This window comes from Stegostoma tigrinum, chromosome 1 (assembly GCF_030684315.1).
Source record: "Stegostoma tigrinum isolate sSteTig4 chromosome 1, sSteTig4.hap1, whole genome shotgun sequence".
Lineage (NCBI taxonomy): Eukaryota > Metazoa > Chordata > Chondrichthyes > Orectolobiformes > Stegostomatidae > Stegostoma > Stegostoma tigrinum.
Genome location: NC_081354.1, coordinates 102486445 through 102558533, shown reverse-complemented (window position 1 = coordinate 102558533; position 72089 = coordinate 102486445). Strand labels below are relative to the sequence as shown.

At 41.4% G+C, this 72089-nt stretch overlaps 1 long non-coding RNA gene across 1 annotated transcript; it reads right to left on the bottom strand.

Moving 5' to 3' along the window:
• Positions 1-19593: 19593 nt before the first annotated feature.
• On the bottom strand, positions 19594-57440 carry LOC125455574 (uncharacterized). The gene is made up of 3 exons (XR_007248297.2): positions 57383-57440; positions 51090-51222; positions 19594-20032 (listed from the first exon to the last, which is right to left on the bottom strand). It is a non-coding gene; the product is annotated as an uncharacterized LOC125455574 (long non-coding RNA).
• Between the last annotated feature and the right edge of the window lie 14649 nt (positions 57441-72089).

The following is a 72089-nucleotide window of genomic DNA, read 5'->3' as shown; positions in this document are numbered from 1 at the left end:
CATAAGTGGGGAGTAAAATGTTGAAGATATTGAATGGGATGCCAATTAAGCAAACTAGCTTTCCCTGGATAGTGTCAAATTTCTTAAGTGTTGTTGAAGCTACACTTATCTAGGCAGGTGGGGAGTATTCTATCACACAGCTGGCCTGTGCCTTATAGATGGTGGACAGGAGGTGAGCTGCTCTCTGCAGAATCCCTTGTCTCTGGCCTGTTTTTGCAGACACATTATTTAACATGGCTGGTTTATAGAACATAGAACATTACAGCGCAGCACAGGCCCTTCAGCCCTCTATGTTGTGCCGACCTATGAAACCAATCGGAAGCCCATCTAACCCACACTATTCCATTATCATTCATATGTTTATCCAATGACCATTTAAATGCCCTTAAAGCTGGCGAGTCTACTACAGTTGCAGGCAGGGCTTTCCACGCCCTGACTACTCTGCATAAACAGCCTACCTCCGACATCCATCCTGTATCTATCACCCCTCAAACTAAAGCTATATCCCCTCATGTTAGCCATCACGATCTGAGGAAAAAGGCTCTCACTGTCTACTCTATCTAATCCTCTGATCATCTCATATGTCTCTATTAAGTCGCCTCTTAACCTTCTCCTCTCTAACAAAATTTCAGTTTCTGATCAATGGGAACACCCAGAATATTGATTGTGGGAGATTCAGTGATTGTAAAGCTTTGAATGTCATGGGGAAATCATTAGTGTTGCATTTTGTCTCACAGTCAGCATATCTTTAAAGTTATAGGATCATGGAATCATACAGCACAGAAACTGACACATTGGTCCGACTCGGGGTAGCGTGGTGGCTCAGTGGTTAGCACTGCTGCCTGGGACTCGGGTTAAACTCTGCTCTTGGGCAACTGTACTGAGTTTGCACATTCTCCCCATGTCTGTGTGGGTTTCTTCTGGGTGCTCTGGTTTCCTCGAACAGTCCAAAGATGTGCAGGTTAGGTGAATTGGCTATGATGCAGGGTTACAGGGATAGGGGAGGGGGATGTGTCAGTGTGGAATGCTATTCAAAGAGTTGTTGTGCTGAATGGCCTGATTCCACACTGTAGGGATTCACCATGGGAAATGCAGGGTAACAGGGATAGGCTGGGGTTGTGGGGGCGGGGGAGCAGTGGTGGTGAGTCTGGGCGGGATGCTGTTCAAAGGGTTGGTGTGGACTTGATGGGCTGAATGGCCTGCATTCACACTGTAGGGATTCTATGAATCAACCATGCCGTCAGGTATCCCAAACTTCACTAGTTCCATTTGCATATATTTGACTGGTAGCCCTCTAAACCTTTCCTCCTCATGGACCTGTCCAAATGTCTTTTAAATATTGTAATAATTAAATTACCTTTAAAATATTATCTTTTAAATAATCTTTTAAATATTGTAATGATTGTACTCACTTCTACCACTTTGTCTGGCTGTTTGTTGCATACTTCGTTGCAGCACCTTCCAACACCTTCCACCCCAACCTTAAGTTCACCTGGACCATCTCTAATACCTCTCTCTCCTTCCTGGACCTCTCTGTCTCCATCTCCGGCAACCACCTAGAAACCAATGTTCACCTGCACATCTGCTAATGTGGTATACTGCATCTGCTGTTCTCGTTGTGGCCTCCTCAACATGGGGAAACCAAGTGGAGGCTAGGGGACTGCTTTGCAGAACACCTACGCTCAGTTCACAGCAAACAACTGCACCTCCCAGTCCCGAATCATTTCAACTCCCCCTCCCATTCCACAGATGACCTGTCCATCTTGGGCCTCCTGCAGTGCCACAATGATGCCACCTGAAGGTTGCAGGAACAGCAACTCATATTCCATTTGGGAACACTGTAGCCCAATGGTATCAATGTGGACTTCACAAGCTTCAAAATTTCACCTCCCCCACCGCATCCCACAACCAGCCCAGCTTGTTCCCGCCTCCCTAACCTGTCCTTCCTCCCATCCCCTCCTCCCACCTCAAGCCCCATCCCCATCTCCTACCTACTAACCTCATCCCACCCCCTTGAGCTGTCCGTCCTCCCTGGACTGCCCTATCTCCTCCCTACCTCCCCACCTATACTCACCTTTACTGGATCCATCCACGCCTCTCTGACCGGTCTGTCTCCTCTCCACCTATCTTCTCCTCTGTCCATCTTCAATCCGCCTCCCCCTGCTCCCTATTTATTTCAGAACCTCCTTCCCCTCCCCCATTTCTGAGGAAGGGTCTAGGCCCGAAACGTCAGCTTTCCTGCTCTTATGATGCTGCATGGCCTGCTGTGTTCATCCAGCTGGACACCTTATTATCTCCTGTTATTCAAAACTGGTTTCTGATGTTACAAGAGAAAATGTAAGCACTGCCTTATCAAGATGGAATGTCCTTCTGGAGGCAAAACTCACATTGGGTAGATTCACCTTCAACTGCACCCACCTCTCACACTACTCAACTAATTTCTTGGCCACTTATTTCATCAACCAGCATACATTAAAAAAAGTTCACTTGTACATCAATTCCCCCATTGGGTAGCACAGGTCCTGTACATTTACTGTACAGTATCTAGTGCTATAAAAAAAGGGCTGTGTTCAATCTTTCTTGATTCTACTTTGCTGCAATGGTGTTCAATGATGTATATTGCGTCCTGCATGTCAGAGAAGCTAAGCCTAGAAGACACAGTAAAAACTGTGGAGCAGTGTCTAAATGGGGGGAAAGTAGAGCAACAATCTAATGATTTCATTCCATAGCAGATCAAGGCCAAAATAATTGTGGTGTATTTCTGCCATTGCCTTATCACGATGTTTGATATTATTTGGCCTAACCCTTTGTGGTCCTATTTCCATCACCGCCTTTCATTTTCCATTGATGCTTCTGTAAAGAGTTTTACTACTTTTACTTGATAATTTAATTTTTAATTTCCTCTTTGTTTTCCAAAATATAGTTTGACTTCTCTCCGAATCACTTCATATTTTCATCCTGTATTCCTTGAATGGATGTACACTTATTGCATGCTTCTTCCCTAATCTTAAATTGTTCCTTTGTATTTTTATTCATCCCTGGAGCCTCATTAATGTTTAGCTTGTTCTTTCTTTTCAGCATGATGTTATTTCTTGCACTCTGTTGAACACCATTTTAAATGTTTCACAACACAACTCTACATTACTGTTTATTAATATGTTATCTATTTTATTTTCTTAAATTATAGCCCCTAAAAATCAGATTCTCTCCAATCTATCAATCTGATTTTTTATTTCTTCTCCATTATCTCTTTAACCTCCATTATGTTGTGGCCACTATTATCTAGTTGATCCCCTGCCTTCACTTATCTGCTCTGGCTTACTTCCTACCATCAGATCCAGTAGTGAAACTTACTTTGAATTTTTTTTGTATATTGAATTAGATAGGAGTTTTGTGCATATTAAAGGGGTTCTGTTCCCGTATCTGCTTTATTTATCTCTTCTGTTCAATTAGAAAATAGAGTATAGAACATTATAGCACAGTGCAGGCCCTTCGGCCCTCGATGTTGTGCCGACCTGTCATACCGATCTCAAGCCCATCTAACCTACACTATTCCATGTTCGTCTATATGTTTGTCCAATAACGACTTAAATGTACCTAAAGTTGGCGAATCTACTACCGTTGCAGGCAAAGCATTCCATTCCCTTACTACTCTGAGTAAAGAAACTACCTCTGATATCTGTCCTATATCTTTCACCCCTCAATTTAAAGCTATGCCCCCTCGTGCTCACCGTCGCCATCCGAAAAAAAAGGCTCTCCCTATCCACCCTATCTAACCCTCTGATTATTTTATATGTTTCAATTAAGTCACCTCTCAACCTTCTTCTCTCAAATGAAAACAACCTCAAGTCCCTCGGCCTTTCCTCGTAAGACCTTCCCTCCATACCAGGCAACATCCTAGTAAATCTCCTCTGCACCCTTTCCAAAGCTTCCACATCCTTCTTATAATGCGGTGACCAGAACTGTACACAATACTCCAAGTTCAGCCGCACCAGAGTTTTCTACAGCTTCACCATAGCCTCTTGGTTCCGGAAGTCGATCCCTCGATTAATAAAAGCTAAAACACTGTATGCCTTCTTAACAGCCCTGTCAACCTGGGTGGCAACTTTCAAGGATCTGTGTACATGGGCACCAAGATCTCTCTGCTCATTTACACTGCTAAGAATCTTACCATTAGCCCTGTACTTTGCCTTCTGGTTACTCCTACCAAAGTGCATCACCTCACACTTGTCTGCAGTAAACTCCATTTGCCACCTCTCAGCCCAGCTCTGCAGCTTATCTATGTCTCTCTGCAACCTACAGCATCCTTCGTCACTATCCATAACTCCACCAACCTTAGTGTCGTCTGCAAATTTACTAACCCATCCTTCTACGCTCTCATCCAGGTCATTTATAAAAATGACAAACAGCAGTGGACCCAACACCGACTCTTGCGGTACACCACTAGTAACTGGTCTCCAGGATGAACATTTCCCATCAACTACCACCCTCTGTCTTCTTTCAGCAAGCCAATTTCCGATCCAAACTGCTATATCTCCCACAATTCCATTCCTCCACATTTTGTACAATAGCCTATTGTGGGGAACCTTATCGAACGCCTTGCTGAAATCCATTTACTCCACATCAACCGGTTTACTCTCATCTACCTGTTTGGTCACCTTCTCAAAGAACTCAATAAGGTTTGTGAGGCACGACCTTCCCTTCACAAAACCGTGCTGACTATCCCTAATCAATTTGTTCTTTTCTAGATGATTATAAATCTTATCCCTTACAACCTTTTCCAACACTTTACCAACAACTGAGGTAAGGCTCACTGGTCTATAATTACCAGGGTTGCCTCTACTCCCCTTCTTGATCAGGGGAACCACATTTGCTATCCTCCAGTCATCTGGCACTATTCCTGTAGACAATGACGAGTTAAAGATCAATGCCAAAGGCTTGGCAATCTCCTCCCTGGCTTCCCAGAGGATCCGAGGATAAACCCGTCCGGCCCAGGGGAGTTATCTATCTTCACCCTCTGAAGGATTTCTAATATCTCTTCCTTATGAACCTCAATCCCACCTAGTCTAGTAGCCTGTATCTCAGTATTTTCCTCGACAACATTATCATTTTCTAGAGTGAATACTGTTGAAAAATATTCATTTAGTGCTTCCCCTATCTCATCTGACTCCACACACAACTTACCACAACTATCCTTGATTGGCCCTAATCTTACTCTCATCATTCTTTTATCCCTTGAATACCTATAGAAAGCCTTAGGGTTTACCCTGATCCTATCCGCCAACAACCTCTCATGTCTCCTCCTGGCTCTTCTGAGCTCTCTCTTTAGGTCTTTCCTGGCTACCTCGTAGCCCTCAAGTGCCCTAACTGAGCCTTCACATCTCATCCTAACATAAGCCTTCTTCTTCCTCTTGACCAGAGATTCCACCTCCTTCGTAAACCACGGCTCCCGCACTCTACAGCTTCCTCCCTGCCTGACAGGTACATATTTATCTCGGACACACAGGAGCTTTTCCTTGAATAAGCTCCACATTTCTAATGTGCCCATCCCCTGCAGTTTCCTTCCCCATCCTATGCTCCCTAAATCTTGCCTAATCTCATCATAATTGCCTTTCCCCCAGCTATAACTCTTGCCCAGTGGTATACACCTATCCCTTACCATCACTAAATTAAACATAACAGAATTGTGATCGCTATCACCAAAGTGCTCACCTACTTCCAAATCTAACACCTGGCCGGGCTCATTACCCAGTACCAAATCTAATGTGGCTTCGCCCCTTGTTGGCCTATCTACATACTGTGTCAGGAAGCCCTCCTGCACACTCTGGACAAAAACTGACCCATCTATAGTACTCGAACTATAGTGTTCCCAGTCAATATTTGGAAAGTTGAAGTCCCCCATGACAACTACCCTGTCTCTCTCTCCTATCGAGAATCATCTTTGCTATCCTTTCCTCTACATCTCTGGAACTATTCGGAGGCCTATAGAAAACTCCCAACAGGGTGTCCTCTCCTTTCCTGTTTCTAACCTCAGCCCATACTACCTCAGTTGACGAGTCCCCAAACATCCTTTCTGCAACTATAATACAGTCCTTGACCAACAATGCCAAACCTCTGCCCCTTTTACCATCTTCTCTGTTCTTACTGAAACATCTAAATCCCGGAACCTGCAACAACCATTCCTGTCCCTGCCCTATCCATGTCTCCGAAATGGCCACATCAAACTCCCAGGTACTAATCCATGCTGCAAGTTCACCCACCTTATTCCGGACGCTCCTGCCATTGAAGTAGACACACTTCAATCCAACTTCTTGCTTGCTGGTGCCATCTTGCTTCCCTGAAACTTTATTTCAGACCACCCTACTCTCAACCTTTTCTATAGTCGAACTAAAATTTTGGTGCCCATCCCCCTGCTGAATTAGTTTAAACCCACCCGAATAGCCTTAGCAAATTTCCTCCCCAGGATATCGGTACCCCTCTGGTTCAGGTGAAGACCATCTTGCTTGTAGAGGTCCCACCTACCTAGAAAGAGTCCTAATTATCCAAGAATCCAAAACCCTCCCTCCTGCACCATCCCTGTAGCCACATGTTCAACTCCTCTCTCTCCCTATTCCTCACCTCACTAGCACGTGGCACGGGCAACAAACCAGAGACAACAACTCTGTTCGTCCTAGCTCTCAGCTTCCATCCTAGCTCCCTGAATCTCTGCCTTAAATCCCCGTCTCTCTTCCTACCTATGTCGTTGGTGCCAATGTGGACCACGACTTGGGGCTGCTCCCCCTCCCCCTTAAGGATCCCAAAAACACGATCAGAGACATCACGCACCCTGGCACCTGGGAGGCAACATACCAACCGTGAGTCTTTCTCATCCCCACAGAACCTCCTATCTGTCCCCCTAAGTATGGAGTCCCCAATGACTAATGCTCTGCTCCTCTTCCCCCTTCCCTTCTGCGCAGCAGGGACAGACTCTGTGCCAGAGACCTGTGCCCCACTGCTTTCCCCTGATAAGTCGTCCGCCCCCCCAGCAGAATCCAAAATGGTATACTTATTGTTGAGGGGAATTGCCACAGGGGATCCCTGCACTGCCTGCTGGTTCCCTTTCCGTCCCCTGACCGTAACCCATCTGCCTTTTTCCTGTACTTGAGGAGTGGCTACCTCCCTGTAACTTCTCTCAATAACACCCTCTGCCTCCCGAATGATCCAAAGTTCATCCTGCTCCAGCTTCAGTTCCCTAACACCGTTTTCAAGGAGCTGGCGTTGGGTGCACTTCCCGCAGATGTAGTCAGCAGGGACACTAGTGGTGATCCTTACCTCCCACATTCTGCAGGAGGAACATTCAACTGCCCTGACCTCTGTTCCCATTATTCTAAATTCCCAAGACTTAAAAAATAAAGAATAATTAACAGCAGCATAGTTGAAATGTCCCATGATTTTTTTTCTTAATTCCTTAATTTGTCTGCATACTTTTTTATTGACCTCCCCTCCACCATTAGCTGGTTTGGAGGCTATATTGATTAATGTGATTGATCTTCTGTGTCTACACATCAGGATTCTATTTCTGTCCTGCTAAAAGCAAACCTTTTAGCTAACATTATCTCTAATATACATAGCCAGTTCACTTCCCTTTTTCTCTCCCTCCATCATTTCGAAATATATTATAGCATGTATTTAGTTTTCATCATGATTTTTCTGCAGCCATATCTTTGTAATCCTTCCCCAGTCTGGTTCCTTCCACTGAATGATTGCATCCAGCCCCCCTGTTCTATTACAAACACTGTGTGTAGTGCTGTACAGAAATTTTGACCTGTTGTGATAGAATTTTCTCTCATTTTTTGCTTAATTATCCTTCTTAGATACCTGTTCTGCATCTCTATGTATTCCCTTGTCATCAATATCTTCCTGTACTTCATTCAGTTCTACACTCTTCTTCTCTATTTCAATTACATTCAGGTTGTATACGTTTACTGTAAATCCCATCCCTCATTTTAATAGACTCAATTTATTTTTTGTTTAACCTCTTCATTTGCTCTTTCTCTTTGGATATCATTGCCGTCCCACAGTGAAGGAGAAATTTGGAAGGCAATGAAAATCTCAGTTAATGTGATGGGTTAAGAAGATAATCTTAAAGGAGTAGAGATTCAGGAAGGGAATTCCAGGCCCAACATTGCTGCAGGAACAGATTACTATAGAGGACAGTAACAAGAGAGGAGATTTTCAAGAAGCCAGAGTTGGAGGAACAGGATGGAGAGAGGTGGAGTTACAGAGGTAAGAAAATGTATGGCCATGGAATGATTTCAATACAAAGATGAGAATTCAAATTTTGGGATGTGGGAGGCAGGAGACTTATTACTTTTGTTAGTAGCTCAAGATAGCTGTACTGAATCAATTACACACGATGTACATTAATTAACTTTAACAGTAACCAGGCAGTGTAAATACCAATTGGTTGATTCGAAATCAAGGGGTTTCCACATACTAAATGAAACAAAAGGGAACAGGATGGAGTCAGTGATATTAGATGTGCAGATGTTTACAGAGAGTAGTGGGTGAGAGATTTATTAGAACGTTGGTGAAGTTGAGCCTGGAGATGGGGACAGGCAAAATCCAGATAAAGTTGGTGAATATTAGATTGAAGAACAAAAAACAAAGAAAGTTACAGCACACGAGCAGGCCCTTTGGCCCTCCAAGCCTGCACCAATCCAGATCCTCTATCTAAACCTGTCACCTATTTTCCAAGGATCTATATCCCTCTGCTCCCTGCCCACTTATGTATCTGTCTAGATACATCTTAAATAACACTATTGTGCCTGCCTCCACCACCTCCGCTGGCAACACATTCCAGGCACCCACCACCCTCTGCATCAAGAACTTTCCACGCATATCTCCCTTCAACTTTTCTCCTCTCACCTTGAAATCGTAACTCCTAATATTTGAGTCCCCCACTCTGGGAAAAAGCTTCTTGCTATCCACATTGTCTACACTTCTCATGATTTTATAGACCTCAATCATGTCCCCCTCAACCGCCGTCTTTCTAATGTAAATAATCTTAATCTACTCAAACTCTCTTCCTAGCTAGTGCCTTCCATACCAGGCAACATCCTGGTGAATCTCCGCTGCACCCTCTCCAAAGCATCCACATCCTTTTGGTAATGTGGCGACCAGAACTGTACGCAGTATTCCAGATGTGGTCAAACCAAAGTCTTACACAACTGTAATATGACTTGCCAACTCTTGCACTCAACAGCCCATCCAATGAATGAAAGCATGCCATATGCCTTCTTGGCTACTCTATCGACCTGTGTAGTGACCTTCAAGGTACAGTGGACCTGAACACCCAGATGTCTCTGTGCATCAATTTGAATAGGCTATAAAATCAGATCGGTTGAGAGTCAAGAAGGATGCTAAGGCTGAGAACTGCCTATTTCAAGCTGTGACTGGCTGGTGGTGCAGGATTGAATCAGTAATGAGGGTGCAGTACTTGTGGCAGGCATCCTAGCCTTTTAAAACAAAAACACAAAATCATCATGGATAACAAAGTGTGAAGCTGGATGAACACAACAGGCCAAGCAGCATCTCAGGAGCACAAAAGCTGATGTTTCGGGCCTGGACCCTTCATCAGAGAGGAGGATGGGGAGAGGGTTCTTGAATAAATAGGGAGAGAAGGAGAGGCAGATGGAAGATGGGGAGAAAAGAAGATAGGTGGAGAGTAGAGTATAGGTGGGGAGATAGGGAGGGGATAGGTCAGTCCAGAGAAGACGGACAGGTCAAGGAGGCGGGATGAGGTTAGCAGGTAGGAAATGGAGGTGCGGCTTAAGGTGGGAGGAAGGGATAGGTGAGAGGAAGAACAGGTTAGGGAGGCAGGGACAGGCTGGGCTGGTTTTGGGATGCAGTGGGGGGAGGGGACGAACTGGGCTGGTTTTGGGATGCAGTGGGGGAAGGGGAGATTTTGAAGCTTGTGAAGTCCACATTTATACCATTGGGCTGCAGGGTTCCCAAGTGGAATATGAGTTGCTGTTCCTGCAACCTTCGGGTGGCATCATTGTGGCACTGCAGGAGGCCCATGATGGACATGTCGTCTGAGGAATGGGAGGTGGAGTTAAAATGGTTCGCGACTGGGAGGTGCAGTTGTTTATTGCGAACCAAGCGGAGGTGTTCTGCAAAGCGGTCCCCCAGCCTTCGCTTGGTTTCCCCAATATAGAGGAAGCCACACCGGGTGCAGTGGAACTCATATTCCTTGTGGCACACCGCTAGTCACAGGCTTCCAATCCGAAAAGCAACCCTCCATCTCTGACCTTTGAGGCAATTTTGTATCAGGATAGCTAGCTCTCGCCGTATTCCATGTGATCTAACCTTGTTAACTAGTCTACCACGTATAACCTTGCAAACGCCTGACTGAAGTCCATTAGACAATGTCTGACACTCTGCCTTCATCAATCCTCTTCATTACTTCTTCAAAACTCTCAATCAAATTTAAAATTCTACGAATGTCATGAACTGCCATGAATTACTTTAGTACCGAATGTAAGATGTGTAATTTCTGAGCATTAGTGTGAATAAGTAAGTATTGCATATACAGTTGGACAAAGTAACACTCTAATAAGGTCCAGATAAATTATTATTTTCTCATGCAAATCAAAGTTTGAAACACAATTTCATTTCCAATCACTATTAAATGGTTCAGTACCTCAAATGTTTAAAATTGTCAAAAATCCCAATTTCTGAGACGCATCATTTTAGAGTCATATGAAGAGATTGTAAAACTAGTAATTTAGCTTTATCCCTATAACTCATCAGGATTTTATTCGAACCCAGTGAATCTGAACTTCATGTCATCTCAATGAAAATAACTTTTGATCATAACTCATTTCTTTCATCTCTTGTGCTTGGCAAGGGTGTCTTATGGAGAATGAAGAAAGGCCATAACATTTTCTTTTAAATTGCTTAGATGACATTTTATTCCCTTCATTCTGTCACAATTTTAAATTGATCATTAATAAATCTACCTGCAGAAATAGAAATGTACCTGGCAAACTGTAAAACATGCCAGACAAATTCTTTAATTACATCTGACTGATTGGTCATGTCTCCACAGGCAATTCACCCAACAGGACACAGTTATGCTGGGCATCCATGTAAAAGAGATAATGGGAACTGCAGATGCTGGAGAATCCAAGATAACAAATTGTGGAGCTGGATGAACACAGCAGGCCAAGCAGCATCTTAGGAGTACAAAAGCTGACGTTTCAGGCCTAGACCCTTCATCAGAAAAAAATTTCTGATGAAGGGTCTAGGCCCGAAACGTCAGCTTTTGTATTCCTAAGATACTGCTTGGCCTGTTGTGTTCATCTAGTTCCACACTTTGTTATCCATGTAAAAGATCCATGTTGAAGGATTTTCATCCATTAACAACCTTTAGCATGGCTCAAGGCAAAGTTTACCCATTTATAGTAAACGGAAGGGAAAGGGCTGCAGCAACGCAAGTCTTCAATTGGTGCGTGATGTAGTGAAAAAAGTGTGCACCAAGAACATGCGTGTTGCTATTGAAAAAATTGGGCAAGTAGAGATAAATGGACAGCCAAGATGACATATTGTACAAAGGAAATTGAGTTATTATTCCAGAAGTGTTGAGAGAAAATGCTAAATTATAAGACAATAAGACCATAAGACATAGGAGTGGAAGTAAGGCCATTCGGCCCATCAACTCCACTCCACCATTTAAATCACGGCTGATGGGCATTTCAACTCCACTTCCCAGCACTCTCCCCATAGCCCTTGATTCCTTCTGAGATCAAGAATTTGTCGATCTCTGCCTTGAAGGCATCCAACGTCCTGGCCTCCACTGCACTCCATGGCAATGAATTCCACAAGCCCACCACTCTCTGGCTGAAGAAATGTCATCTCATTTCAGTTTTAAATTTACCCCCTCTAATTTTAAGGCTGTGCCCATGGGTCCTAGTCTCCCTGCCTAACAGAAACAACTTCCTAGATCCACCCCTTCTAAACCATACATTATCTTGTAAGTTTCTATTAGATCTCCCCTCAAACTTCTAAACTCTGATGAGTACAATCCCAGGATCCTTAGCCGTTCATCATATGTTAAACCTACCATTCCAGGGATCATCCGTGTGAATCTCTGCTGGACACGCTCCATGGCTAATATGTCCTTCCTGAGGTGTGGGACCCAAAATTGGACACAGTATTCTAAATGGGGCCTAACTAGAGCCTTATAAAGCCTCAGAAGCACATTGCTGCTTTTATATTCCAACCCTCTTGAGATAAACGACAACATTACATTCGCTTTCTTAATTACGGACTCTACCTGCAAGTTAACCTTTAGAGAATCCTGGACCAACACTCCCAGGACCCTCTGCACTTCTGATTTGTGAATTTTCTCACCATTTAGAAAATAGTCCATGCCTGTATTCTTTTTTCCAAAGTGCAAAACCTCACATTTACTCACATTAAATTTCATCAGCCATTTCCTGGACCACTCTCCTAAACTGTCTAAATCTTTCTGCAGCTTCCCCACCTCCTCAGTACTACCTGCCTGTCCACCTATCTTTGTATCATCGGCAAATTTTGCCAGAATGCCCCCAGTCCCTTCATCCAGATCATTAATATATAAGGTGAACAGCAGTGGCCCAAACACTGAACCCTGTGGGACACCACTCGTCACTGGTTGCCATTCCGAAAAAGTGCCTTTTATCCCAACTCTCTGCCTTCTGTCAGACAGCCAATCCTCAAACCAAGCCAGTCCAGGAAAGTCGTCATGTAATTCAACTGAGTCTGAGGGAGATGAGATGTGCTCTACTGACAAAATATGAGCAATGAAATCAAGGACCACATCAGCCAGTGCACTGTTTGTCATGCAAACTAAGCTGAACAAGTGAGTGATCCACTGATGACACATGCCATCCCAGAACACATTTTAGCTGTTAGGCATTTCTAACCTTGTTGTGAGAGACAATGGTCCTCACAGGTGAAGAATTCAGCAGTTTCATAAATGAATGGGGAAATTTTAACGATCGCCCAACATCTCCATACTAGCTGCAGTCAAATGGACATGCTGAGGCTGCAGTGAAAATCACCAAAGGAGTCAGAAAGAAATTGAACAAATCCCACACAGATGTTTTCAAGGCAATCTTTAAGTGGATGAACACATCTACTGAAGATATGGAAAGTTAGTCCAGTACTAATGTCATGCTGCACCAAAACTACAATTCCCATAGTAAAAATGTCATTGAATCCAGAAGTCGTAACAGCTGTGACTGGCAAAATCAAGGTAAAACAGTGGAAAACCAAATTTCATTTTGACAAGAGTATCAACCACTGTCAAATTAGAGCCTTGGAGAATCAGTCAAGATACAAAATTCCAATGCTCACAACAAAGGTCAGCACAAGTGGCATTTCGGGAACAGTGTGGGCAGTCGTTACCCTGATGGTATGCAGTTGAAATTAATAATCAGATATACCGTCAAACACATGAACACAACTGGAGAAACTATTCTTCAGCTGCAGGCTGCTGACCAGGAAGAGGTGAACACAGCATGTACAGAGATCACACATCATACATTAGACCCAGAGGGCCGCAGCAACCCAGTGGAATGACAATGAAAGCCACAACAACAACAAAGGATGCAGGAATGACATTCCCTGCAAAGCAACATTATCAAGACGAGCAGTCAACAGCAACAACATGCATGCTTACCACTGGGGAACTGGCACAATATAAGAACTGTGTGTGCAGTCCATATACATAGACTGGCAGGAATAACTAAATGCTAACACATGAAAACAGTTATGCATATATTGGGTAACTTGGGTAACTCAAAATAAAATGCTTGTAATTCTTTTTTTTGAATACTAAAGAATACGTTTAGATTGAAATGCAGCTATACACAAAAAAGACACAATGATGTAGTCATGTGATCTCAATCTAGAGGCACACACTTGCGAAGATTTGTAGCTCAGGTTGTGGATTAGGTTGTTGACTTGCTCACTAAGCTGGCTGGTTACCATGCAGACGTTTTATCTCAATGCTAGGTAATATCATCAGTGCAGTCTTACATGAAGCGACCTTCTTCTACTCTGCTTAGAATTTATATGATCTGGTCTGTAATGTTGGGTTGTGTCATTTCCTGTTCTGTTATGCATAGGTTTGTATATGGGGTCTAATTCCACATGTTTGTTGATTACATTACAGCTTGAAAACCAGGTCTCTGGGAATTTCTGTGCACATCTGTGGTTGGCTTGAGCTATAATGGTTACGTTGTCTCAGTTAAATTGATGGCCTTCAATGTCGGAGTGCAATGAGATCAGGGAAAGTTCATCGTGTTGTTTTGCTCCTAGCTATCAGTGTTCATCTCATTGCATTGGACAATGAAGGCCATCAACTTAACTGGGACAACGTGACTATTGCAGTTCAAACCAACCACAGTCACACACAGGAATTCCTACAGACCTGATTTTCAACCCGTAATGCGATCAACAAACGTGTGGAGAACAGAACCAGAAGTGACTCAACCCAACATAACAGACCGGATCATATAAATACCAAGCAGAGGAGAACAATACTGCTTCATTGGAGGCCGCACTGATGAGTTTACCTAATGTGATGATGAAATATATGAAGGATAACCAGCCAGCTTAGTGAGCAAGTCAACAACTTCTTGAGGCACACATCCTGCAGGCAGACATTTTAAGCTCACATCACTAAAGATCTCAGGTTGAACGCACTGCATTGTACAATAGAAAATAGACGACAGGTTAGACAGAGGATCTTGATCGGTGCAGGCTTGGAGGGCCGAAGGGCCTGTTCCTGTGCTGTAGGTTTCTTTGTTTCTTTGTTTGTTAAACAGGAAACAAGGAATAAAGACAGAACAAGTGTTAATGCTGGCTTCATTTTAACACAGTTACAACAGTTTATTTTAAGATAACTGACATCAGATGTAGGATTGCCGCCGGCAGGGTGTTTCAGCTGATACAGCTACACTTATGTTATTCCCGCAGTATAAGAAATGGAACATGGATATCGTAGTGAAGAATTCAACAAATATGTGTAACAACTAGCTGTTTTATACAAATATTACATTTTTCAGGCACAATGGCACTAATCTTATCGAGGCCTGAACGATGTGGGCCATGGTGAGATTTATGGCAAAATCACAGGATAAGTCCTGGAAGGCCTAACAATATCAGGAGCAACTCATCGGGTCCTATCTTCATCTGCCTGATGGCAAGGTACGTTTCTTGGGAAGTTCCCAATTAAGGGAGATGATTATTTATTAAATTCCTTATTAATGAGAGAATTTGCCTGAATAATGTTCAGCTTCCTATATTACCAAACACGCCAAACAAACTAGTTAACAAAAATTCTCCCGTGGTAGTCAGAGGGAGTATATGGTAACTTCTGCTCCCTACCAGCTGTGAACAGCTTCCATATTGCTCAGTCCCCATCAGCATCTTGGACATGCTCCATGGGCACCATTTTCACTCACCTGCCCTGCACAGATATTGGCAACACCCATTTACTAACCCTGCACATCCTTCATATCACCTCTCCAATCTTCTTGCAGGATGCTTAGGAAATGCGGACCTGCATGTGCGCAAGGAATGCTGGTCTTTTGGCAGGTATCCACTGAGTGAAGAGTTGTTTCATGAAAAGCATGTGTTAAGATGGGACTAGAATCCAGCAAGAGGGATGTCATGGGTTGGGAGTGGGGCTAATGAAATGAGTTTGGTGAGATACAGCAGAAAAATCATCCAAAAATCTTGAATGTAGACTCTGAAAGTGTGCAAACAGGCACTTTGACCAACAAGTTCACACCAACCCCTAGAGCCATCCCCTTATAACCCACCTTAGCTGCACATTCCTGAACACTATGGGGTAATTTAGCATGGTCAATCCACCTAGCCTGCACATCTTTGGGCTGTGGGAGGAAACCCACACAAACACAGGGTGAATGTGCAAACTCCACACAGACAGTTGCCTGAGGGTAGAATTGAACCCAGGTCCCTAGCACAGTGAAACACAGGACTAACCACTGAGCTACTGTTCCAACCCATCGAGTCAACTGTCACTTCGCCAAAAACTACGTAAGATTCATATCTTATGACCCAAAATAAATAGATAATGGGGTTTGCAGACAACTTGTGTCTTTTGTTGGAAGGGCAAAAGTGAATATAATTTCTTAATTCATAGCAAGTCAACTTCACCAACATTAACTTGCAACTTTATCAGAATAGCTTCTTCCAGTCAGGCCTCAGAAGTGTTCATCTCGCAGTCGTGTAACCAAAATGAATTTCAAGGATTTAAACTTAATCACCCTAGAAACAAAAGAAAAAAAAGTAGCATTGTCAAAAATTATCAGTCTTTAGTTATCAGCTAAAAATCAGCTGCAAGTGATCAGGTTGCCAAAGTACTCAGCACATTCCAACTTAATTGAAGATAAAATCTCCTGGTTAATGAACTACTAGGAACATCAAGACCACAGCGAACCCCTCGGTCTGCACAAAATTCGCTCCAGCTTTTAACATTCAAACCATCACAGACATCTTAAGCCCTGCCTTATGGAGTATCTGGGTAAAATTGTGTTGCTGTTATCTGTATGTGGGGGCATTCCTAAGACTGAGTGTGTGCATATGTGTGCATGCGTGTCAGAGAGTGAGTCAGAGAGAGATGTTGCAATAATTCAGGGTATATGTGTGGGTTTAAATAACCTTCTTTATTTTAACACATGAAAGCATGCTGCAAAATCATTTAAATTGGGATAAACTCTACAAAAAGGTAAAACAGACACAACATTCTTCATAAGCACATCCTGATAACAGGAGACAGAATATATCTATAAGTCTGTAATGTAACAGTACAAGCCTTGCTATTTCAAGCAGATCACAATAAAATCCCGTTAACATGGGGTTAATGGTTTGTGTTTGCGCTCCCAGAATGGAACCTTGACATACTAAGAATTTAGTCAAACATTCCCCACAATCTTTCAGCCATTAAAATGAACCCATATATTGCAATCTGAGAAATAATAGAGGAACATTTTCCACTTCAGTATTCCCTGTGAATCATTTTAATGGACAGTAAATTTGAAGTTCAGCAATTTGTCTCTCAGAGCATGCAGAGTGCATTGAGGCAGAAAATCTCCCTATGTAATTTCATATTAAACCCATAAGTACACATATTGTTCTAATGAAAGTTCAGCAACTTAATACGCTAAAGTGGAAAACTCCATGTCCTCCCATTTTGGGAACTCACTGATGGCCTGTGCCACTGAGGTTGCATTTTCTCCTCATTCCAATAAGTTCAATGTGCAGCCCAGCATGTAACACATTGTTAACTGACTGCAAGTTGAAAGCAGAGATAGCAGGTGTGTGAATAATGTATAGTCTATTTAGCCTATATGTCTGAAAGTCAATCTGCTGCTCTTAAAGAGGGAACTGCACTCACTATGTTGAAGCCATAGCTGAGTATCTGTATAGGAAATGGCTACACAGGGAAATACACAGAGGGAGCAGCAAGGAGAGTGAGGGTGCAAGGATGTACGGCAGTCTCAGGCGCTGGAGAAGTTAAAACAGGATTGCAAAGGAGAGAAGAGACACAGGGTTTCTGGAGGGGGAGAAGTAGGTTTTAAGGCAAATCTCGTGATGAAAATGTGAGCATTACCAGGTAGGTCAGTTCACGAAACCTGGCCTCAGCAACCTGGCAGCAGTTTGCAAGACGTTCATAACATCACATGAATAATCAAAGTCATCTTCACATAACATCTCCTAGCGACTGCTTTGTTAACCTCTCAGACTGCTCAGTGCACCATGCCCTCATCAATCAGCTATCAACAAATATACACCAATGCTGCCAGCCTCATACCCCTTCTCTACAGCTATGTGGTAGTGCTAATGTTACCGGATTTGTAATTCAGACTCTCAGCCTAATACTCTGTAGATATGGGATAGATATTGAAATTTCAATTCATTTTAAAAAGCTGATCTGACGGTAACCACATAACCACTGATGATTGATGTAAAATCTTACCTGATTCATTAATATCCTTAAGGGAAGTGAGTCTGCCATCCTTACCTGGTTTCGTGTACAGACTCTGTGATTCCAAACCTACAGCAATATTGTTGGCTCTGAACTGTACATAAAGGACCTAGCAAACCATTCAGTTCAAGGGTAATTAGGAATGGGCAGTAAATGCTTGCACAGCCAGAGCTGCTCACATCACAATCACAATAAGTTACAAGTTACATTAATAAATAGGTATTATTACTAAGACTAAGGATGCGCTACAGATAGAGGTCCTCATTCTACTAGATCCTAAGATGATCAACCGTATCCCCAATTTTTTTTTCTTTATTCATTAATGGGATGAGAACATCACTGGCTAGACAGCATTTAATGCCCCTTCCTAATTGCCCAGAGGGCAGTTCAGAGTCAGGCACATTGCTGTGGGCCTGGAGTCACATGTCAGCCACACCAAGTAAGGATGGTAGTTTCCTTCTCGAAAAGACATTGTTTTAGATTTATTTTGTCACATGTACTAAGTATAGGAATACACAAGTACAGAAAAATGTGCACAAAGTCACCATTTACTGCAGCCCACTTGGTTATAAAACCAGAATTAAAAGATTTCAACAGAGCCAAAGGTAAGCAAGGAAAAAAGAAGTCCAGATCTCAGAGTCCCAAGTCCCATCTCCACAATGGTGCAGGTGCTACTCCAATCACTAGGACACCCAGGAGGCAGCCACCATTATGCAAAAGGCCTGCTCATGCTATCTTTGCCACCTCACTGCTTCACTCTCACTGCCCACTGCTGCCTCATCGTCCTGCTCTCACCACCAACTACTGCCCCCTAACCATCCCACTCTCACCACCCACTGCTGCCCCCTTACTGGCCCACTCTTGATCTGCTGTCACTACAGGGTACTGCCCGCACATTCAGCTCCTGCCACGCGGTTCCCAGTCACAACCTGAGTCCTCAGGTAGTTACTTAAAAGGGCAGGAGGTTGGGGGGGATAGAATTACTGCAGAGAGGCGGGAGAAGAAGAGAAAAAGAAAGAGAACTGTTGAGCAACTTACCCTGTGCCAAAGAGGAAGACTCTAGTGAACCAGATGGATTTTTCCTGACAATTAACAATAGATTCCTGGTCACCATTAGACTCTTAATTCCAGATATTTATTGAGTTCAATTATCAGCATTTGGCATGGCAGGATTTGAACATGGGTCCCTAGAATCTTATCCAGGTCTCTAGATTAACAATTAATACCACAAGGCCATCAGCTCCCCATGTGCCTAACTGGAACGTCTAATAATTAAAATTTCATAATGGAAAGCAAAATACGTTTTCTTGTCTTTTAAGTGTACATTGTATTTTTATTCTGTCATGAGATGTGCATTTAATTAGCAAAGCAAGCATTTATTGTTTATTTCTTATTGCCCTTGAATTAAGCACCTTGCTAGACTATTTCAGAGGGCAGTTGAGTAATGATCAAGAGTCAGGCCAAGCAAAGACAACAGATTTCTTTTCTTTGTGAAATGAATCATACTTTAATGGTCATGTTTACTACAACTAGTTTTAAACTCCCAATTTAGAAATTGAATTCAAGTTACACCAGCAAACACAATGTTATTTAAAAGCATTTTGCCAGAGCTCTTAATTACTAGTCCAGTGACATCACTACGATGTACTATTTTACCCTGAAACCATGAAAACTCATTGTTGGTTTGGAATAAATAATCCTGTCAAAATTGTAACACCACACATTTCATCATCTTTCATTTTCTTCTCCAGGCTTGCCTTTTTTCATCTCTCTGCTCCAATTTTTTTTTCCCTCCTGGCTCTTCACTTCCATTGTTTGTGTCCCAGTCCACAAATTTAATCAACAATGTTATGCTTCCAGTCTGTGTTCGAAATATTTAATCCGAAGATGATGGACTTGCATTCATGTTGAAAGGAGTCACTGTTATCTCTCTGCATCATGTTCAACTTTGACAGTCACTGATGGAAAGCCCTTAACATCCTGCAACTTGAGAGAAAAAACAAGGATATTTTACAATTTTAGGGGTCATTTTCATTCTGACTCCCTAAGTTGAAACCTTAAGCAGCAGATCGTACACCAGCTGTATAATGCAGCCAACTCTCACTGCTTTGTAATCCATGGATCCAGAATCTGGTGGGTTCCTTAGCAAATGCACAAATGGGACTGCTGTAGGATCATTATGTCAAATGTAGTTGCCCAGCCCAATTGATACATTAACTATTTTTAATACTGTAAGGCTCATGCATTGAAATTCCAGCAGGAGAGAAATACCTTCACTGAAAAGTGGCAATAATCCCAAGGAGTCCAGTGGAGAACAGCCCAATCCTAAACAAAATCGCAAAACTACACAAGCAGAATGAGAGGATCTCCACAGAATTTTAAAGACGAGGTAACTTTTTTGAATTCTATGTTGCAAAGTGAACCACAGACAATCAAGTTATTCCACAATTTTTATTCCTATTTTGCAGACTGTTTGTATCTCATTGAATTGGTAGGATTTTTAATTTGGATTTTTAGTGCACTAATAGTTTGAGCTTAACTTTGATAGAAGGTGGCACTTCTTAGATTAAACACAGAAAAAAAACCTAGCAGCAGCAAACACTCGCTAAATTTAGTGATAATGGGAACTGCAGATGCTGGAGAATCCAAGATAATAAAATGTGAGGATGAGCACAGCAGGCCCAGCAGCATCTCAGGAGCACAAAAGCTGACGTTTCAGGCCTAGACCCTTCATCAGAGAGGGGGATGGGGTGAGGGTTCTGGAATAAATAGGGAGAGAGGGGGAGGCAGACCGAAGATGGAGAGAAAAGAAGATAGGTGGAGAGGTGCAATGGGACAGAGATTCCCTGAGGTTGGTCCGGAGGGAGGAGGGTAACTTCTTCAGGTTAGGCATCCCTGGAAGAGGCTTCGCAGTGAGGTTAAAATTGTATCAGTGATAATGGGAACTGCAGATGCTGGAGAATCCAAGATAATAAAATGTGAGGCTGGATGAACACAGCAGGCCCAGCAGCATCTCAGGAGCACAAAAGCTAACGTTTCGGGCCTAGACCCTTCATCAGAGAGGGGGATGGGGTGAGGGTTCTGGAATAAATAAGAAGAGAGGGGGAGGCGGACCGAAGATGGAGAGAAAAGAAGATAGGTGGAGAGGTGCAATGGGAGAGAGATTCCCTGAGGTTGGTCCGGAGGGAGGAGGGTAACTTCTTCAGGTTAGGCATCCCTGGAAGAGGCTTCGCAGTGAAAATTTAGCCTGACTAGAACTGAATGTGTTTAAAATTAAAATACTGACATTTTTGCATTCAGGCATCAGGGAGGCAGAAAGACCTTGGCAGAAGTGGAATTCTTTTGCATGTTGAAAACCAAAGGTTAATTTTTTTAGAGATTTACTCATGGGATCTGGGGTCACTGGCTGAGCCAGCATGTATTGTCTTTTACCTCAAGAAAGTGGCCGTGAGCTGCCTTCTTGAACTACTGTAGTCCATGCGCTGTAGGTAGACCCACAATGGCAGATATATCTGGCGGATGAGGAGGGGTGCCAGACAGATGTCCTGTTCCATTTCACTGAATTGAGGCTTTAAGATTAGACCAGGGAAGCCATCAGCAAAGTAAGTTCCTGAGCAGAGCTGCTGGCTTCAATCATGGAGTATGGGCACCATGCGGTGGCTGCCACCCACATTATTTTACTGGGCCCCAGTGTGAGCCTCTTCAATTCCAATTCTTGTGGAGTAGTGCAGACTCCAAACAGTGAGGACTAACTGGTAATCAGAGTTTGATGGTCAATACCTTGGAATTCCTTTCCAACTGGTACTTCAGGTGTACCTGCACCACATAAACTTCAACGGCCCGAGAAGACAAACTCACCTATTTGAGGGCTATAACTGCTGGCCTAGCTAGGGATATCCACATCCCGTAAAAGAATAAACTAAATATAAACCAACACTTGACTAGGTGAATGCTTCGCAGAACATCTACGCTCTGCTCGCAAAAAAGATCCTGAACTACCCGTTGCCTGCCACTTTAATGAACCACTCTGTTCTCTGGCCAACATCTCTGTCTCTGGCTTGCTGCAGTGTTCCAGTGTTCAAGCTGGAGGAACAACACCTCATTTTCCACTTGGGGACCCTGCAGCCATCTGGACTCAATATTGAGTTCAATAATTTTAGGGCCTAAACTCTCCCACGCCCCAGCCACCCCACCCCACACACTCAGCCTTGTTATCACACAGCCTCCCATTACACACTACCTGGTATTCATCACTAACAGTCCCCATTAACAACCATTCACTCTCCCAACCTGATTGTTACCAACTCTTCATCTGTCCAACTGCTCTTCTCTCTCTTTAGGCTCTATCCTATCATTTACTCCCTACACCAACCCCTTCCCCTTTTTTCTGCGTCCCAGCAACCATCAGTTCTGAGGGTCACCAGATCCAAAACATTTAACTCTGTTTTTTCCTTCACAAGTGCTGCCAGACCTGCTGAGCTTTTCCAGCAGCTTTTTTTTGTTCCTGCTTTACAGCATCCGCAGTCTTTTAGTTTTTATTTGAATAAAATAAATATTGTGCATGTAAGCAACCAGGACTGTAATCCATAAGATTGCCTCAGTCCCATAATGAAATGGTTTCATTGAACAACGCCACTTAACAAGTATCCTTGAAGACTGGTGTTGCCTTGTTTGGCAAATGGCCTTAGCAACAGTGTTATTCCGAGGAGCTTGTGAGTCTTAGAGCTTGCATTTCACAAAATTTAGTTCTAATTGTTGAGAAGGAAATAGTATGAGAGATGAAGTTTCTTGAGGTATGGATGATATGTATTGTCAGTTGTGTGGAGACTTAGCTTGACAATCTGGTGAAGTCATTAGAATTTTTCCTGTAAGGCAGATCTTTGACTGGCAGAGTTTGCATTTATTAATTCATCCACATTACTTCAGACAAACTGTGTAAACTCTCTTGTGTGGCTTTTTTGCTCAACATACAAAAATCTATCAGCATAAATGAGAATATGACCGGCCAAACGTGTGTATGCATGTAAAGAAAGAGGTGAAAGCCATACTATTTAGTCAATGCTTGATTAGCTATTTGTAGTCACAGATGAACTTGATGCAGGAATAGAATTACGCATGGGGACCTACTAATAAAACAGGATTATTTTTGCTTTGGAGGCATATTTAAGAAGCTGAACATAGTGTTCCTGAATCAGAACACTTTGACATTGGAACAAAATCCAAAAATCTTTTCACAAAGCAATATGCCATTGTAACCTCATAATAGCATATTACTTTAGTGAATAGATGTATAGCTCTGTCAAACCATTGTGCTGTCATAAGCAGAAGTAAATTGAAGTATCAAAATTAAAATTGCAATCGACATGCTTTCACTTGATAGGCTTAATTTTCTATTTTGCTGACTGATCTGTTCACAGGTTTCTGTACTGGACAAATTCTAATAGATTCTGCATCTTTGCTAATAAAGTAAGATAAGGGTCACTGTTCAATCATAGCTTGTTACAAATGTCAATAAAAGCTAATTAAATTTCGGCCAATCTTAAAAAGATCAAACAAGTATTATCAGATAATAAAAAGCCTAATGATGATTTAATTCATTTTCTCATCACGTTAAATGTTTTTCATGAAAATGTGATGCTTATTGCAGCCTTGGTAATTCAACTGAGGGGTTTAGTATCAATGTACAGTCCTACTTAAACTCTGCCGAGTCATTGGATAAGTTACATTGGTGAGTGTGTGTCCGTCTGACACAGAGATTGAAGATTAAAGGAAATGAAAGCAGTTGTGTTCAACTGTCAGGGTTTGGGAAGGAGGTTATCTTGGGCAACTGGAAACTTTAAATTACAGTTGGTCTTCCACCACAGGGTACGGCTTCACATAAATGCAACTGTTTAAAAAAAAACTGTAGTTTGAACTTTCAAAAGGCTGTGATTCTATTGCTTTGTTGAGGATTCAGCCCATCAGAATAAGCGGGAGTGAGGCCAGGGAGTCTCAGTCTAATTGGGGCAGACAGCATTTGAGCAAATCAGAAAGCACACCTGCTCAAGCAGGAAGAAGAGTTATTTTTAAATCCATATAAATTAAGCCATTTGGGTAACTGAAATAAAATATGAGGGATTGTCTATGGCTTCGTAATTTGAAATCTAGTGGCCTGGCAGCTCGCAGAACGTATGTTCCTAGATTGTATGCAAGGATCTAGTATTCTTGAATCATCTGACCTATTCCCCAAATACAGACTATCCTTCATGGAGCAGGTCAGTCTCTTTTTATTCGGAAAAAGTAACCTCCAAAGATAGGCTAGGTGCTGTGAGTTTAACAACGTAAAATTTTTCCAAGTTGCAAGTGTCCATGATAGGTCCATTCCCTTCAGATATGGCAAACTGACAGAGGCTGGAAAGAGTGGTATTAGGAGCTGTATACAGATACATGTTTAGGTCAGAATGTACTAAAAAATGGAAATTTCAAGCCAAATCTGTGCACAAATACAGTATGCTAACAAATCTCTAAAAGGAGCAATGAAATTAGGCTCAAAGGAAGAGTGGCAATATTGAATAAAACTAAATCATAATTCTTCTTTATTCGTTTGTGGGATGTGGGTGTTGCTGGCTGGCCAGCATTTCTTACCCATCCCTAGATGCCCTTGAGAAAGTGGTGGTGAGCTGCCTTCTTGAACTGTTGCAGTCCACCAGCTGTAGTTTGACCCACAACGGCATTAGGGAGGGACTTGCAGGATATTGACCCGGCGACACTGAAGGAACAGTGATACATATCCAGTCAGGACAGTGAGTGACATGGAGGGCAACTTGGAGTTGGTGGTGTTCCCAAATGTCTGCTGCCCATGTCCTTCTAGATGGAAGTAGTTAGGGGTTTGGAAGGTGCTGTCTAAAGATCTTTGGTCAATTGAAGAGTTGATGCAAAGAACTTTAACAAGGGTGAGAAGATGGTGAAATTAGTACGGATAGAAAGAAAGTGGGCATTCTGATGGATATTGATTTCAGACCACATGACATCAATGATGTGCAATAAGAAGAGCAGGACACACACATGGCAAAAGCAGTATACATTTAATAGAAGGTTTGAATGTTCACTTTTGCAGGGAGCAAAAACAGCACAAAAGTTTAGAATTATTTTGTGCCTTCAACATAACAAAATATCCAAAGTGTTTCACTTCAGCAATGTAAGTCTTAAAAAGCATAAGAAGATTTGAGGGCTAAAGCCTCGGTCATACACACAGATTCAAATAGGAAGTGAAAGTTTAATAAAAGAGCACTTTGAAAGAAATACCAGAGCTTAGGGCCTTGTCTGATGGCGTAGTCACCGGTCAGCAAATTAATCATGAATGAAAAAGCAAAACAATGAGAATGCAAAAAATCTGAAATAGAAACAGAAAATGAGCTGAATTTTATGGTGCTGTATGCAATGGTACACTGAGGACTGAGCCAGCTCAGAGTGAGACATCTGGCTCACAGTGGGAAGAAGTTCCAACTGATATATTTTCAGAAATCAACTCGGCTGGCAAGTAGTCACATTCACCTGAAACATCTGTGATACTTTGAGTAGATTCACGGTCATCACTCTTCCTTCTTAGTATCAGTTCAGACTTTTGATACCAAATTGGAAAGGATGACCACACAAAGTCTTTGGCAGAGATTGACTCAGTCTTAATAACATGATTGGTTTATTACATAGTACTTCACAGTTAGTTACAATACATCTGAGATACATGAGAATCTTTGGGAAGGCGTTGAATTACAAATATTTGCAGTTACATAAATTGTTACCAAAACATTCATGTACACAACTTGGAGACAACTGAGCAACTAGAACACATACATTGAAAACTGGTTAGCTCCTCCGAGCAGCAGACCTCATATCCTGATTGGTGGAGATTCTCAAGTGTTGGCAATCAACGCTTTCAGGTATTTACTACCATATAATACATCAGCCTTGAGACCTGTGGGCCAATCAGATTTCTCTCAGACAGCAGGCAGCACTAGGGCCCAGTAGTTGCTACTCGGGCTGAAAAAGAGCATGAAGTAGATGGATGGCTGCTGGAGGCAATTGGGCTTTAGGAGATAATGGAGAGCCTAAGGAAACGGCAGAGGGAGTTGGAAGGCCATATTTCTGAGGGCAGGTAGGCAACAAGGAACAAAGAGAGAGGTGGGATAGCTTCCAAAGCAATAGGATAGGGCATTCCCAAATGATATGCCCTCCTTCACCCATGCCACCCCAGCAATACACACTTTTTTATTTGCTGAGATATCGAATGATATTGAATAAAGGCATGTAATGAAATCATTAAGCACTATTACCTAATTGAATGGGGGTACAAGCTAGAGCTGACTAATTAGAAGCAAAATACTGCAGATGCTGGAAATCTGAAACTAACAGGAGAAATGGGAGATAATATAGTAGGCAGTATCTGAGAGAGAGAAGCAGAATTAATGTTAAAGTCCAGTATGACTCCCCTTCAAAATGTTCTCTTTTGCACACTTCAATTTAAACCAATTTTGCATCCCATTTCACTTTCACTGCCCCTTTAACTACCCCTTTGTCTTTTACACTGGGCCTCCATACTATCTCTTCCCCTTGTTCTTCCTCCACCTTTGTCAAAAGTATATAGATGTAAAAGAAGTTCCAACCCTTGCTGTTCTGAATGCCTTTGGCTTGATCCCATGTTCCCATGCACAGAGAAATTAGAGACAATCAGTGCATGGGACCTTATGTAGGGCAGATGTGGGCAGAGGAATTTTATGGGCAATGAAGACAGGTAAGGAGTGGGCAGCAAAGTGGGAGTTAATGTAGAATATCAGGAATGATCATATTAAATGGCAAAGCAGCTCTGAGAGGCCGAATGGTCTACTCTAGTTCCTATCTCTCATTCTGATGCTCCTACATCAGGAGAGTTTTGGAAATATTAAGCCTTGAAAGAATGAAAGCAAAATGGAGATTTCAGTAATGGAGATCAGGAAAAGGTTGGTGATTGCTAAATGGAAGTGAAAAGACAGCTTGAACTCCCAAAAATGATCACCTTGTATTACATTATTGACACCTCAACTTTGCTGTGGGAACCCCAAAGAATCCTACAACCCGTCAAAGGAACCACTGCCTGAACAGTGTTTTGATAGTTTTAGGTGGAGCTATCCTTAGTAATGAATTGGGTGAGGTTCCAAGCTGGGTAGAATCAATCTGAATGATTAATAACTTAACTGTCAAGGCCATATTCATTTTCAAATGATACGTAAGTTTTTAGCTCATCCTTTTTTACTTGTCTGAACCAAAAACAAATGTTGAGTACTCTATATACTCTTGACCCTTGAAAACCCTGAAAGCAACCAGAATTCAATAACAAGAATAAAAGATCTTTCACATTTTTTTCTTGCAATCTCATTACAAAAAAGTATCATGAAGGAGCTAGTGAAGCAAACAGTGAATAGAAATTGGATTAGCACGCGTATATACACACACACACACACACACACACACATAAGAGCAAATTCAAATGAAGTACACAAGCTATTGATCGTATTTAATTTGCTAAATTTAGTCTTTCACTAAAGCTATTTTCTTCTGAGCACTCAGTTCAAAAATCAATTGAAGTGAACAACAGAACATTCAAGCAAATGTAGGTCTTAATATTTGCTCCTTCTTTGAAATTACTGGAGAGATTCCTGAAATAGAATTGTATATAAAGGAGCACCTCATGAAAATATTGATTGTTTTAAGAAATGTCTTTTTTCCCTTCTTTCACTTCTCTCATCATGCAGATGGAGCAACATTAGCATGCTACGATCATCCGCATTTCCATTATTATGAATACTGTGCACACAACGCTCTGCATGCCAACAAACTGCGCTGTGCGTGGGTGTTCGTTGGGGAAGGATTACACTGGCAAAGCAGCTGCCTTTGTGTGTCCACTCAAGCATTGTAGAAGAGAGGCTCAGAAATCAATAAGTATTCCTTACTAAGATGAAGATGATCGACTGAACTGAGAATCACAAGATCTCATCATAGATTTACAAAGTATTCTTAATAGATACATCATTTGAACCATATTCTTGGTTTTATTAAAGGGATGTTAACCGTCATGAGAAAGATCACAGAGACGAAAAGCATGTGGAATGATTACATATCCACAACAGAGCCCAAACAGTTTTCCGTCCATTCTCATTGTAATTACAGCATAGCTTTTAAGATCTTCTGTGATTAGTCATTACCTTATTTCATTTTTCTCTTTTTCCTTTTCATTGGATGTGGGTTTTGCTGGTAATGCAAATGTTTGTTGCCCATCCCTAATTGTCTTTGAACTAAATGACTTGTTTCATTTCAAAAACCATTTCAGAGGACAGACAAGGTAAAGGTGGCAGACTTCCTTCCCTAAAAACATCAGTGAAACAGATGCCAACAGTTTTGTTGTTGATACTAGACTTTTAATTCTAGATATTTTCCTTTTGTTAAATTGAACTTAAATTCCAGGAGCTGCCATAATGGGATTTGAACCCATTACCTGAGAGTATTAGCCTGGGAAATTATCACTATGCCGTCACTTTCCCATGAGTTTCTATGGTAAAATGTTCATTTTCAGACAATGGTGAACCCCATATTGGTTTACAATTCAACTTCAGCAGGGGGTGAAAAACAGGTAGTGATGGACATCCTGTTGAAGTCAATTGTAAGGAAAATTGGAAAGAATATATAAACGGCAACAAAATCCCATCTTTCGATTAATTTTGAATCAGGCTTTCTTATGCATTACAAGCTTTCAGGCAATATTTGGCCTGTGTGGAGCACCCAGAGGATTGGGTGGTGTTTCCCCAACCCCTGAATGAAGTGGAAAAATGTAAGTCAGTTGTGAAAAAATGGCAATACCAGAAAATTAAAATTTCAACATTGAGAAAAAAATGCTTTATTTTCCACCCAAGACTTTTAACAGTGAGAGAAGAAAACTGTCGAATGACATTACTACTAAGGCACCAACTCCCCATGAATTTATACATTAAAGCATTAATTTTCAGACAAAAGTGAACCTCCTCTCCAAGTGATCAGAGATAATGGGAACTGCAGATGCTGGAGAATCCAAGATAACAAATTGTGAAGCTGGATGAACACAGCAGGCCAAGCAGCATCTTAGGAGCACAAAAGCTGACATTTCAGACCTGGACCCTTCATCAGAGACGGGGATAGGGAGAGAGTTGTGAAATAAATAGGGAGAGAGGGGGAAGCGGACCGAAGTTGGATAGAGGAGCCCTCAGGTTGGTCCGGAGGGAGGAGGGTAACTTCTTCAGGTTAGGCTAGGCCCGAAACGTCATCTTTTGTGCTCTTGAGATGCTGCTTGGCCTGCTGTGTTCATCCAGCTTCACACTTTGTTATCTCCTCTCCAAGTGAGTCAGGGAATGGACTACAGTCAGTCCTTAGATCTATTAAGAGGAAGTTACCAGGAGCCACTACTGCAGGAGGGACATGAATTGTGAAGCAGAAATCAACAGTAAAAGGGTGAAGGAAACAGAGAATTAAAGGACCGTTACTGTAGCAGTAACCAGATGAATGGCAGGTGACCTATTTGCATGCTTTAGCCTGTCATTATTACCTATTCTCATCACGTTTATGTGCAAGCTGCTATTTTACCAGGCAATGGAGAGAAACGAGACACTAACAATTCCTGACAATGAACACCTGAGAAGTACCAAATTGCAGCTTGCTTCTCTAGGCCCCCAACTTGATCATCATTCACCAACATCTCAAAACATTCTCCATGGGCTATCACAGCCTGCCAACCGCATTAGATATGTATCAGACACACCACATTGTAACACATCTCAAAATCACTTAGAATACAGTTCACCATTTCAATGTCGCAATTTGAAGCTTACCAATACCTTTCATTACAAAAAAGCAACAGACATCCACCTCACGCATAAAAGCATAGACCATCTCAGAGCTCATAGCTTACTTTCTTAATGCTCACTCACTTTGCATTGTGTTGGACACTCAGAGCATCTCTGCCTTGCCTTGCCAAAGGCATCATCTTATCTCAATTCATAGTGTTTGTACAGTCAGTATGCCACTAGGGTCATGTAGGGTCAGGGTTTCTGTACCATCACAGTCGGGGGAGGATGCCATGGCTATTCCTGCAAGTTTAGTGCCACGAGTTGAGGATTTGTGAAAGTCAGTCAAGGAGTTGAACAGAAGTCAGCCAGGTCTGCTCACTCATTTATCAAAGTAGTATCTCCAAGTCAGACAGAGAGTAGGCTACAGTCAGTTCTTTGAGTCTGATGGCTGGAAGTCAATGGGGTTATCAGGGACCTCTGCTGCAATAGGGAGATGATTTTGAAAGTGACAACTCGAAAGTAAAAGATGAGAGAAAATAAAGCATGGAGAACCAGGGCAGGGTGGGAGAGAGAGTAATCAACAGTCACCACTATCCTGGTCTCAATGGGGTCAAAGGGTGTGGAAACTCAGGCCTGACGTAGTTGAGAAGGGATCATGAGAAACATGGCGGTCTGAGGTCACTTAGGTTGAGAGGCTGATGCTGTGACTCACTGTGAAGCATTACCTCTGCTGCCTTCAATCCTCATCCAAGTTGGAAAGGCACATGAGAAATGAAAAATGGCTACTACTATACGCAGACTGGAGAGAGTAAAAGGTTTTTATTCCGTCTCTCTGAGAAAGCAGACTTGCGAAAAATGAGAGTACCTACAAGGAGGCAATTACATCTATCGGGCACTTAGAGTACAGGATAAAAGCACAAATAAAGTCAAAATACTGCAGATACTGGGCTGTAATTTTAAAAAAAACAGAAAATGCTGCATAAACTCAGCAGGTTTATCAGCAGCTGTGGAGTTAGAAATGGCATTAATGTTTCAAACAGAATGGCTCTTCAAACTGAACAAGGCTGGGAAATGATGGTTTCTATGCTGTTGGCAAGTGACAAGGAACAGCAAGTGGAATAGGTTGTGACTCAGCAGTGCTTATGGTTGCGAAGGAGGAATGTAGATGAAAAATTAGTGTTAAAGGAGGTATTAATAGTAGAGGGTAGGTCAGTCTTCTGAAAGCAATCTCTGCCAAAACGATATGGGCTCGGACAAAAAGGAGTTGGAGGGGCTGGGGGTGGGGCTCAGGATGGGATGGAATGTAAGTGGAGGGCAATGAATTTGTTGAGCTCAACATTGAGTCCTAATGTTTACGGGGTACGAAAGCATAAAATGGGGTGCTGTCCTTCCAGCTTATGTTGAGCTTGGTTGCAACATTAAAATGGGCCTAAGGTAGAAGTGTTAGTATGAGAACAAGACTGTGTACTCAAACAGCAAGCAATGAGAAGGCTTTCTTATATATTCATTCATGGCAAGTGGACATTGTTGGCATTTATTGCACATCTCTAATTTCCCAGAAGGCAGTTAAGAGTCAACCACATTGCTGTTGGTCTGGAGTCACGTGTAGGCCAGACCAGGTAACAATAGCAGATATTAGTGAACCAGATGGGTTTTTCCTGACAATTGACAACGGTTTTGTTGTCATCAATGGACTCAATTCCAGATTAATATTGAATTCTAACTCTATCATCTGCCATGGAGGGATTCGAACCCAGGTCCCCAGAACATTACCGAGGTCTTTGGATCAATAGTCTAGTAATAGTACCACTAAATCTACGCAAACTTTCAGGCCTTCCAGGTGATCATGGGGTCATACTTATGGTCAGTGAAGAGGACTCAACATGTTAACCCTGTTTCTTTCTTCACAGGTGCTGCCAGACATGTAAAGTTTCACCAGTACTTTCCATTTGTTTTGTAATATTTTTATTTATTTTTAACTGCTATCACTAAAACTAGACAGGGGTGGGGTTGGGGGGGGTCGGGGGAGGCACATGTGACTTAGTGGCTCACATTTGATTCAGCACCATCAACAGCATGGATTCAACTTCCATTCTAGTGAGACAGCCTTGGGAACTGGGAAAACAACTGCAAATCATCACTGGCAAATCCAGCTCAGAAAGTGATTACAGGTGAGGCATCAGCAGGTAACTACCTGGATTTTCAGGGAGCTGCAGTTGAGAAGACACCATGCGGCTTTTTAATGCTGGACCTGAATGTGGATGTCCTTCCAACATTATTGATCATTCCTGTTGAGGGGCAAAGGGCCTGTTCTGCACTGTATTGTTCTATGCTCTATGTTCTATTTTTTTAGTGGGTGAGAAACAGGATGAGATATGGCTCTCATGAATGGGAATCCTGAAAACTGCAAGGCTGTGTTAAGTTCAAAAGAACCTATTATTGCTGAAGTCACCCTTAGGGAAAAACTGACACCGGACATAAAAAATTTTAACAAATTTTAACCCACAGAAAACAAAAAGGGGCGGCATGGTGGCTCAGTGATTAGCACTGCTACCTCACAGTGCCAGGGACCTGGATTTGATTTCACCCTTGGGTGACTGGTTGCGTGGAGTTAGCACATTCTCCCTGTGTCTGCGTGGGTTTCCTCCGGGCGTTCCGGTTTCCTCCCACAGTCCAAAGATTTGCAGGATAGGTGTATCGGCCTTGGTAAATTGCCTATAGTGTTGAGGGACATGTACGTTAGGTGGGTTATAGGGCGATGGATCTAGGTTGGATGCTCTGAGGGTCGGCATGGACTTGTTGGGCCGAAGGGCCTGTTTCTACGCTGTAGGGATTCTATGATTCTGTGAAAAAATTCTATGGACTGAAAACTGGATGCAACTGCATCGTTGCATTCCTTGTGCCGGCTATTCCACCCTTGCTCATGCAGCAGAGTTTTATTCATAGCCTCTTAGCTCCTCTTCCTATCAATGTTGGGCAGAGGCCAGTGCCAAACAGGAGCCTTGCAGCTTTCACTGTATAAGATGTTGAATAGAAGTCAGGGGTCTACCTCATTTCCTGGCCTTCAGAAGCCTCCTCACAGTCTAATGCACCATTCTCACCTTCCCCACCATCTGCGTCCACCTTCAGTAACACCTGCCAGCCTGATCTGAGAATTCCTGCCCCCACCAACCTGCCTCATACTCCCACCCGCCAACCTTTCCCATCACTTAGCTTGATATGTGTTAATCAGGAGTTGGTGTAATCCCAGCAGTGGTTACCATGTCTGATGTTGCTGCTGGGGCCAAACAGATATCAGTCATTTAATTACCCAATAGCTCTCTGAGGCAGGATGTCTTGCCCCAAAATGGAGCACAGATCCAGGCCTGCACAGAACAGTCAACCAACAAGTAAATGAGTATAGTAAGTCACTGGAGAGGGAACAGATTCTCTCTTGGTATTTAGTACTGGCAGTGGTGGAAGGAATCTGTAGAGCAATACATTAACTCGTTATGATCATGAGATAGTAAAGTGTATCATGATGTAGCAGTGATGACAGCAGACACATGCAAGAGTGTGAGAAGAGAGAAGTATGAGCCTGTACAGAGAGAGATGCACTTACCTAGAGGTGTAGAATATACCCTTGTGTGAATGAAGGAATGTTCAGAAACTTACCAGATTTAGACCCAAGTTATTCTTTCATAGAGAGGGACGTTCTTCGCCCTGAGCAAGTCACAAGAGATTCAAATAGTATTCAGGGTATTCCAAAGACAAAATCAGCACAGTGTAAAATCCCTTCTCATGATTCAACACCAATGTTTCAGGAAAAACAAGTACCAGAAGGAAATTAACCAAAAGTTACAGGCCAAGCATGAGGTAGAATTTCAGCACCCTTGGATCTGGCACCAAGTGACAAATCGCAGTGAAGAAAATAATGTAAATGAGTAACATTCACGTGATTATTAACACAGTTCAATAAGCATTCCATAAGCTTTGAAGGAATTAAAGAGTCACAAATATTTCCTAAACAAAAAACAGCTCTATATGACACTGTGGTTTATTGTCCTTTCATTTACCTGGCTCATGGTTATGAGAAAGCAAATTACTTTGTGGTTGGTGAACAGATTTCACTAAAACTGTTTCCATTTCTCATTTTAAGTGGATGCCTTAATCAGAAATTGTTATGTGAATGGGAATCCATCAATTCTTCTCACTAATTTCGAAGTAATATTCCTCCCTGTGTGAGTCACAGCTCAGACCTTATCAGTTTGATTTTATGTAGAAAAGTACAGCAACAATAAAGATTGCTGAACGCCTAAAGAGACTCAGTCTCAAACAATCCGATAAAATGGTTGTTTTTACACCGGAAAATTTGGATGAAATTTCAAAAAATGACTATAATTGTGTACACAAATTAAATAAAATGTAGATTTGTGGAGACTTAAGTAAAACTAAATGTAATTCATACTGCCATAAGGTAAGAATATAAAACGTTGCATCTATGATCTCACAACTAAGCTTGTGTTACCTTATTTAATGATTTAATTCTCAATAGAAACATTTTGTATCATAAGTACTCACAAAACATTTTTTCCTGTTCTAAACCCGTATTTAATATGAGAACTCTGTATTCATCTGTTCAATTGCAGCATTACGCAGATCCTGCTTCAGGGCACATCATGAGTACTATTAATCTTTCTCTCTTCTCTGAGCCATAAGCATTAACTGCGTTGAATCATCAATCTATCCATTTGAAAGCAAAATCTCAACCATATTTGTTGTGCTGCTGATAGTTGCATCATCACTCAAGCGCTGGTTTGTTCTGAGGAAGCAAGGTTCAACTGAGCCAGGGGCAGGGAGGGGTGGTCACTCAGGGAGTGAAATTCAATGGGATGAGAGGAAAACGTTATGGCAATTATCCACAATAACTTAGGGAGAAAAGCTGCCGAAAATCCTCAGCGTTTTGGAAATGACTGCTTCCAGTCAAGATGGTGGCAGAGTTGCAACACAACATGCAGCCTCCTGAGCCTGGAGTTCAGACAACATCAAGGCGTCCAGTCCGACCGAGGCGTGGCTTGTTCTCAGCAGCAGAGGGACTCAAGATTATGTTCATGGTTATGGCGGGGGGAGGTGAGTTTGGGCCCAGTACCTGGTGCAGGACCCGGCAGCTCCAGCAGTGGCTTCATTGCCGAGACCAGCCCAGTGCAGATTCATGATGGCAGCGTTGTTGGTAGAGATAAGATGGCACCAGAGAATGGCGATACGATTTTTCAGCAGCAGTGCGGCAAAGGGACTCAATGCTGGCAGCCTGTTTCTTGCTGGTGTTGGTTTCAGCATCGGGGTGGAGGAGCCCAGATCTAGGCTCATGGCTGTGCACTTAAGGAGGACAGTAATGTTGAACTTTTGACTTTATTTCCTCATTAATTTACTACTTTATGCCTAAGATTTTGTATGTAAGTACCTTTGTACCTAAGATGGCATGATAGAATGGCAACTTTTTACACTTTTTACTGTATCCCTGTACTTAAGTACATGTGACAATAAAACCTAATTCTAATTCTATGGACATGTTCGTCTATCAACAATAAGAAAGTATTATTAATCGTGCTCCGAAAGGACACCTACTCTGCAATAATTTGCTCAATGGTACTCCATTTGGATTCTGCCAGGCAACATAGATTCTGACATTGTTATATTAGTGGATAAAAGGACTAAATTCAAGAGTGAGCTGAGGGTAAACTGCCCTTGACATCGAGGTAGCACTTTGCCAACTGTAGCATCCTGAACCCTCACATAAAGGAGGATTGTTGTGGTTGTTGAAGACTAAGAATCTCAGTCCAATGCCATTGCTATAGGGGTTCCTCAGGGTAGGTCCCAGGTCTAATCATCTTCAGTTGCTGTATCAATGACCTTCCTACATTGGACTTGGAACCATGTGATTATGAGTTCATACTCTTCTGTACCTTTCATAATTCCTTCAATATTGAAGCAGTCAGTGTCTTCTTGAGGCAGTACCTGGGCAATGTTCAGTCTTTGACTCATAGCTGGCAAGTAACCACTGAACCATACAACTGCTAGGCAATGGCCACCAACAAGGGACAATTTAATGACTTCCCCTTCAGGGTACTTTATCACTGAATCTCAACAAAGGTCCTTCAACACCACTTCCAAAACCTGAAATCTCTGTTAACTAAACAAGTAAGGATAGCAGACTCTTGGAACCATGCTGCCACCAGCAAGTTTTCCGAAAAGTCAGATTTGCAAATAAATTGCTGTTTGTTCACTGTCAATTGGTCAAAATTCCACAAATGTCTTCATAACAGATTGTGACACGGAAGAAAATGGCTCACTAACATCTTTTCAACAGCAACTAGAAATGTGTAAGGTTGACTTTGTTAGTGACATGCATATAACCTAAATGAACAGTATTTCACCAATTTCATTATTTTAATTTCGGAAGAGTTTCGTGTAAAATGTCAAGAAGTAAAAATATTTTTACAGCATGAGTTTATATCTATACAAAATAATACAAGCATATCTATTCAAATGATGGATATGTGTCAGTGAATTGCAATGTTACAACTGATTAGTAATGACAGGGCCTATCAGGGAGGTTACCTTCTGGGATAGTGATAATGGGAACTGCAGATGCTGGAGAATCCAAGATAATAAAATGTGAGGCTGTTTGAACACAGCAGGCCAAGCAGCATCACAGGAGCACAAAAGCTGACGTTTCAGGCCTAGACCCTTCATCAGAGAGGGGGATGGGGTGAGGGTTCTGGAATAAATAGGGAGAGAGGGGGAGGCGGACCTAAAATGGAGAGAAAAGAAGGTAGGTGGAGAGGAGAGTATAGGTGTGGAGGTAGGGAGGGGATAGGTCAGTCCAGCGAAGATGGACAGGTCAAGGAGGTCGGATCAGGTTAGTAGGTCGGAGGTGGAGGTGTGGCTTAGGGTGGGAGGAAGGGATGGGTGAGAGGAAGAACAGGTTAGGGAGGCAGAGACAGGCTGGGCTGGTTTTGGGATGCAGTGGGGGGAGGGGAAGAGCTGGGCTGGTTGTGTGGTGCAGTGGGGGGAGGGGACGAAATGGGCTGGTTTTGGGATGCGGTGTGGGAAGGGGAGATTTTGAAGCTGGTGAAGTCCACATTGATACCATTGGGCTGCAGGGTTCCCAAGCGGAATATGAGTTGCTGTTCCTGCAACCTTCAGGTGGCATCATTGTGGCACTGCAGGAGGCCCATGATGGACATGTCATCTAAAGGATGGGAGGGGGAGTGGAAATTGTTTGCGACTGGGAGGTGCAGTTGTTTGTTGTGAACCGAGCGGAGGTGTTCTGCAAAGCGGTCCCCAAGCCTCCGCTTGGTTTCCCCAATGTAGAGGAAGCCACACCGGGTACAATGGATACAGTATACCACACTGGCAGATGTGTAGGTAAACCTCTGCTTAATACGGAAAGTCATCTTGGGGCCTGGGATAGGGGTGAGGGAGGAGGTGTGGGGGCAAGTGTAGCATTTCCTGCGGTTGCAGGGGAAGGTGCCGGGTGTGGTGGGGTTGGAGGGCAGTGTGGAGCGAACAAGGGAGTCACGGAGAGAGTGGTCTCTCCGGAAAGCAGACAAGGGTGGGGATGGAAAAATGTCTTGGGTGATGGGGTCAGATTGTAGATGGCAGAAGTGTCGGAGGATGATGTGTTGTATCCAGAGGGTGGTGGGGTGGTGTGTGAGAACGAGGGGGATCCTCTTTGGGCGGTTGTGGTGGGGGTGGGGTGTGAGGGATGTGTCGCGGGAAATGCGGGAGACGCGGTCAAGGGCGTTCTCGACCACTGTGGGGGGAAAGTTGCAGTGCTTGAAGAACTTGGACATCTGGGATTTGCGGGAGTGGAATGCCTCATCGTGGGAGCAGATGCAGCGGAGGCGGAGGAATTGGGAATAGGGGATGGAATTTTTGCAGGAGGGTTGGTGGGAGGAGGTGTATTCTAGGTAGCTGTGGGAGTCAGTGGGCTTGAAATGGACATTAGTTACAAGCTGGTTGCCTGAGATGGAGACTGAGAGGTCCAGAAAGGTGAGGGATGTGCTGGAGATGGCCCAGGTGAACTGAAGGTTGCGGTGGAAGGTGTTGGTGAAGTGGATGAACTGTTCGAGCTCCTCTGGGGAGCAAGAGGCAGCGCTGATACAGTCAACAGTGTAACGGAGGAAGAGGTGGGGTTTGGGGCCTGTGTAGGTGCAGAAGAGGGACTGTTCCATGTGACCTACAAAGAGGCAGGCATAGCTGGGGCCCATGCGGGTGCCCATGGTCACCGCCTTTCTCTGTAGGAAGTGGGAGGAATCGAAAGAGAAGTTGTTGAGGGTGAGGACGAGTTCGGCTAGGTGGATGAGGGTGTCGGTGGAAGGGGACTGGCCGGGCCTGCGGGACAGGAAGAAGCAGAGGGCCTCGAGGCCATCTGCATGCGGAATACAGGTATATAGGGACTGGACGTCCATGGTGAAAATGAGGTGTTGGGGGCCAGGGAATTGGAAGTTCTGGAGGAGGTGGAGGGTGTGGGTGGTGTCACGGACGTAGGGAGGGAGTTCCTAGACCAAAGGGGAGAAAATGGAGTCCAGACAGGTGGAGATGAGTTCAGTGGGGCAGGAACAGGCTGAGGCAATGGGTCGACCAGGGCAGGCAGGTTTGTGGATTTTGGGAAGGAGATAGAAACGGGAATCGCGAACCATTTCCACTCCCCCTCCCATTCTTTAGATGACACGTCCATCATGGGCCTCCTGCAGTGCCACAATGATGCCACCCAAAGGTTGCAGGAACAGCAACTTTCATATTCCGCTTGGGAACCCTGCAGCCCAATGGTATCAGTGTGGACTTCACAAGCTTCAAAATCTCCCCTTCCCCCAACGTATCCCAAAACCAGCCCAGTTCATCCCCTCCCCCCACTGCACCACACAACCAGCCCAGCTCTTCCCCTCCACCCACTGCATCCCAAAACCAGTCCAGCCTGTCTCTGCCTCCCTAATTTGTTCTTCCTCTCACCCATCCCTTCCTCCCACCCCAAGCCGCATCTCCATTTCCTACTTGCTAACCTCATCCCACCTCCTTGACCAGTCCGTCTTCCCTGGACTGACCTATCCCCTCCCATACTCTCCTCTCCACCTATCTTCTTTTCTCTCCATCTTCGCTCCGCCTCCCCCCTCTCCCTACTTATTCCAGAACCCTCACCCCACCCCCCTCTCTGATGAAGGGTCTAGGCCCGAAATGTCAGCTTTTGTGCTCCTGAGATGCTGCAGGGCCTGCTGTGTTCATCCAGCATCACATTTTATTATCTAGGTTACCTTCTAGAATCTGTTACTTCAAATTATCAGGAATAGTGACTGAAGCCCCAATTATTTGACTCAAAGGATGACAGTTTAAGAAGACAAACACAAGTTAGAGGTAAATGCCTGAAGTTATCATAGTTTCCAATGATTTTCAGGCAGCAGCATTAGCTGTTGTTAGAATGCTGTCAAATCACCTGCAGAAGGAAATATAAACTCATGTTGTAAAAATATTTTTGCTTCTTGACATTTTACAAGAAACTATTCAGAAATTAAAATAATGAAATTGGTGAGATGCTATTCATTTAGGTTAAATGCATGTCACTAACAAAGTCAACTTTGCCCAAAACGTTTGTCCAAACTAAACAATATTTTCAAGAAATTTTAATTTGCAAAAGAATTAATATTTTCCAATATATCTGAACATTGGATCTACCCTTCTAAAATTATAGGGTTCTCCTTATAAATGTTTTTGAGTAATTTTAATTTTGTGGAGAATTAATGGCCCATAATCCCTTTTAATTGATCTTTTCCACCCCATGAATGGTAAAACTTCCTACTGATGTGCTTTGAACATAATTTATAACTCCAAAAATTATAATGGTGTCCTAAAATACAAACAGAAGTGCACTGTTTAGTGTAGCAGTGACCATGTATCTTTGATCAGTAATTGAATATTTTGCAGAGTGCAGTGATAACTAATAAAATATTTCACTGGAAAAAGCCATGCCACAGCTAGTTGATTTAAGAATGTGCTCAGCATCTTGCGCTTAATGATATATTTATTTTTCTCATTCGACATGTGCAATGCAATGTATCAAGTGAAGAACTAAACCTAAACATCACCCTGTTTATTTATCCCGTCATTAAATTCATGGCTTTCAAAGGAACAGGATGTGAAAAGCTGGAAAGAAAGTAAACACATATAATCCATCAATCAGCTTACTTGATAATATGGTAATAATTCATCAATACTTATACCACATATAATTATTATTGTCCCCCAATAAATTTGTTTTTACAGACTTCTGTTTGAAGAGTTAAGATTTAGTGTAGTATTCAATCAAGCTGTGGCTGACTTCTACAGTACTTCTGTAATTTGATTGAATTAGTTTTTGCTGAAAAGAACCTGAGCTTATTCTACCATCGCTGATGTTTACAGCAGACCTTTTCAAAGAAATCCCCTGCCAAACACTCAAAAATAAATGGCCTAACTTCTATGTAATTTTTTTTCCTTCAAATCAAATTCAAGCCACTTGGCACAGTTTAGGCTGGGTTTTGCATTTAATCAGATAACCCATCAGCAATATAAGTGTGCAATGCCACAGGAACCTCTCATTGATTCAGTTCTCAGTGTGAAATGTGATCTTCAGTCATAAGACACATCTCCAATAGCCTACTGAATCAGACAGTACAATTTTCTTTCTACTTGCTGTAACATTATTATTAGCACTTTCAGAATTACTAAAACCTTTGCATCACAGGATATTTACATCCTTCTGCCTTTCTCTCTAAATGAAGCTGTTTGGAAGCGGTAAAGCACAATATGTGAAATAAACCTAAGAGCCCTAAATAAATCAATCCCTTGGAATAGATTGTAATTACTCTAGAGATCTGAGAAAGATTGAATACATCAGGGCATTAGTAGAATCTATCAGCAGGAGCAGGATGTTCTAAAAATTGTTGATGCCTTTGAAGCAGATCAAACCAGCCGCAGAGAATGGCCAAAGGGTGAGCTGCTAAGCATCATGGGCAGCTCACTGAGGTAGATTGCATTTCTGGCTTCATGCAGACACAGAGTTATAGAGTCATACAGCATGGAAATACACCATTTAGATTTAGATTTTTCTGGCACTGGATCGTTTCTTGGGAAGGTGGGATATATACAAGCTTGACAACTTGCACTGGACAGAGCTGAGGCAGATACCCTGTGGAAGCTTTTGCAAGTTCTATTGGTGAGATTTTAAACTAGTATGGCAGGGGAATGGAATGAAGCATGAGCACAGGTGGATCAGATTCAGATCTGGAAATGGGAGGTAGAACATCAGTTAGTCATGTAGTCAGTGACTTGGGAAGCCAAAAGAAATGAAAATTGAAAAGTGCCCACCAAAGGAAATTGATGGGGTTGAGCTGTTTGTACTTCAATGCAAGGAGTACTACACACAAGGCAAATGGAGTAAGGGAACAGACACATAATAAAACAACTGGGGGAAGGCAAGTTTCATAAAACTGAGGTGGACTATACAGGATTGCCACGGATAAATCAGTGAACCCTGAGGCACAAAGCAGACATGTGCCCTCCAAATATAAGAATGTTACTGCCAAATCTAGACCCCAGTGGTTGTCCAGAAAAATACAAGGGCAGATTAAACAGAAAGAAAGCTTATGATAATCACCAAAAAAAACTTAACACTGCAGACAGACTACAGGAATATAGAAATTGCAGGGATGAATTTTAAAAAAAGGAAGTCAAAGGGCAGGAAAAAATAATAGCAAGCAAAATAAAGGAAAACCCAAAGATGTTTTACAAACATATAAACAGTAAGAGGATATTCAAGGAATCAGTGAAACCTATCAGATGAAGAAGGGGACTTGTGTGAAGATGCAGAGGATATGGAAAGAATTATAAATCTATTTTTTCGTCTCTATGTTCAAAGGAAAGGAATAGTAGGTATAGTGATCTAGTAGGACAAGTGTGAAATATTGGACAAAATAATGATGATAAGCAAGGAAAGGTTAGAGGAGGTAGAATCTTTAAAACTGGATAAGTTGCCACGACCAGATGGATTGTTCCCTAGGACATTGAAAGCAATCAGGGAGGAAATGGCAGATGCTCTGTGGATTATTTTTCGATCTTCGCTGGACACAAATGAGGTACCAGAGGTCTGTAGGAATGAAAATGTGATTCCATTGTTTAAAAAGGCACAAAAGAAATGCCAAATAATCATAGGTGAGATAGTCTTACTTCACTGGTGTGCAAATTGTCACGGTATAGAATCCCCACACTGTGGAAATTGTCCCAACAAGTCCACACCAACCCTCCAAAGATCACCTCACTAAGACACATTTCCCATGGCTAATCCACCTAACCTTCACATCCCTAAACACTATGGATAATTTAGCATGATCAATCCACCTAACTTGCACATCTTTGGACTATAACAGAAAACCAGAGCACCCTACAGAAATCCACACAGACACAAGGAGAACATGCAAACTCCACCACAGACGGTGACCTGAGGCTGGAATCAAACCCAGGTCCCTGGTGCTATGAGACAGCATTGCTAACCACTGAGTCACCCCTAAAGAATTGTTAACACCGATTCCGAGAATGGATAAACTGTCACTTAGAAAGGCATGGACTAGTCAGGGATAGTCAGCATATCTTTGTTAAAATGTTATTTTATTCTTTAGGGAAGTGACAAGAAGGATTGATGATGGTAGTGCCGTGGACGTTGTTGACGTGGATTTTAGTAAGGCATTTGACAAAGTTCCACAAGCCAGGCTGATCAATAAATTTAAAAGCCCATGGTTACAGGGTAATATTATCAAATCAGATTTAAAGTTAACAAAAGGAACAAAGGGTAATGATTGATGGTTCATTGCCTTTGTGAATGGAAAGCTGTTTCAAGTGGCTCAGTGTTGGGACTCCTGCTGTTTGTTTTATACATTAGCTATTTGGACATGAACGTGGGGGTTACAACTGGGAAATTTGTAGACGTCAAAAATTGGCTGTATAGAGGATAGCTGTAAAATTAAATTGGTGGAGCAGGCAGGAAAGTGGCAGATAGAATTCAACTAAGTAAGGTAATGTATTTAGGGAGGTCAAACAGTAAAAGGGAATACACAATAAATATGAATCTATTGAATGGTAGATGAAGTGAGAAATTGTGACATGCGAGTGCACAGGTTCCTAGCAGCACAGCTAGGTAAGAATGTAAAGAAGGCATATGAGTTGCTCTCCTTCATTGGCAGAGATATGGAATACAAAAGTAAAGATATAATGATAAAACTATAAGACACTGGTAGGGCCACAACTGGGGTACTGCGTGCAGTTCTGGTCATCACATTACAGGAAGGATGCAATTGCTCTGGACAGACTGCAGAGGAGATTTATGAGAACGTTGCGACGACTGGAGAATTGTAGCTAAAAGGTGAAATTGGAGAGGTTGGTGTTGTTTTCTTTGGAGCAAAAGAGGCTGAGGGACGTACACAAAATTGAAGATGGTAAGGAGTAGGAACCTGTTTCCCAAGGCAGAGTTCAAATACCAGGGGTCAGAGAGTCAAGCTAAGTTGCAGAAGGATTAGAGGGGACATGAGGAAAAACATATTTGACGCAGGGCAATGGGTGTCTTCACTGTCTGATTTTGTGCTGGAGACAGAAACACTTTTTTTTTAAATTTAAAAACATATTGGGGTCACAGCTTAATTGCTGTAAACCACACAGTTATGGCCCATTTGCAGGGAGATGGGGTTAGAAATGATATCTGGGTGTCTTCGGGTTAGCGTAGATAAGTTAGGCCAACTGGTACCCTGCCATGCCATATCATTTCTATGGTTTTATACGAATGTTAACCATGGTGAGAATAAAAGCTTGGGGTAAAATGTTATATAAAGCCGTGCTTCAAAAAGTGCTAATGTTGGAGACAATGTGTATTAAGCTCCTAATGTAATGCAGGCTTGGGTAGGGATATAGAAAAGCATCTTTTGATCTTGTGGAATGAAGATGTGAGATCTCCTCAGAAGTCTTCACAACAATACTTATCCACCTAATGTTACCTTCACCTGGCTGCTATTATGCAGTAAACTACATATTGTTTATGTTATGTATACTCTAAGACTCAGTTGGCAGCACATGAGCCACATTGTAGTAGTAAGCTGTATTCATAAACCACATATGGCAGCCTCGACCAAGATTCTGAAAAAGAATCACCCCATCTCTTTCCTCAAATTTTAGGTGAATATCCAGAATTAATATTAATATGGCATATGTGAAATATTGATAGAGTGTCCCAAAACTTATTTGTGACAGAAGTCTTCTAACCTCCAGCAGCGAATGAACATAGGGTGATATAGCTTTAAGTAGCACTCAAAATGCTGGATCATAACCTGTCGGCTCCCAGTTTGCTGGTCTCTTCTAAGAAAGAGCTTTAGGTTAAGCATGAGCCACAAAAGTCATGTAGCTTCATTAATGTGCACCAGAAGGCAATTTGTCTTCTAATGATTCTCAGGATAGCTATTTCTAGTAGACATTTCAGTTTCCCCTATCAGAGTGGGTGTACTGCATTAAACTGGTCTCAACTGACAATTCATCTCAAAAATCACATCATACCTCTCAGGTTCTTTAGCAGCCAAAGTAACCAGGGAAAACTTCCCTAAGTATCTTTAGATTGGAAATTTATATTTCAACTGTTTGTATTAATCACTCATATTATTTACCAATGCTGGTGTATCTATTATTAGCCATTGAAGCATTCAAAAGAATTTCTGCAATGGTTTTGACTTGATGACAAATTTCATGCATTTCATTTTCAGCTCACCTGTGTTAGGAGAGGGCTGCTAATCAGCCTGAGCAATGTAATTTTAAAAGGTCAGCACTGAAAATCATTTAGCTGATAATGCTGAAAATTACTCATCACTGAGCATTCTTGTTACATGGAAATCCAATATAATTTGCTCAGTTACTCAATATAGAACAACTTCGTAAAAGAAACATGGAATTTAGAAGTAATGGGAACTGCAGATACTAGAGAATCCAAGATAATAAAGTGTGAGGCTGTATGAACACAGCAGGCCAAGCAGCATCTCAGGAGCACAAAAGCTGACGTTTCAGGCCTAGACCCTTCATCAGAAAAGGGGGATGGGGTGAGGGTTCTGGAATAAATAGAGAGAGAGGGGGAGGCGGACCGAAGATGGAGAGAAAAGAAGATGGGTGGAGAGGAGAGTATAGGTGGGGAGGTAGGGAGGGGATAGGTCAGTCCAGGGAAGACGGACAGGTCAAGGAGGTGGGATGAGGTTAGTAGGTAGGAAATGGAGGCGTGGCTTGGGGTGGGAGGAAGGGATGGGTGAGAGGAAGAACAGGTTATTCCAGAACCCTCACCCTATCCTCTTCTCTGATGAAGGGTCTAGGCCCGAAACGTCAGCTTTTGTGCTCCTGAGATGCTGCTTGGCCTGTTGTGTTCATCCAGCTTCACACTTTATTATCATGGAATTTAGAAGTTCAGGAAATGTAAGGATGATTACCTAAGTTAAAATTACTAGCATTTGTGAATTAATGCTTTACTCAGAGATTATGGTGAGAAAGTGACCCTTTTAAAATTGCTAATACCACGCATAATTTTTGTACCTGATCGGGAGTACCATGCAAAATCAGAGTTCCTTCAAAGTTTCTCCTGTTCCACTGCTGCGACTTCACCAGAAGGAGTTTCTGCAACATTTTTGGAGTTACATTGACAAAGCAGGAACTGTTTCTGTTTGGCTTATAGTATTGCTGGAAATCATTTCTAGACTTGTAATACAGTGACTCATGGAAATAATTCATTCATTCATTTATTAAATATTAATGCATTATGAATTGATTATTACTTTAATATGTTATGAATTTATAACAATTTATAAATAAATTTTGTCAGAAGCTCATTCTTAAGCACAAAAGGCATGAGGTCTAGATTGTAAATATGCTCTCTCAGTTCAGGAACAAGGGCAGCCTTTCAGGAATTCAAGTGCAAACATCAGTGAAGAGATTGGACCTTTTGTCATCCATTCGATTCATCCTTGCTGGATGAGCAAGTTCAAATATAAGATCTTGGACATATTTTTACCATATCAATGGCATGCTGCAAAAGTGGGATAATGCTTTAGCAATCTGGATTAAAGAGTAAACGCAGTTACAAATCATTTGCAGAGATATATGCCTATTAGCTCAAAAACAACTGGCTATTTGCAGGGATGAGATGTAGTGGCTCATTCTGCAAAACATATTAATGCTTTGAATATTTGACAGGTTTGGGCAAACTGAAGTCAAATCTCCGGTGGATATTCTGGATAACAAATGTGCAGCTAACAGAACTTAAATGGGAACTTTATTCATCTAGTGCTATTTTAAGCATTCCTGCATTTTTACTACAATTTGCACCATAGGAAGAGGCTGCATCACAGTGTGCAAACACAGGTGTAATGGAGCAGATATTTCACTCATTCTGCATGGGTGCAAAGCATTGCCTGGGCACCGCACACAGAGAGCATCAGGCAGGCAGAACCACAGATCCACTATTAAACCCACTTGCTTATCCATCCATTAAGTAAATGCAAAATCATGCAGTATCCTGAACTGATCCTTTATCACTGTGTCCAGGTGATTCTTTATATCTTACACTACATTTTTTAGGATATAATTGTGTTATCTTTCTGCTGTTACATTTTCCAGAGAATTGCATTGCAAGTTAATTCTAGAATACTTCAAGCATTGAGGAGCTGTTGATACTTTAAATATGGAGGAATAATATATAAACACTTTTTTTTAATACCATGCTTTTTTAGATTTGCACCAATGGCAATTTTATAAATGCAATTTTCATACATCACAAAATTATAAAAGATTTCATACCATAAATGGATAGATGCAATATATTATGAGGCTGATTTTCAAAAATAAGTGTATTTCCGACTTCTGTCCTGATGGCTGACTAACCCCTATTGTAATGACTTTTCTTCTAAGCTGTGGGGCTCAATTTCCGGCTCCCACAGCCACTCCAGTGAGCCATAAAGTAGTTTGGAGGCTCATCTGGCATTGTATTGGAAACTGAAGCAATAAGGACTTGGGTGTAGAACAGAAAAATAATACAGATAAAGGAAAGTCAGTGTCTGTATTTCAGACATGTTATTACAAACACCAAAGGATTTCAGTTGCAGAATTGTTGCTGACAGCTTTAAAGGAAATTTTAAAACAAGTGTTGGTTGACATGGCAGGTAAACTGGAGGTAGTTTGCCTGGCAGAGCTAAAAAGGAGATATTTGAGTTGCTAATACAGTACTGTGGATTTAAAGAAAATATAAAACAAAATATATACAGTGCTTCACATGATGTTTATCTTTATAATTAAAGCAGCCTTAAGCATGAGGAAAGAATGAAAAAACTGCAGCTGTAATTTCAAATGAAAGAAAAAGACAAGAAAAGGGGAGAGAATGATAAGGGAAAGAAGATGGAATTAAAATAAACACAAAATAGAAATGAACAGACTGGAAATGGAAATGAGAACTAGAATTATAAGTGCAAGACAAAGATAAATTAAGGGAAAATGAATATAAGCTGTTTGGAAAATTTCACTGGCCCAAATAGACTTAAACAGAACTAAAAGCAAAGTTTTGTTTTCTCCAAAGGCCTAATCTTGGCATGCCTGCAGGTCTATTTGGGTCCATTCTGGGCCATTTCAGGAGTGTGGAGCAAGATAAAAACTTGGTTTTAAATCTATTTGGATCCAAACCAGTTGAACCAAGATTTTTGTTTGGATAAAGGATTCGCGATCTTTATATTTTTAATTATGGCTATGACAACCTGATTCATTGAAGCCATTCCTTTTAAGGACACCCACAACTTGTGTGTTAGTGGAATAGCTAACAGTTTTGTTTACTCATCATGAGGGAAACTGAGGGAAAATCTGATCAGTTCTGAATTTTAGATATAAAGCTCTCAAGGAAATTATTAGCAGTTTGGGTATTAATCAATTAAAGTCAACTGTACATTTTCTGCAAATACTGAGCTTTGGAGAGATACCATCAGACTCAATTATTATCAAGACATACCCATAGAATTAAAGAATTAGATTTCTTGCTATTTTCTACCAGAGATTCCTCAAATTAATCTACCAGATTTAGTCCATTTAAATTAATTTATTGTCATGAGAATTAGCAATCAGTTAAAATTGATTAGGGAGAATTTCTTGAGTGAAAAAGACTGGATTATGCATCTGTTTCAAGAAAACCTCATGGGAGTGTGTAAGGTAGCACTGGAACATTGAAGTCGCACAGACAAAATAAAACTCCCTCTTTGCTTTCTGCAGTGTGGAGGATGGGCAGATAAACATTCATCAATAGTACTGTTTCAGCAGGAAATGAGGTATTGGCGCTTTTAACTTTTTACAAGGTGAACCTTTGAAAGCAAAATTCAGTGGTCCATATAAAATAGTGAGAAAGGTTAGTAAAATGACTGAACTGATAAATACTCCAGATCACAGGAAGAAGAATCAGCAAAGTGATAAACATGTTGCAAGTGTATTATTGAGGGAGAAAGGACAGGCAGGAGCAAGTGTTTCAGGTGGTAAGAGTAATGAAAAATGACAGAATGAAAAATGAGGAGAGGTAGACAGCTCTCAGAGTGAACCTTCTATAATTTGACCAGCTAACACAAAAATATTGGGACTGTTAAACTCTGTTCTCATTTAGAGAAAGGACAATGGAAGAATCTTGTAAGACTAATGAAGGGTATGAAGTAATTAACAGAGATACAACTGGATATACAATACTCACCAGGCATGACGTGGACATGGGAGAGTCAGGACCAATAGAACAGCTCCTTATCAGCTGAGTTTAGGAAAGCAAGCTCCAATGGAAACAGTCAGTATGTGCGAGACAACTACGTGATCAAACCTAGTCAAAGTAGCTGGTGTTCAGCAAACATGTTAGTTGCTAAACTACATGGATCAATTAGATTTTCTAATGATTATAGAAGGGTGAATGCAGCCAAGAAAATAGATCTGTATCTAATTGCACAATTAGAAGATTGCACTGATAGGCCGTGTCTCATTCCTGTAAGTGGTGTTGATTAGCTCAGTTGGATGGGCGATTTGTAACAGAGTGATACCAGCAGTGTGCGTTCAATTTCTGCAACAACTGAGACTACCATGAAGAACTCTCCTCCTTAACCTCTCTTCTCACTCATTGCATAGCGCTTCTCAGGTTAAACTACCATCAGTCATCCCTCACTAAGGCTGTAGCATTGGACTATGACAACTTTATCTTTATACCTTTTTCGGATTGATCTGTTGGTAAGTGTCGTTAAGATTAAATGCCAAAATAAATCCACTTTTATTAACCCATTTGGTATGTACCAATTTCAGGTGATGTTATATAGGTTAAAGAAAATTCCAGAGACTTGTTAATCAAGTCATGGCAGAAGTTCATAACAGCGTAATGTATTTGCACAGTATAATAATTTATTTTAACACTTGGAAAGAATACGTGTTATAACCCTATCCATTCTTTCCAACTACTCCTTCTTTAACTAAACTCTAACATCTAATTTTTTAAAACAATTTTCTGCAAAAAGACTGGGATTCTGTATAAGGTTCACAATTCAATGCAGTGCCTCCTCGCTGAGGAATCGCCCTTTGGAGACAACAGGAATCAGCATGGATTGGGATTGGCCACTGATTGGTTCCACCCATCCACCGCACCACATCCTCTATGCTGCAGAAAGCAGAGAGGGGGTTTACCTCACAACAGGTACAGAAATGTCGAGTGAGGAAAGTTACAATCTGGAGGGAAAACCGAGGAGCTGGAGTTGCAAAGTTAATCCCTACAGCCCTGTGCGAGGAATGAATGGCTCAAGCTTGCGCAGTGGGGTCCAAGAAAGGATTGTTCCTGGAAAGGAGAGACACCGTGAATGCCCATGGGTGAAGGAACCACGGGGACTCTGCTTGAAGCAAGAAACATATAACTGTGACTGAAGCAATAAAGGTTTAACTGGAAGACCATTTTAAGCAAGCAGCCATATTTGAATCCAATTTGGTAAGGTGCCATGAGGAGACTGCCCAGAAGAAGGAACCAACCCAACTTAGAAGTCAAAGGTTTCAGCTCTTCCTTCACCAAACTGTGGTAGAGCTGTTCATTTGGAGGTCAGAACATAGGGACCAGCCACATGGCCTCCCATCTTTCTCTGTTTAACCTAATATATAGCCTCCACTACAAACCTTTTGTCTGGTTGGTCAGGTTTATGTGCCGGCTTGGAAGTAAGAAGGGCAATTTTGCGGCTAATAGCCAGGGCAGTTAGTGGTTTTAAGAGTCTGTATCGCTGTCATTCCTAGAATTCTGTTAGATATTTTTCATTAATAATAAATGGTTCTTCCTGTTTTATGTAAAACACTTGGTATCAGGAATCTTATTAATTAGTATTGCTTAGAAGCAATAAATTGAGGGCCAGTTCAGTTGGGAGTCATTAAGAACTTCACAAAACTTTCATCACATGTTGTAGATGTTGAGAAAATGTTTTCTTCCCGACAAAGGCCAGTTTTTAAGTTCAGGTTCTTCACTGTGTTTGTCCATGTGGTTAATTCAAGGTCTGCGATACATGTAAGACAATTCAAACACCTATTTAAGCAATTATAGATGGCTGGTTCAGTAATTAAATGTAACCAGTTGTGACTTTGCAAAAGCAAGATTGACTTACTTGGGACTTGTCATTGGTCAAGGACAGCAAAAGTAAAGGATTTAATAGCATTCCCTGTTTCTTAAACTAAATGGAAGAATGATGAGGTTGCGGAGGGGATTTTGTGGGAGGTTTGTGTTAGTTTGACAATGATAGCTGTACCTTCGACACTTTGTAAAAGGAACAAACAAGTACTATGGTCAACAGAATGCCATGCAGTATTTGAGAAGCTGAAGATAATCTTAATAAATGAACTAGTGTTATCTGTCCCTGACTTTCCAGATCTTTCAAATGCAATTTATGCTTGCAATTTGGGAATGGGTGCTATCTTGGTGTACTTCTCTAAATAACTAAGCCAGTGTCAGAAAAATGACTCTACCATAGAAAGGGAAACATTGGAATTCTTATTAGCTCTTCACGGCCTCAACAATCATTTATTCTAAAATGGAAAATTATAAATATGTCATTTATTCTTAACAAATACAGTGCTTTTTAATATATGTTGGCAAAAGCACTTACCTTGAGTCTTTAGGAAGCCTCTGGATATTGGGACTAGTAACGCAGGGATTTGAGGAAAGGATAATGGTATCTTCTAAAACGTTCAGATAGAATAAAGTTGCAAATAGTATGATGAATCACCTTCTAACATTACCTGAGCAGTGTGACATGGAAGAGAAAAATCAGCAAAAGGAAGGAGAGAAAGACCACTATTAACCTAGCTGTTAGAGTTCTCAGTAAACTTAACTTGTCCATGAACAATGCAAAATGACAGTAGTTCTAAATTTACAACAGATTTATTTGCAATACTTTAGAACAAGATTGAACATAGAGGGTTTTCTACAGTCGTGGTCACAATTTAGATCTTCTCTTAAAGTTTCTGTGCTTCACTAGCTATATCCTTTGATAGAGGTAGAGAGCTCATCAAATATAGCAATAAAGATAAGAAGGGCCCAAAAGAATTTTAGCTAGCAGTAACTGCACCAGCATTATGCAAAGTTTCAGATATATCGAGAAATGATTGCTTCACGCTATTGAAATGTTATGGTGTTTATTTTCGCTCATGCCTTGTGTCCTTGCATTTAATCCTGTCAGCACGTAAGAATGTACAACAACATTATAAAAGGCCATTAAACACTTCAAGTCACATCATCATTTAAAAGTATGATGGCTCATTGTTTGTTTTAACTCTGTGTTGGTACAATATCCCCATAGGCTTCAATTCCTATAGAATCCAAAAATTCATCAATTTCTCTTGAATACACACAAAGCATGTTCACACCTATGGGGTAGACAATTCTGTAAATTTTGAGAGAAAGAAAATGTCTCCTAACATCAGTTCTAAATGGCTCTGCCCTTAATTTGAAACTGAACTTGTCTGCAGAAACATTTTCTTGACATCTACACTAGTAAGCCCCTTTCTAAGAATTTTGTTTCATTAAAATCAATTAATTCTTCTAAATTCTAGGGAATATAGGCCTAGTGAACTCAAAACCCCTCACATGACAGAGATAATGGGAACTGCAGATGCTGGAGAATCCGAGACAACAAAGTGTGGAGCTGGATGAACACAGCAGGCCAAGCAGCATCTTAGGAGCACAAAAGCTGACGTTTCGGGCCTAGACCCTTCATCAGAAAAGCATCAGAAGGGTCTAGGCCCGAAACGTCAGCTTTTGTGCTCCTAAGATGCTGCTTGGCCTGCTGTGTTCCTCCAGCTCCACACTTTGTTACCACTCACATGACAGTTTATTTACACCAGGGACTAGGCTAAGAAAGCTCCATTGCATTTCCTTGAGGACAAATATGTTCTCACTTGGTAATGAGACCAAAACTGCTCCCACTGCAATCCATATGTGGCTTCACCAATACCCTGTACAATGGGTAGGCAATGGCTTAGTGGTATTATCACCGGACTGTTAATCCAGAGACCCAGAGAATGTTCCAGTGACATGTGTTCAAATCCCACTGTGGAATTTGAATTCAATAAAAGTGTGGAATTTGGAGTCTAATGACATCTGTGGCTCAGTTGTCAGGAAAAATCCAGTAGGTTCTCTAATATCCTTTAGGGAAGGAAATTACCATCTTTACCTGGTCTGACATCTATGTGACTCTAGGCCTGTAGCAAAGTAGTTGACTCTTGACTGGCCTGTGACCAATTAGGGATTGACAATGAATGCTTGCCTAGCCAGTGATGCCCCTATCCTGTGAATGAATACAAGATGTAGTAAGACCTCTTTAGCATTTTCTGTAAGAAATTTGAAAGAAGAATTTGCATTCATAGTTTCTTAATGTTTCAGCATATTAACTTCCTCTAATTCAAGGGCTTCCACATGCCTGTAAAAGCAAGTAGTTGTCTGTGCCTAAAAATGGCTTTACTTTTTTTCTTACAGAAATGGATTCTTCCAGATTTTCTGGCATTCTAATCTAGTGATGATATTCCTTTCTTTTTATTCATTCACGGGAGGAGGGCATTGCTGGCTAGGCAGCATTTACTGCACATCCCTAATTGCCCAGGGGTCAGTTAAGAGTCAATCACATTGGGTCTGGAGTCACATGTAGGGCAGACCAGATGAGGACGGCAGTTACCGTCCCTAACGGATATTAGTGAACCAGATGGGTTTTTTTCCCCTTCAACAACTGACAATGGAAATGAGGTCATCATTAGATTCTTAATTCCAGATATTTATTGAATTCAAATTCCACCATCTGCCATGGTGGGATTTGAATCTAGATCCCAAGAACACTGTCTGGGTCTCTGGATTAACAGTCCGGCAATAATACCACTAGACCATTGCCTCCCTTCAAGTAAGCAGCTTTTAGCAATTTCTACAAGTGACTGTGTCATTGACCAGGCCCACTGGCTAGATGGTGCAAACACCACTGCATATAAATTCTTCTCAAGCCACCATCCTGATTTGTAAATATATTACCACTACTCCAGCATTGAAATCTACAACTCCTTCCCGAACACAACTGTGTACATCTCTTCAGGGCTGCTGGTGAGTGATTGTCCACCTAGGAAATGCTCTGTTACTGGTCATGAGTTCTGTGGCTGAGCTAGATCCTAGAGATGCAATCCTGATCACACATTCTGTAAATATTTCTGGAAGGTGGAATTTGTCCTTGGCCTTGAGATCACTGGTATTTCTTTCTCCAGTTCCTATTCTGTGCTTCCTCCTGCTGACAATTGTTCTCAATAAATCATGTCCCTACATACAGGAGTTTCCTCCAAGTCAGTTTCTGCTGAGAGAGCATATCCCATGCTTTGGTGTCTATTGTGCATTTCTTGAGGGAAGTCCTCAAGACACTTCCTCTGTTCTTCTCTCTTTCGAGTGTCTTCTTTGAGCAGGTCACCAGAATCATGGAATCCCCTAAAGTGTGGAAGCAGGCCATTTGGCCCAAGGTATTCATACCATCCCTCCGGGGAGCATCCCACACAGACCTAACCCCACCCCATCCCATCCCTATAACCCTGCATTTCCCGTGGCTAATCCACCTAAACTGCACATCCCTGGACATTATGAGCAATTTAGCATGATCAATCCACTTAACCTGCACATCTTTGGACTGTGGAAGGAAACCAAAGCACCTGCAGGGAACACACACAAACACAGGGATAACGTGCAAACTCTACACAGACAGTCACCCGAAGGTCGAATCAAACGCGGGTCCCTCACACTGTGAGGCAGCAGTGCTAACCACTGAGCCACTGTGCTGCCTACTGTAGAACTCAGGCATCCCAAGCATGTAACCAGTCCAGCGGAGTTGGTTTCAGCTGAACATGACCTCAATCTGGCGCTGTTAGCTGCTTCAAGGATGCTGATGTTAATATACCTGTCTTCCCAGCTGATGTCGAGAAGCTGTCTCAATTAGCATTGCACTGCACTTCTCAAGGATCTTGATGTGAACTCCATACATAATGCAAGTTCCAGAGCCATATAGAATAATCAGAAGAATGGCTATCTTTATAAACATGGATTTTGGTATCAACACAGATATCACGGTTGCTGAAGACTCTCATCTTTGGGTGTCTGAAACCAAAACTCACAGATTAGATGTGGTGTTAAATCTCTGTGTCAATATCTACCTTAGATGAGAGGTAGCTTCCCAGGTTGGTGAAATCCTCCACATTTGGGAAGATTTCTCCACTGATTTTAATAAAGGGATGGACAGAACCTGACCCAGCATGGTTTAGTAAAGCCTTGAGATGGCTCGGATCAATTTTGTAATATGCTTCTACAAAGATGTTTAAGTGAGGCTTGAAGATTCTCTTCTGAGAGAGCAAAGATGACACAGTCATCTGAATACTGAAGCTGCACAAGCAAAGTTGGTGATATTATGTTCTTGGATTTCAACTGGTTAATGTTGAAAAGATTTATGTCCATATTCTGTCATTTAACCATCATCGCCAGGAAGAACATTGCCCAAATCCTTTTCGGGTACCTTTTCTCTGCCTTGGGAGAAATTCTTCCTGAAAGTCAGTATAGTTTCCAACCAAAACATGGAACTGTAAGCATGATTTCACTACTCAGCATCTCCAAGAGAAATGCTAGAACACACCAACCATGCTACATGGCCATCATCCACCTGACCAAGACTTCTAACTCAGTCATGGGATCATATAGCAAGAAAAAGCCCCTTCAGACCAACCAGCCCATGTCGAACATAATCCCACCTGCCTGCTCCTGACCCATATCCCTCCAAACCTTTCCTTTTCATGTACATATCCATGTACATGTCTTTTAAACACTAATTGTACCCACATTCACCACTTCCTCAGGAAGTTCATTACACATCAACTTCCATCAGTGTAAAATATTTGCCTCTTGTGTCTTTTCTAAATCTTTCTCCTGTCAGCTTAACAATGTGCTCCTTAGTTTTGAAATCCCCATCATAGGGAGATGGCAACTACCATTTATCACTCATTATTTTATAAACTCCTAATCAGGAAGTACTATGTATCGACACCACATGGTCAGTGGTGGACCACATCAGTGCTTGCTCAAGTGTGCGATGTTGTCAATATGCTGAACCCCAAATTAGCTTATACAAACACAAGGCTAATCATAACTTCATATGAAGCATACCCCAATTCCCAACAGAATTGATTTGCTGCATGACCATCATCTTACACAGATAGAAGGATAATAACATTCCATTCCATTTGCCATGTTCTTTCCCGTTCTCCCAACATGTATGTATTCCACTGCAGTGCCAACAAATGCCAGAAAGTCTAGTTTAAAAGTACTATATCTGAATGTATGGAACACTTGTAACACGATGGACATTAATGCCACACACTGTTCTAAATGGGTACAATAGGATTACAATTAGAGATGGCCACAAGTTGACCATTTTGAAGACTAGACATCCATATTATTAAATCTTTAGAACGTACAGGGAAAAACAAAAGCAAGTGGGTGCAATTTGTGAACGAAAGATTAAATGAATATATTAGTGACAAAAGGTACTTGTACGTGAATATTAAATGTGCACTCAGTCTGTGTAAATCTAAGAAGCAACAATGAACAGAAAACATGAGTTAGAATTGTAACAGTAGCTGTAAGGTAGAGGTTGGCATTAAAAATGAAATTTAGATATGCATATAACAAGGTTTTAAATTAATCATTTATTATTTTAATCTACACAGACTGGGTAAACCACACTAAAGGAAAAAAATAACTTTAACTTGATAGAAATTCTCATTAGAATAGACAGAGAAATATTTTAAGCGAAAACTAGAGTCATCAGTCTAAACAAAAGAAACTTGGGAAGTATGAGGGTTAAGTAAACTGTGATAGACTGGATAATTTTCACTTTAAACACATGAGAGTGCATAGGCAAAGCTTAATACTTCAGGAATGAATGCATGTGTTGCAAAGCTTACATATTCAATAGAAAGAACAGAACAGGAAAAATTTGTACAGCTATGGCTAACAAACGAGCTTAGGGCTTGTATTTAATCAAAAGAGAAACCACATGAGAAAAAGGAGCAAGCCTGTGGGCTGGGAACAGTTCAGAATTCTGCAAAAGTGGACCAAGAGGTTGCTTATGGGAGAAAAATAAAGAATGGGAGTTAACTCAGAATCAACATAAAAGTGGACTGCAAGACCTTTTTAGCAATATAAAGTATAGACAAATGTCAGGTTCTTATGTTATGAAACAGGGCAATAAGGAAACAACCACCTTTTTTGTTTTCACTGAAGAAAACAACTTTTTTTCCAGAAATGCTATCAAAATAAAGGAAGAAAGAAACAAAAGAAGATTGCATGATTTTCTCAGATTGTTGGAGGCATTAAATGAAATAGAAATCACCCGGGGTCTGAAATCCATATCCCAAGATACTGAAGGAGGTGGCCGAAGAAATAATGCATTAGCTATCTTCAAGAAATCTGCAGATTCTAGAATAGTTCCAGCAGTGTGGAAGGTGATAATTGGAGGGAATCCATTATTTTAAAAAAAGGAGTGAGATAAAAATCAGGAAAAGCAAAGCAGTTAGACTAATATCAGTAGTAGAGAAAATAAATGGTGTGATATTAAGACCAATGTGATCACACAGTCAATGCGTATATATAAAAAGGAAATCACAATTGACAAAACTACTGGACACTCTTGAGGACGTACTGTGGTAGAATTGATGTAGAATGAATATGGAGTATTTGAATTTTCAGCTCAGGGGATATCCGCCCACCCTTCCCACTGAACCATCTCTACATCTCCCTGCCTGCACATCGATCTACCACCATCCCACATACCTTCCTCCAGTCCCACCCCTCTCCCTCTATTTATTTCTGAGCTCTCTTAAGAGTCCTGACCTGAAACATCGATTTGCTTCCTCCTCGAGTGCTATCTGAGCTGCAGTGCCCCTCCAGTTCCACAGTTTATCCAGGCTGATAGTGAAGCTATTCTAGTACAGTGACAAGATTGACCTCTACTGGGCAATGTGGAAAATTGCATAGTTGTGTCTTGCGCACAAACACAGGAATAATTCCAACCCTCTCTGATGAAGGGTCTAGGCCCGAAACGTCAGCTTTGGTGCTCCTGAGATGCTGCTGGGCCTGCTGTGTTCATCCAGCCTCACCTTTTATTTTCAATAATTCCAATCTGCTCAATTACTGCCCATGAGTCTGCTGTCAGGTATCAGTAAAGTGATAGAAGGGGTCATCAGTAACGCTGTCAAGCAGTACTTGTTTAACATTAACCTGTCATCTAACATCCACACTGGGTTCTTCCAGGGCTACTTAGCTGCTGAACTTATTGAACTGTGGTTCAGATGTAACATGGACAAAGGAGCTGAACTCCATCAGCAAGGTGACAGTGACTGTCCTTGACATAAAAGCATCATTTGACAAAGTGTGGCACCAAGGAGCCCCAGCAAATTGGAGTCAATAGAAATTGGGTGAAAACTGTCTGCTCATTGGAGATGAACAGGAAAATGATTGAGCTCCTTGGAGGTCAGTCATCTCCGCTCCAGGACACTTCTGCAAAAGTTCCTCATGGAAGTGTTCTAGGTTCAGCCACCTTCAGCTGCTTTATCAATGACCATCCCTCCATCATAAGGTCAGAAGTGGGGATGTTCACTGATGATTGCACAATGTTCAGCACCATTTACAGTTCCTCAGATACTGAAGCAGTCCATGTCCAAATGCAACAAGTTCTAGACAATATGCAGGCTTAGGCTGACAAGTGGGAATTAATATTTGTGCCATGCAAATATCAGGCTATAACCACTACCAATAAGAGATAATTTAAACACCACCTCTTGACATTAAATAGTGTTATCACACTGAATTCCCACAATCAACATCCTGGGGGTTACCATTGACCAGAAACTCAACTGGATTCACCACAAAACACAATTGCTACAAGAGTAGGCAAGAGGCTAGGAATACAGCAGTGAATAGCTCAACCACTGACTCTCCATCTACAAGGCACAAGTCAGGAGTGTGATGGATGAGTACATCCTCAACAACACTCAAGAAGCTTAACACCATCCAGCACAAAGCAGTCCACTTGCTTGGGACTGCATCCACAGGCATCCACTCCCTCCAACACTGATGCTCTGTAGCAGTCGTGACTATAAGATGCACTGGAGAAATTCACCAAAGATCCTCGGACAGCACCTCCCAAACCCACGACTACTTCCATCTCAATGGACAAAAATGATGAATACATGAATACAACACAATCTGCAAGTTTCCCTCCAAACCACTCTATCTTTACTTGAAGATATATCATCGTTCCTTCACTGCCAGTGGGTCAAAATCCTGGAATTCTATCTGTCAGGGCATTGTGGGTCAACCTACATCATATGGACTGCAGTGGTTCAAGAAGGCGGCTCAACACCACCTTCTCAAGGTCAACTAGGGATAGGCAATAAATGCTGACTAGTCAGTGCTGTCCATGTCCAATGAGTGAATTACAAAAAGTGGTAGTGCAATATTCTGCACCATTCACACAACTCCTAAAGCAGTCCATCTCCGAATGTGGAAAGACTGGGCCAATATCCAGGATTAGGCTGAAAATGGGCATATGCCATTCTCATGTTAAATTCCAGACTTCGATCATATCCAGCGGCTATCTAACCCACTGCTCCTTAACATTCAATGACATTACCATAATTGAATTCTAAAATTCTTAAGCATTTTAAGAGAACGTGAGATAGATTCTTGATTACTGGGGTGGGGCCAGGGGGTTTGGGGAGAGGGGTGTGAAAGATTATTGGGACTATGCAAAAAGTAGAGTTCAGGTTAAAATCAGATCGGCCATGATCATTTTGAATGGTGGAGCAAGTTCAAGTCGCCACATGGCTTATGCTTGCTCTTATTTTATATGTTCATAATTCTGCAGTCACCTTCTGACGCCCCAGAATGTGTCCGCCATTTTCAAGGCACAAGTCAGGAGAGCAGTAGAATACTCCCCACTTACCTGGTTAAGTGGAGTTCCAACAATATTCAAGCTTGATACCATCCAGGCCAAAACAGCCCCAGATTGGCACCACATTCAGCCCCATTACAGCGCACAGTAGCAGCAGCTCGTACTAACTACAAACAGACGTGCAGAAATTTACCAAGGGTTCGTATAAAGCACCTTTTTAACACACAACCAAACTATCTGGAAAGACAAGCAGCAGATAAGTTCCAATCAGTGATTGATAAAGAAACAGAATCAGAGAGGTGACTACAGTTTAAACTTTACACACCAACAGCAAGTTTTCCTCTTAGTCACTCAATATCCTGACTTGGAAATATATCACATTTTCTTCAGTGTTGCTGAATCAAAATTCCAGAATTTCCTCCCTACCCTGTCCCTTGATGTACCTGCACTGAATGGACTTCTGCAGTTCAAGAACACAGCTCACCATGACCTATTTAAGTCTGATCAGGCATGAACAATAAAAGCTGGTTCAGCCACCAGAACCAATATCCTTGAATAAATAACAAAAGCATGGTTTAAATTAAATGAAACATCAAAATAATGGAAATGAATAGGTTTCACAAAATTTGTATGATGCTTTCATCAGTATACTATTGTGTGAGGGTTAATTGTACAAAACAGTTTCTGCATATACCAACTAACCTTCATTTCTTTTTCTCCAAAGCATTTTGACAATATAAATTCCCACATATGTTAACTTTATACTTTTTTAGAATTGTTCGTGCCAGACTTGACAGTTCATCACAATCAGACAATTTGCATTAGTTACTGCTTGACATCACGATACCTATTATCATTATACCTGTCCCAAAAAATCTACAAATACATGTTTCTGTCTTAGTTAATTTAAAACATAATTCTGAGATATACTAGAAATGTTCCAGTTGAGGGAATACTGCTCTGATGGTTTAACAAACACAGCACTGCGATTGGGTGTACATGATGATCTGTGACATTGCCTCATCTCCTGTAAGGATAAACACTGAGTTGCTTCACTGCTAAGCAGAGGAAGCATCTGCAAATGCTGTCAGACTATGTTAAGCGCCCTTGCAAAATTTAAACATTAATATATTGGCAGAATTCCAGCAAAACACTTGGTGCAGAAGATCTGGTGATCTGCAAATAAATATCCAATATGCTCAAAAACTTTGTTGTGCAAAAACAAGGGAAAAGAGCAATTTGTTTGAACTTTTTTAAGTTGCCATTCATCCTAGTGATGTTCCATTTAATTTGACCTTTCCAAGTTTCCTAATATTAATGATGTTCAAAAATTTGGGTAAAGTTTAAACTGTAGTCACCTCTCTGATTCTGTTTCTATATCATGCACTGATTGGAACTTGTGAAAGATAGATTATTAAACCATTATTATGTTAACTCTAGCAATAACTTACATTTATATAGCACCTCTCTCAGTGATATGTTTGCCTTTGCACCACTGGAAATGGTGCTACAGAAGATTTCTGTTTTGTCAGGCCACAAAATGTCAGTGGCCTCTTCCTGCATTAATCACATATTGTTACTTCAGAAAAATGCACAAAAATGTGCATCTCCTTCCTTACATCATGAAGTTGTGAATCATACAAATCTAGTGCCACACAGCCTAGCCACAGTGCGCTCCAAATTTTGCATTTTGGCATCACGTGTACAGGGAACAAGTTTGTGCTCCACTTACCAAAGCCTAAGTATTCAGCTGCAAGATGGATTCTAAACTTGGACTATTTGGAGGCCACTTAATAAGCACTGGCTTTCGAAGGTGCTATTTAACTGTTGCTGTTCTTTTAATTGGAGAATTGTATATGTACATACTACGCTGTCTGACTTATCATCAACTTAAGGACTCTACCTCTGCTGTAACTTGCTTTCTACTTTTCTTTACTGCATGTATTAAACAAATTATTTGAGACAAGTAATTGCAGGATTCAGGCAAAATCTTTTAGCTTTCATCTTGTTTGTTTAACACAAGCAAGAAGCTTATAAAGTGATTGTACAAAGTTCAGCACCATTTGTGACTGCTCACATACTGAATTTGTACACGTCCATTTGTAGCAAGACCTGGACAATATCCAGGACTGAGAAATGGCAAGTAACATTCATAACATGCAAGTGCAAAGCTGATGTTGAGTGAATTTTCCAAGTTGCAACAGAGCCAAGTACTTTTTAAACAAAATCAAAGACAAATTAAAACCACAGCCTGTAACTTTGAAGTGCTATATGTATCAGAATGGCTGTGAATTTTCCATTCTCTGTTGCATTGGAAATGAAAGGAGATACAAAATCGAATTATTTGCTTTTCTAAGATTGGAGTGAATATTTTGAAATAGCTGCAAATAAAATGAAAGAAGTAGCCTGTTTTCAGTACTGTAGAACATGTGTTACAAGCTGTGTTGCAGCCCAGATTTTGTTGATGAGCTTAAATAGGCAGAACAGTGTGAAAACATATTTTAAACCCATTACTCATGCGCAGTATGGTTAAAGCATTAGAGCTGATCATCAATGGTTTCATGCCCAAGGGTGTCCATACACTATTTTTGCCTCAAGTGCTTGTCTATTGCACAAATTGCTGGAGCTCCCCAGCTCAAATTTCAAGATGAAATGGTTTGATCTTTGATGAAAGTCAAGATTGATTAGATTCCCTACAATGTGGAAACAGGCCCTTTGCCCCAACAAGTCCACACTGCCCCTTGGAGCATCCCACCCAGACTCTTCCCCCTATAACCCACACACCCCTGAACACTACAGGCAATTTAGCATGGCCAATCCATCGAGCCTGCACATGTTTGGACTGTGGGAGTGAACCCAAGCAGACATGGGGGAAATAGAACATAGAACATAGAACAATACAGCACAGAACAGGCTCTTCAGCCTTCGATGCTGCACCGACCTGTGAACGAATCTAAGTCCCTCCCCCTACACGATCCCATCATTATCCATATGCTTATCCAAGAGCTGTTTAACTGCCCCTAATGTGGCTGAGTTAACTACATTGGCAGGCAGGGCATTCCACGTCCTTACCACTCTCTGAGTAAAGAATGTGCAAACTTCGCACGGACAGTTACCCGAGGCTGCAACTGAACCCAGGTCCCTGGCGCTGTGAGGCTGCAGTGCTAACCACTGAGCCACCGTGTCGCCCCTAAGGTAATGGAGGTAATGCAGGATTCCTCTCAACAGATTAGGCCACGATTTTGGAGATATAGGGTTCAATGTTCTGTGCAATCGGGGAGAGCTGCAGATCTTTAAAATCACTGGCTGGTAAGTGATTCAAGATTCTGGTATATAGCATTCCTCAAAGTGAGACAAGGGTGAGTGGTAAAGGACGTAGGGACCTCACACACTGGACATGGACAGCTCCATTACAGGCTTAGGCATTTGTTAGACCCATGTAATTCTTGCAGAGTGGGGCCAGGCTTTCAAGGGAGTTGTGGTTCATGGCCTGGCAAAGGAATAGGGAGAAATAGTGAAGGTGAGCGAACATTTTTGAAATTCAAAATGTCCAACACATATATGCAATTTCTCCCCCTCACATAAAGTTATGCCTCCTCGCCTACCACCTCATGGCAAGTTACACCCCTCTAGCCATCCACATGGCCCCTCAATTGCTCCAAGTCAAGCAATACTCCTTCACCATCTGCATGGCCCCTCATTCACTTCAGGTCAAGTTATGCCTCACGCCTTCCAACCAACCCCTCCCACTTCCATTTCCTGCTCTGTTCCTCCATATGGTGTACTGTCTGTACAAGGCCAATCAATCCTTTGAAAACAATGTGCAAAGCCCTTTCATAATTCATAACAGCTTTAAAGAAACTGAGGTTAGTACATTTGTACAAATGTCTCAACCATCCATACATTTTAAAGTTTCAGGAGCAAAATCTAAAAATGTTTGATAACACTAACTTGTAGAAATGAATATTGTGACATTGAGAAATGGATCGAACGGGAACAGCTGTCAAGCAAACAATATTTTCCCTATGGCGCAGCTTTTGCAACAGACTAATGAATGTCTTGGCTCTCATCCAGAATGCATAATGGGAGCATGGGATGACAAGGGGGCATTTGGATTAATGGAAGATGGTGACGTAGCTTAGGTTAGGTGGAGGAGTAGAGATTTGAAAACCATGAGGACGGGGAATGTCTGGGGAGGTGACCTCTCCAATTATTGATGGTATTGATAAGAAACAGAGCTTCAGTCCAAGTGAGTATATATTTTGGGATTTTGGAGCAGCGTGAGAATTCAATGTAATGGGGAAGAGGTGCTTTACTTATTTTTTGCTTTATAGTTTGTAAGGTCTTTTAACACGATATGTTTGAAGCAAACAAAGAGTGACAAGCCACAGGAAAACCATACTGTGTAGACACACCGGGAATCAGAGTCTTGGAGCAGAGCCTGCGGGGGAGGAGCTTGCACTGAGCAGTGATTGAGAAAAATGAAAATAAACTTCATTTTGAACAGGGAGAAATAAGCAGGATGACATTGCAGGGAAGCAGTGAGGAGATTGGCTGCTTAGGAAACAGCTACTGAGAGAGTCGTATCAGGATGGAGGCAAAGTGTAGAGTCTCTTTCATTGCAGTTTGTAATTTATTAGGAATAGAGAGAGGAAGAGGCTGCAAAAATCTGGTTTGGTGAGTAGTGAGTAGGTTTGAGTGATCTGTCCCTCATTTATTGACTGCATTTGCTAAGGTTCATAATGGTAATAGATCTTGGGCCCATGAGAGGAATGCCCTTCCTGTAAGGTATGAGGATGGGAGTTTAGCTGAAACTCCTAACTGATTGAATGGAGTAGCTGACACTGTTGGTGGACTTGCAACAGGACCAGTAGGTGTGCACAGTCAGGAGGGAGAGATTGCATTCAGAGTAAGACGCAGTCCAAGTCAATTTCAAGTCTGGGAATTTGGAGGCAGCATGGGAGTAGAACTGGTAATCCTTCTTTTCTTCCTCTGTTTTAAAAGTTTAAAATTCAGTAGTCCAGTTAAAATCTTAGTAAAGTATCTGATGGAGAAATGGTTATCAGTCAGTTGCCTGAATCTTAAACTGGGCCTCAATATGTTTTGATTAGCATTGAAGCTCAACTAGTATGTGTCATCTCAGCTCAGCTCAGCTCAATTTGAGAGTGCCTGTTGAAAACACATGATATGTAAGCCTTGCAACGGTCAGGGAAGAGAGACCACATCAAGAGTAAAATGCAGCTCAAGTGAATACATAGTTTGGGGAATTTGGAAGCAACATGGGATTTCGGTGCGAAGAAGAAGAAGTTTTTTGTTTGCTTTTTTTTCTGGTTTATAGTTTGTAAAGGTTTTTAACAGGATAAATTGAAGTCCAGGGTCAAGGACCCAACATGAAAGAGAGAGTGACATCACAAGAAAACCATATATTCATTAGTGATTGATAGCCACTAATTTCACTGGATTATAAGTACCTTTCATATTCAAGGAGCAATATTTCTAGGTTCAAAACTAAAAGACCACTAAGTATCTCTGTTTTTAAATACAAATTAAGAATTAAGTGAATAAAATAGAGATGCAGGGCCAAGTGGTGTGTTTTAATTGTATGATGTGGATGCTGGTGGACCTCATTTTGGTTCATCGTGCCCACATCAGTAGCATGTATTAGTTAGTTGAAGAACTCTGGCTCAGAGATGATAAATTGGGGTCTGAACTTCAAACACTGTGACACATCAAAGTGGGGGAGTTACCTGGATGCTGCATTTCAAGAGGCAGTCAAATTTCTTGACTTAACTAAAAACAAAAAGAACTGTGGATGATGGATCTCAGAAACACAAACAAGGTGCAAAGAGACGCTCTGAAGAAGGGTCACTGGACCCAAAACGTTAACTCTGATTTCTCACCACAGATGCTGCCAGATCTGCTGATATTTATGAGAAATTTCTGTTTCTGTTTCAGCCCTTCAGCTTGTTGAACAGGTTTTTAAGATTCTTGTTTTGTGTGGATGAGAATGTGGGCTGTAGAAAGTATGAGCAAATTAACCAGTCACCCTCCTCAGAACTGCTGGTACTAGGACAAATATGGTTTTTGTACACAAGACTGGCAGGGATAATGGAAGAGTAAACAATAGGTGGAGATAGAGCTCAAAGAGAGAGAAACACAGTTGGACTGACAAAAGCCAGGATAAAGATCAGCCTACAAGAAGGAATAGCTGCTAATGGGGACCATTAGTGACTGACAATGGGTTGTGTGTGGTAGTAGCCCATATGATACTGAAATAACTCCACAGTCATCAGTACCCCATCACAAAATCATGTGGAGAGTCCTTGTCTGTGACCAACACCTCTGGGAGTCTGTGTTTTTCTGTCATTTATCCCTGTGTTTAACGAATGCAATCCGTGCACATCCAACCACTTTGAGTGGGCATCTACAATTAATAAGAACATTGAGCTCATGAGACGACCTGCATAGTTGATGTATAACTGAGTCCAGGGTTTACCCAGCCATTCCCACGAATGTGGGGGAACTGTTGGTGACAATTTTTGTCCTTGATGACAGTCTGGGCATTGCCCCACAAACGTGGCTGTGCCTGCATCCAATCCGACCCACCAGACATAACTTCTTGCCAACATTTTCATTTTGGAAACCCCTGGATGGCTTTGGTGGAGTTCAGTCAGTATCTGATGGCAACCTTTGCTTGAGACAATCAGTCTTGCTCCCCACAGTAATATACCTTCTTCTGCTGTCTCTGTGGGTCCAAAAACCATCAATTCTAGTTGGGATGACCCTTTAGCCTACCCCTTCTCCAGCAGCTGTCTCAGTTTTGCCAGGACCAGATCTTTCTGTGACCAAAGTCTGATATTGTTAGCTGTGACTGCAAGTGTGTTCATAAAATTTAAAATCATTTCACACTTTTCCAGTGGTGATACTACCTGTGAGTGTATCTGCCGATGGGAGGCGGCTCAATGCATCCACGTTTGCAATTTGGCCTCCCAGGTGTTGTTCCAATTTGTACTTATATGCACTAAGTATTAGAGCCCACTGCTGAATTTGAAGCTATGGGTGGCAATGCCTTGCCCTCTAGTAGATCTAGCAGGGGGTGGTAGTCTGTTATCATGACAAAATTTACATCCGTAAAAGTATTGGTGGAACTTCCATATTCCAAATATTAAGTCCAAATCTTCCTTCTCTAACTCAGCATATTGATGCTCTGCTGTGGCCAAAGTGCAGGATGCATATGCTATTGGGCATTCCTCTCAATTGGGCCACATATGAGCTAATACGATCCCAATGCCATAATGTGAAGCATCACCTGTCAATACCAGATCTCACTTGGGATCATAGTGTGCCAACACCTTAGAGCATGATAGCTGTTTCTTCACTTCCCTGAAAGCTATGGCTTGGTTATACAACCATTTCCAAGGCTGACCCTTTAAGAATTGATGCAAAGTTGCCAGGGTGGAGGCCAGGTTATGTATGACCCAAGGAATCTTATAGCGGAAGTTAAGAAGGTGTCTCCATGATTTCAATCCGTTAATGGGCATACACTTTTCTTGTCCAGTCAACTGATGTATGATATCTAAATTACTGCTTTTTATCTAATATAACAAAGTATCAGAGCAATTTTTGTGAATGATTGACATTCAATATTATGTAACTGTGATTGAAACACAAAAATCTAACACCACTCTCTGCTGAAGTTTCCATGATTGTCTCTGTTGGAATTTCCATGCTAACCTCCTGCAGATATACAAAAGAGGCTTAGCAATGAGTTGACTAGCCTTCCCCGTTCCCTGTTCACAGCAGCTTGTACAGTCACAGCCCATTTGAACACAGCGCAATGGACTTGTGGTCTAAATCGTCAAATTTTAGGTCTTAAGAAAATACTACATTCACGATCCCATTTTATGGAGATAGGAAATGAAACAATAAGAAGAAATGCTAGCAGTATGCTAGTTTCCATAGAGACAACATTGTGCAGAGTTGACCAATTACTTGGAAGACCTGGAAAATGGCCTGACTGGTGAACTGATATTATTTGATAATTCTCATTTTAGCCAACAAAGTTGGAGGGATTGCACTGAGATCTTGAATTTTCGATCTTCTCCAAGTGGGCTGAGAACATGTTCAGGTAGGCTGGTGACACAGCTACAGATGTTATTTTCAGGAAAGAGTAGGAATTGATAGGTCCTTTACAAATTGGTACACAGTAACTAGTGAGGTGACAAAGGGATCAATGCTGGGGCCCTGGCTATTCATAATATAGATTAATGATTTGGATGAAGGAACAAAGTGTAACATCTGCAAGTTTGCAGATGATACCAAGTTGGTTGGGAGGGTGAATTGTAAAGAGGATGCAGAGATCCTTCAGTATGATCTGGACAGGTTGGTGTGTGGACGAATCATTGGCGGACGCTGTGTAATTTGAATAAACATGAGGTTATTCACTTTAGAAGCAAAAACAAGAAGGCAGATTGCTACCTGAATGGCTGTAAATTGGGAGAGGGGAATGTGCAGTGGTAGCTGGTTACCCTTGTGCTCTAGTTGCTGAAGGTAAGCATGCAGGTGCAGCAGGCAGTAAAAAAGGCAAATGGTATGTTGGCCTTCATTACAAGAGGGTTTGAGTACAAGAGCAGGGATGTGTTGTGGCAGTTATACAGGGACTTGGTGAGACAACGCTTCCCAATTTTGTTCTCCATTTCTGAGGAAGAATGTTCTTGTCTTGAGGGAGTGCAGCGAAGGTTTACCAGGCTGATTCTGGGGATGGCGGGTCTGATCTATGAGAAGAAATTGATTAGGTCGGGATTGTTTTCACTGGAGTTCAGATGAATGAGGGAGGGTCTCATAGAGACTTATAAAATTCTGACAGGACTTGACAGGGTAGATGCAGGGAGGATGTTCCCGATGGTGGTTGTGCTCAGAACTAGGGGTCACAGTATGAGAACTCAGGGTGAACGATTTAGGACGGAGATGAGGACACATTTCTTCACCCAAAGAGTGGTGAGTCTGTGGAATTCTTTGTCATTGGTTGAAGAAAGTCGTTGATGGCAAAACATTGAATATATTCGAAAGGTGACTAGATATAGCACTTGGGGTGAATAGGGTCAAAGGTTATGGGGAGAAAGCAGGATCAGGCTATTGAGTTGGACGATCAGCCATGATTGTGACAAAAGGCAGAGCAGGCTTGAAGGGCAGAATGGCCTCCTCATGCTCCTATCTTCTATGTATATTTCTATGAATCAGAGATGATATCAGAGACAGTTGTCATATGAAGATTCAAGGTATGTATACAAAAAAGTCTATCTTGCGTTTGGGATGTAATGTAAGATATTTCTTTGCAGCAGCCTTGTAGTGAGGTTAGAATTTGTTATGTTTAACTAAAAGGCAATGTTAGTCAACATCAATAAACTCCTGTAATATTTATCAACCTCTCTCCCAGACACAATTATAGTACAATAACAGAATGAGCGTTAAGGGCTTGAAGACTGTTTTCTGTTTCACTGCTTTTATTACAACTGAAGTGAGGTCATATAGCACTGAGGCATAGTTTTAAACAGCCAGTCTCTGCATCCGACAGCTCCGGTAACTGGGCAGCAGACCTTGCTTCCTTGGAATGTAAATTTCACCTTGGCAGGCACTTTTTCCCCAAGGTAGGCAGGTTGAGCTCAGGATTTTCCTATTGCCATGCCACGGATGAAAATCCTGTATACACCATTATTTTTGACATCAGTTAGAACAAAACACTACTGGTAACAATTCAAAGGTAGCAGAATTATTGCTTGATAATTGTAACTTGCCAGTCTATATAACAAAACCATTTGCAGCAACTTAACCAATAATTCAAGAGAAATGAATATTTGACACAGTAAGAGTTAAAACAAAGTCACATTCCATGCATCATTTGCAAGCATTCTGCAAAAAGCCTAGATCAAATTCTATTTATTCTTGGTTACTCTGTTAGTCATCTGCATTTTAAAGTGAAGCACGTTTCTTACAATCTGTGAAATAGTGATAGTGGTTATCAACCAATGACAAAGCATCACTTTGCTATTTGTGAACCAGCAGTGCCACTTGAGAATAAATTAACATTTTAAAATATGCAAAAGAAAGTCTGTTATAATGGTAGGGTATTGAAATACTATTTTTTTAAAGATGGAAATATCTAGAGATGCAAGGATCAATTTAGAACCTACACCAAAAAAAGCAGCAAAAACAATGGTAAGATATTTTTAAAGTGCAAATTTCTCCGAATGTTTGAAAAAAAATAGTAACATCAGACTACTTTGTTGGAGGCTTTATTAAGATTTCTACTTCTATTATGTAAAAGAAAATGAAAGTTGAATAATAAGTCAGAGTTTGGCCGATCCAAGGCACAGCTACTAATTTATTTCGGCAACAATTTTATTTTCTTGCCGTGAAATCTATTGTTTTAAAGAATTATTGAACCTTTCAGCTCTGTCTGGTAATAGATTATTCAAAATATAGTTAAGGAAATGCAGGTAGACCAGTGAAGTATTTCTATCCCGGGAGTAAAGTTAACATTTATAACATAACATATTACCCTATAATTTTCCAGTGCATATTTCAATAAACATTGGAATCTTTTACGCTTTTCATAAGTGCTAATGTTTTGTAACTGAATCAGTACCATTTTATAACTTGAATGAAGAACCATTTCACAAAAACAATATATGTGCAATATGTAATTTTAAAAGCATGGCTATAAAACCTTACATGCATTTCTGTACAAATTGATATTACCTACATAAAACAGGGTCATTATACAGGAAAAAGTAAGTTGTACATACTTTGCACATAAAAGCGGGCAATGGAGACAGTCAATCTCTGCTGCATTTCCAAAGCAACACCATAACAAATCAGAATCTACCTGCATGATGTAAGAATTATGATTGACAAGCACCCGTACTTGCTACATTTTTTGTGCCATTGATGGACCAACTAATCAATACCCTTTAATCATGCTTTATAAAATAGTGTTCCTTATATCAAACCTATTTCTTGTGTCCATTCTGATGAATGCGCAAAGAAATCTCACCTTGCCATTTTATAGCAATTTTTACATTCTGTACTATTAAGCAATTACTGATATTTGGAATTTCTTCAGATTCCCAGAAAAACTTCACAGAGAGGGAGATCTGTGCAACTTGTCCTGCTGTAAGTTCTTCTTTTCACTTTTTCAGGAGAGAAAGACTTGCCCAATGCACTCTTTGCATTTTTTACAGAACCCACCCAGTTCCTGGAAAAACAGGAACAATTCCAAAATAATATCACTCAGCAATCACCTCATGTCTTCCAACCTAAGTTTGTGCAGCAACTAAAGCCCGATACCTCATCTCTTATCTCTCTCAAAAGCTGTGTTTGTCTCATTTCCAAAAATATTTGACTTTTCTGTAGGGAACAGTTTTCATTATTGTTCAACAATTTCCTAAAATTTCAGTTCCCTTCAAAACCTTGGTAAACAATTTACAATCTCAAATACCTAAACAGTTCCTTATTCAAGTTCCTTGTGGTCCTCAAACAATATTTAAATTCCCAACAAGAATCTCCTATGATAGAGAAGTAAGCACACAACCATCAGTTCTCCAATATGATTGCAGCCTTTCTGTGAGCACATTGATTCATGCATAGAAATTATTCTTTTTATTAACCAAGCATGGCCTCGTAGTCAATAGCCTAGAAATTAGACCGCTTATCGCCTTTTTTTGTGAACAATTGGAAGGACAGCTTGATTAAAGAAAATATGATGTGGTTAGATATAACAAATATACGGTATAGTAGTAAGGTAAAGAAAAATTGCAAATAAAATTATGCGAGAAAATAAAATACATAATAAAACATTTTGCAGATACAAACAACACAGACAATTGAGGAGGAGATAAGGGAGCAAACTATAATGACTTGCAACTTGCCACCCATGTGTACGATGCAAATGGAAACAATCAATGATTTCCAAAGGAAAATAGGTGGTCATTTAATGGAAATAAATGCACGAGGCTGCAGGCATAGAATGAGGAATGGAGCTGACTGATTTATCTACAGACAAGTGACATGGATTCAGTTGGCTGAATGGTCTCCTACAGTGCAGTAAATGATTCTGTAATTCTATGATACTCATGGATGCACACCATAAGCTCTCAGGTAACAGGAGTGAAATGGGATTGAGATTGAAAATTTTCTTATTTTTACCAGGCAGATCTAATGTTAGAACATGAGATCAAAGGGATAACAAGGTATCTAAGATAAATAGGAAAAAGATTATTGATAAATTTGACAAACAGAGAGAAGGCATCCCTGGGCTTGGATCCATTGCGGGCTGAAGAAAGCTAAAGAAGAGAAAGCAAAGACACTTGTACAATGAAAGGTAATATTCACAGAAGACTGGAGCAGGGCTAATGTTATTCCTCTATTTCTTAGGAGAGATAGAATAACTTGAGGGAATCATAAATCAGAAATCTAACATATTATTTAGTCAAAATATAACCTAAGAATAATCAGCTTGGAGTAATGTATTTGCCACATATGTACATATACAAATGGACATTAGGTAAAAATGCTTTTTCTGCACTCCTGGAGCATGCTGGGAATGCACACTACAAAGCTGTTGCCCGCCAGCTTGCGATTTTCCAT